We start from the raw sequence: 70724 nt of genomic DNA on the forward strand, positions 1-70724 counted from the left end.
ACTTGAACAATGGGTGGCTTCAAAGAAAAGGCGCCATGTCCCGAGTTGTTTGACACACCTAAATGTAAATACAAGAAACTAAGAGCTGGGATTCTAAACTTTTATCTCAAACACATTAGTATTCCGTACACAACAGCAACAAAAAAACAAAACAAAGGAATTGACCGTGCCGTTCCAATACATTTGGAGGAGACTGTATTTCTCCTTAGGCCAAATAAGTCCAAGGTGGATTTGCCCTTTGGACTTGCGGGGGTGTCAAATGTGTGCGAGCGAGTTCCAGGGGGTGGAGCTTGTATGGAGGAAGTCGCCCCGTGGTGTGTGTGTGCTAACTAACCGACCTCCATAGTGAGTGTCGCGAATCACTGGATCATCACAGCAGGACAGAATAACATCCACGGGGGTGGGGTGGACAAGCCACGCTCGGTTCCGCTCGGGTGGACCTGAACGTCGGACCCGCTTGGTGCACTTCGATCGGAGCGGTGTGCTGCCGGTGGTCCCGAAGCGAGCAGTATGCATTTGGACTGCAGGCTGCTACTATGGAAGGAGCGGTAATGGTGGGCAGGGGGCCGACAGGGGCCGGGGTTCTCGTCCTGTCGATCCTCGTCATCATCCTTACCGCGGAAGGCTGCAGGGCGCAAAAAGGTGGGTGCCAAAAGTCTGCGATCAGTGGTGTCTACGCTGGCGCGAGATGGGGAGGGGGAACATACATACTAACACAACGTGTTACAAATGCAATGAAAAGTTGAGCTGTGTCCTAACATGGCCATTTTCGTACGCGGAATTCCGTTTGATTTTTCACCGCCTGCCGCCGCCCGTCGCCATACATTCCTTGCGCGAAAAACCAGGAGAACCGGTTTTGTTCACGTGATTTGCTTTCGATACGCGGACGGTTTGGGGGCTCACACGACCGCCGATATAAAGCAAAGTGTCAAAGCAAGAGTACAAGATGCAGATTCGTACTCCCTGCTTGTATTAAAATGTGAAACGGAGGAAGGTTCTTTTAAAATCCTTCAAGTTTTAACGGAGCATGGCTGCTGTCTCGCCAATACGAGACAACAGCACATGTCGGGCATGTTGTGGCCTTTCCCCTTGCACCAATCATGCCAGTTCCTCATGTTTGCACGCTTTTATGGTGTGTTGGGGAATCGAATGGTGTATTTAAATATGCGAGAAGCTACTTTAGACACATGTGTGCGAAATGAGTAAAGTTTTAAAAGTAAAACTCAGGTGGGGGTGAAGTTAGGGGATGAGGGAGCTTGACTGTAAACACGTGGACAATTTTGACATAACTTTAAATTACAGCTGATAATACATGCAATTCAGTCAATATCTATCTAATATATAATGGGATTATACCGAATGTAATGGCATAAGGGGACGGTTAATTTAAAAGTGATGTGTTGTGGTGAGTTATTAGGAAGGTAACATGAGCTGCTGGTGAACATTGCTGTGAGTCAGAGCAGGGAAAGAGGCTTTTGTTTTTGTCCTGTTCAGCTGGATAATGTCCACCGGGAAACTCTTGCATAACGCAGATAAACACACTTCAGCTCCCCCTTTTAAGAAGAAAAAAAAATCTTTCAGGTCACAAGTTGACTTAAGTTGCACTTTTTGATGTATCGCTTACGATTAGCTAGTTTTTCGCAGCTGCAAAAAGGATTGCAGTGGATCCTCTGAGGTTGAAAACAAGCCGTTTGACTTCAAATTTTCCCATAGCAAATAAAGGGAAAAGATAAAGCCTGGTCGTCGGGCTTAGCAATGTTGCAAACAGTGTAAGATTAAAGGTAAATTAAAGCACCCAATCAATTTGTCGCCAAAACTGAGGTCTAGCCCGAACAACTACACAAAAGTCACCTTCTGTTGGTGGTGTTGTTGTTTTTGTGCAGGTGATGGCTGCGGCCCCACAGTGCTGGGCCCCAGTAGCGGGACGCTGTCGTCTCTGGGCTACCCGGGGCCGTACCCCAACAACACCGTGTGCGAGTGGGAGATCAGCGTGCCCCCTGGCAACAGGGTCCGCTTCCGTTTCGCCGAGCTGGACATCGACGACAGCGACTGCCAGGTCAACTACCTCCGCCTGTACAACGGCATCGGACCTGCCAGGAGCGAGATCGGTAAGCGCGATGTCGATGCAGTTTGTGCGACTACTTGCGATAACGCCAAAATATAAAACCACCTGTCACCCTGTTGATGCTTACTTAATAGAGGCCGTTTGCCATACGCGGAAGTCTCGTGGGATTGACTGGCTTATAGAACGTCATCAAAATGTATATGTAAAAAGAAAAGGCATCCAAGAGAGGAACTGTTGTCATGTGTTAAGTAAAATTTGAAAAAGTTTACTTTAATCTGATTAATAAAGTAGTAAAAACGTGTTGAGCTGTGTTATTTGACGTAACTATTTGTACTACTGGTGCAGCTAAATACATCAACTTTTTGATTTGTTTGTTTATAAATGGACTAATTGATAACTCACTCATAGTTACGAAACAATTGAAAAATGACTCAAACTAGCTGCCGGGGAGCGCACAATAGAAACATTTGTTAGATTTTTACAAAACACACATCAGTTAGCATCTTATACTGTGATAGCGTCAAGCTCGAAAGATTTTAAAGTAACGCTAAAAGGGCCATATTATGCTAGCTCAAGATATGAGGTATGAACGGAGTTAGCTTATTAACAACACAAGTGTTTATCACAAGACACTATTCATACAAGCCATTCTATTCTATATATTTTACCAATTAAATTCTGATCCCGGTGTCTTCGGCGTTCCGGTCACACTTGTCTAGAGCTTCAAGCAGTCACTTTCGATACCAACCAAAATTAGCCTCTCAGATGTTAAATGTCCAGAGAAGGCAATTGAATGTAGTTATGTTACTGCATAATATGTAGTCTTAAAATGTTTTATTAAATTAGTTTTCTAACTAACCTGACTTTTGTCATGCTCCAGCGAAGTACTGCGGCTTGAACGTGAAAGTGAACATGCTAATAGAGTCCACCAGCAACCAGGTTACTGTTCAGTTCATGAGTGGGAGCCACCACACTGGACGTGGATTTTACCTGTCCTACTCCACCACAGAACACACAGGTAACAAGCTTTGAAGTTCTGTCATGCGTACGGATCACGTGGATAAAATTTTTTAGCATTCAAATTTAATTTTCTACTCAGCCGGCGTGGCCGTCACTTGCGCTTTTTCACGCCACAGAAAGAGGAAGTGGTGGCGTCTGTTAAGTCAAGTCAGGGCAGTTAGCTCTTCCAAATAGTGTTTTTTTTTTAATTTTTAGAGTGCATTCTTGTTCTGCAAATCATTGCCAATACCTCTTGCTTACAAAGGTGACCCGCACGGCCACTAGCCGGCAAAAATGTCACCATAGCGACCGTTCGTGGTCGGTAGTGGGGGGAGTATAGTGTTAGTCACTTTGACTCAGTGGCTTTTTTTACCAGATACATTTTACGCCACAGGATTTCTGGAGAATTCCAGTTAAGCTGTGTTGACTCAAAAACTTCAACACGTCTCTCATTTTTGAAATTTGTAATATTTTCAATCCTGCGAGATGTGTGACAAGTCTCACATCTCCAATTTAGGCATAGTACCGAACAAGATGACCTAAAGATGTGTGATTAAAACATTATAAATGAATGAATAAAAACATTCAATCAGAAAGCAATTAATCGGTCAGTTGCTCTTCAAAAAAATTGCATTCAGATTGTGAACAGGTACAGTATGTGGAAAACCTGTGAAATATGGACCGTATAAAAAAGAAATAAAGAATTTTAATCTCCCTCTATATTGTTATTACTGTATATTATTATTATTGCTTCTTAGCCACATTGGTGTTTTAGCCAAATAACTAGCAAGTCGGGTTGTAGTACTGTATAGCCACTGGTACAAGGACAATTGTGTTCAAGCCACTAATTGCTTGTCAGACAACATCACACTAAATGTTGTTAATTCATGACAAAAACCTGTTCTGACATTGTTTACTTTAGATCTCATCACCTGCCTGCACAAAGGCAGTGATTTTCCCGAGGCGGAGTTTAGGTAATTTCCTCGACATTTGCGTAACGGCGACATTTGTTTTTTTTTTTTCTCCGACATTTATTTCCATTCTCTCTCTTCCCAAGTAAATACTGTCCAGCCGGATGCTTGACTTCGACCCAGGAGGTATCCGGAACAATACCAAATGGATACAGAGAGGTGAGCAAAACCTGATTCGAGGCCGTATTAGGGATCGGGTCATGTTTTCTCAATAGGAGGTAATGGCAATAGAAATCTTATTCTGTCACGGTGGCCATCATATATGAACCTAAGACTGCTGGAACTATTCTAAAAATTGAGTCCTGGGGAAATTTATCAGGGGCAAATAAAGACCCTTAAGTGGTTTAGTAATTTGAAGAGGTCCAAGAAGATTTGGGGAAGGATATGCAGCCGTGAACAGATTGGAACCTTGTAGTCTAAAACAAAGACCTAGAACTAAAGGTTTGGGGAACGGTGGGTGGAAATGCGACTATAAAATCCTTATTCGCTGTACAAAGACACAGTCAACCTCTATTTAACCCTTTGAGGGACAGTGATTACTACAGTGGATAGGTTATCATGTTATCGGGTTACGGGTTATCATTATTGGTGCATGAAAGTGTTCAACAATACAACTAAAAGAATATGCAACGATTCATCCTTCGATGGCGCTCGATGTGGGTTCTCTTGAAGTCGAAAGGGAGGCTTGCTGAAGGCAAGTCAACTTTACGCATTACTTTTTAACGTTTCTTAACTGTCATACAAATGTAATAAGAAGTTAACCACACTAAATGTTATTGTAAACGCCCCACTTTGGATATATATATATTTTTTTAACTTAGCGACTGCAGTCATGTCTCACCCGCTGAAGGTACCAGACTGTATATGTGTCCATATTGGATGCTAAGCTCACAGGTGCCATCATGACACTCTGTTGGCTGTAAATTCTATTCGTCTTCCGAAGGTAGTACTCAAATTGATCTGATATTGAGCGCCTCTTGAAATGCGGGCAGTTTGTCTCTTGTTGTTACAAAGTGGTTGTTGCTCCGATGCTAATTAGCTTTCTCTCTGTTTGGATGGCACTGAACTACTTCAATTTGGCCCGCTATCTAGTTAGTCGGCACGCTAACGGAATAAACGGCAACCGATGCGATTCACTTGCAGTCGGCACCTGACACCCGGCTGGTCGGGACATGTTGATACATGTTCTCTCGTGTCTGCGAAGTCACGTTAGACTAGTAACCGTCGCTATCTGGCTTGGGAAGCAAGCTCACATGTATTGAACAATGACTCACAAATTAAATGAGCAGTTATAAATTACATTCTATCAATGTCTTTCTTTCATGAAACTAAGTAACTTTATGAACCTTGTTGAATGCTCAGAAATTGAATAAGCTCAAGAAATGAATAGAAAACTCTAAATTTGATGACCACATCATAGCACATCATAGCAACTCCTGCATTCTAAATACGCCGCAATGCTTAGTAGATACTATTACTGCCAAAATTGAGTATGAATTCTGAGAAATGTCACAGATGCAATTTGACCTCGTGGTCCTTTTAAGGTACTTTTGAGGTTTTGCCTTGTCAACTGGCCTCTTTGGTATCTGAGTCCGCGGGGGCGCAATGATGTCATCACTGCATGATTCGACCGAGGGAGGAGGTTTGCTGCCGGGCGACGGGAGGATGACGGACGGAGGAGGTGGTGGGCTGGGCTATGAGGGAGTGGGGCGTCCCTCAGGAACAGAGGAGGGGTCCGGGTCAGAGGGGTGAAACGGAGGTGAGATAATACTTTGGCCCAGAAGAAAAGAGCTCCTAATCCAGTGCAGCTGCAGCGTGTTCTCAGAGAGTGACTCAGTGCAGCTGACATGCCGGACAACACCTCACTGTGTCTGCATGTCATATATAGGGTATGTAAGAGTGTGCGTGCGTGCGTGCGTGCAGCATCATATTATCGTGAGTATGGAGGAATGACACATTGACAGTGCGTCGGCGGCGGGGTGAAGCTCTCCAGTTCACTTTCAAGGTCTACATTTCTATTGAATTCACACCGGTGCAGTTTTTCAATTTTCCATTGTCAACAGATTTAAAAATGACTATTAAGGTGCCATACTTTTAATAGCTTGTGTACAACTAGTTGGGTCTCTGGAGTGCCCGGCCACCCGATCAGGTGTGAAATTAAACATCTGTCAATTTTCTGTAACACTTGTCCTGATTAGGAGCCCATTTTTGCTAATTTTGGGTGTGATTTGGGAAACATCACGGACTTGTTGTAAGCTAATCGCGAAGCAGATCCGCACCTGGGGACAATTCAGTCTTCGATAAAACATGTCTGCTGCATGCGTCACATTCACGACACTAATTGATAATGTATAATCTGATGAAGTGATGCTTCCACCATAATACTGCATGACATGTTTTTTACGGTTTGGGTTGTGTGTTACAGTTGGAATTTGGAAGTGTTCTTTTAATCGCAACATATTGCTGTGCGCTTGGCTCGCGAATGGTGCCGCACTTCAATCAGTACAGCGCAATTGTGTGGTGTTGCTAAGATGTCACACACTGTTTATATAGCTAACGCAGTTCTGGCCATCCCGCCTACACAAACCAGGGCTTGGTGGAAACGTAGCCCAAGTGGTTTGCTCGGAAGTGGAGTGTGTGTGTGTGTGTTCATATGAAATTCGAAGCAGCCATTGGAGGAGTGTTGATTGCCTGCAGCGTGCCTGTGAATAAATACATGCGTGTCAACACCATCGTCACTCGGCATGTTGCCCCACAACTCGGTGCCAAATTCCTCTGGTAGACCTTTTCCAGTCATTTAGGGGGAAAAAAAATCCCAGCTGTTCCCGGGAAGGCTCTCTTTTGTGTTGAGTGTAGCACATTTTGATTGGAATGCAGCCGGCGGCGTGATTCACTACCTGAGACACTCGCGCGGATCTGGCCAAGAGGTGATATCACGGCAACTCATGGGCATCCCATCTGCCGTAGCATGAACGATGGCATGTACAATCTCAATGAGGAATTGCGCCTTTCAAAGACAAGGCTCAGTTTTTATTGCATTGATTTAACTTGATTTTTTTGATAAGATTAAAAATCTTTTACATTTTCTTATCAAAGATTTATTTTACACGTATTCATTTTTTTGTATTATATAAAATTGATTGTTAATTTTGATATTATTTCTCATAATTATATAATCACTTTATGCATTTTAACCATTTAAAAAATAATTTATGTTCACAATATATAGCCTATACTTTAAAAAAAGTGATCAAGGGCCAAAACCTTTGCAATTAAAAAAAACAATTCTAATCAGTTTAGATTGAAAGCTGCAATGTCTATGGAGGTTCAGAATCAGTTTTTTTGAGCAGTGTAAATGTAAACTAGAAAATGCCATTTCAAATCAATTGTCCGTGTATTCAGGTTGCAGGTACTGCATTTGTTCAATTGATTTCATATTCTACGATACTGCAGTGGGTATGAGGTTGATGGTGTGGGAATCCCTGACGTGTGACTAACAACCTTTAAAAAAAAAAATTGCCACCCATCTAGTCATCTCCACTGTGTTTGGCTGCCGTCCACGCTGGAGTGGTGTCCAACGCCGTTGGGGGCAAGATCCACGTGGTGAGCAGTAAAGGCATCCCACACTACAAGGGCACACTGGCCAACAACGTCACGTCCACTGGGTAAGAAAGAAAAAAAAACGGCTCATGGACAAATGTATTAGGAAGCCTGGGCAAACAGAAAATAGTAGAAAATGTTGATTTGTCACCTTCCCCTAATATACTTTATTGCCCCGTAGAGGAACCCTGTCAAACAGTCTCTTCACCTTCAGGACAAATGGTAGGTGCCACGTGACTTCAACAAGTGTAAAAGGACACACCAAAAGGCATGTGGTTGACTTTTTTTTTAATGACTGCTGTAAGGCTGCTATGGAACCTTGGGATTGGAGTCCGGCGGCGTGGCGGATATTCAGATCTCCGCCTCATCCGTGTGGGAGTGGAACAATGTGGCAGGCCAGCTCAGCGTGTGGGCGCCGTCAGGAGCTCGGCTAAAAAAGGCGGGCCTTCCCTGGGCGCCCTCCCAGAACGACCAGCACCAGTGGTTGCAGGTGGACCTGAAACGACAGAAGAGAATCACAGGTATTGACCAGGTTACCAATATATTAGGTACACCACTTAGATGTTGTCATAAATCCTGTGAAAGCAATCATTTTTTTCAGTAAAATTATTCTCATTATGCTTATTTTGTTCCATGAAGGCATCACTAGCACAGGCTCTACGCTGAGGGAGTACCCATACTACGTGGCAGCATACCGAGTCCTCTACAGTCACGACGGCCAGCGGTGGCTCTGCTACAAAGAAGCCAACTCCACACAAGACATGGTAACGCAAGCGGCGAATCAGTTTATTAATCACGTCGCCGGCATCCATGCTGGGCGAATTGATAGGAAAAAATATGACTCTTCGGATGGCTGAGGGGTCGCATACGTTGCGGTGTTTCCATAGCAACAGATATTGACTTGGGGTTTCCCAGGAAATGAGTGGTTTGTGTAGAGTGCTGGGATGGGCACGTTGTTTTAATAATGGATGGATATGGATTTAGTGGCCTGTTTTGGGAATGCCACCATTGGGATTCTGGCGACTTTTTGTTGTGGTTTCAGGTTTTCCAAGGCAACATCAACTACCTGGACGAGGTGAGGAATAATTTCATCCCCCCCATCGAGGCACGCTACGTGAGGATAAATCCAACCTGGTGGCAGCAGAGGATCGCTATCAAGTTGGAGCTGCTTGGATGCCAAATGTCTACAGGTGAGAGCGCAATGCTCATTGGTTGGTTGGTTGATTTTGATGCCAGCTCCGATTCACGTGTCTACGGTTCTCTTTTGAAAAGGTTTCTCTCCGGAGCCCAGACACTTACTAATTTGCCTGTTTTTTTGCTGTTCAAAGTTGGATGGTCTCCACTTTAATGCGGTTCCGTCTGTGAAAAGTGGACTTGGATCACCCCAAGCAATTCATTCTGGTGTTAAACGTGCTAGCCGTGTCAGTCCTAGGTTAGCTTTGCATCTATCCTGGCTTCTTTGGCTTTCCTCGTCATCCCTTTTGTGAGAACAAGACTTGTCATACCATAAGTATAGCTCATTTGCCCCGCGGTGGTGATGATTACTAACTTAGGAGGGACACCATAGCAGTAGGCAGCCAAACATTGTTGCTAGCTAGCTGGCGCGGTGTAAGTGGCACAGAGCTACTCAAGGCTCAACCTCCGACTGGCGTGTTGCTTCACGTGTAGCACAGAGCTACTCAAGGCTCAACCTCGGATTGGCGTGTTGCTTCACGTGTGTTCGGGCCAGCAAAGCTCTGAAGACAGTCAAGCTGGTTGATTCTCATCTTTGCAATTCAGTATGCTTTGATGAGGCCAAAATGCTAACCTGTAAACTGCAATGTGAAACCCCTTACTTTGAGCCTCAGGGTTGGATATTTTGGGACACTTAATCAAACTTTTAAAAACTGAACCGTAGCGTTTGTATATAAGGTAGCTAAAGTGGTGTTGTTCTCGACAGCGAGGCGGGGTATGATGCCCAGGGTGTTTCCGCCTCCCGGTTTCACCCCTCGCCAAGCAGCCACGAAACGTCCACGTACATTCGGCAAGACCACACCACCTCCAGACATCAGAAACACCACCATGCCGCCTCTCACCGGCAAAGGTTTGTTTAATAAAAATTACCTAATTTAAAGCAAATGGTTGGTCTGGGGATGGGTTCATTCTTTTTCTATTTGTTTGTTCAGAAGTGGCGCTGGCTGCCGTTCTGGTGCCTGTCTTGGTCATGGTGTTGACAGCACTGATCTTGCTGGTGGTTTGCGCTTGGCACTGGAGGAGTCGGTATGTATTTGCTCATCATGACTTGACAACCCCCCCCCCCTTAAAGAAAACAACAACATTGCTTTTATGAGTCGACATCTCCGTTTACAGGAAGCAGAGCTCCGAAGGAGCATATGACCTTCCTCACTGGAATCGAACTGGTGTGTCATTGTTTTTTCTTTTTCGCGTCCCCCTTTGACAACTTCCCTTTTGGAATTAGTCACATTTTCCTTGTAGATTGGTGGAAAAGTATGAAGCAGCTGCTGCCATCCAAAATGGTGGACGCGGAGGTCCGCTACAGCAGCAGCGAGGTGGGCCGGCTCACGACGAGGGGCGCCGTTCCTAGACTGTACGCCGAACCTGCAGGTACAATTTGTGATGCCGGATTTAAGCTGCCGTTTGCCGTACTGACCATTAGATTTAAAGCATCGCTAAGGGTAATTCTTGCTCCCATGCTTCCGACTATTGAGGAACTCAAAATCCCAGATCTTCTTAGAGCTCTTTCTGGTGTGTGTGCGCCTCCATCATCAGGGTGCAATATAATACAGACATAAGACAGGCAAAGAAGAGGTTCACAACTAAGTCCGATTTTTTTAGGCTGATGCAGAATGCTATATTTGGCAGAATAAAATTTCTATCAAAGAGTAAACTTCTAATTAAAATTATAATATATAGGCATAAATGTTTTTTTTTAACTTACATTTCCCTCAAGCATCTTCATTACTCCTTACTGAAAAACAAAATCACAAGAAATTGTTCTTCATGCCTAACTGCAAAGTGCAACACAACCTATTTACACCACTCGAGTCAACCAATAAAATAAAAATAAAATTAATCTAAAATATAATGACAATCCTAACCACTCGTTTTTTGTTTATTTTTCTCCAAATTGTATCCAACAGCCATTTTGATATGTACTTTTGTAAAGTTGCTTGAAGACTTTTATTCCAGTAATATTCTACAAAGTGACTAACTTGTTGGAAAGTTAATTTTTTCCTCCCAAAACATCTGAACAGCATTTGAGGTGTCCAGGCTGGGACACCACTGTTCTTGTATTGTTGCAAAATTCTTTCATGTGAAAGGGGTCTTGTTGAGAGTGACACAGTACTAGTGGTGGATAAGCTGGTAGTAAAGAAACCCGCCAGCAGGTTGCAGCATTCTGCATTTGTCTTTTTTGGGAATACCGGTAGTTGAGAGCAAGGCAAGAAGCCGATTCCCCCCTTTTTAAATATGGTTATAATGTGCGGTCTAGTTAAAAAAAGAACATCTTCACACTAAATATTGACATCTGTGGAGATGCTTACTACACATTGTTGATGTTCTTGTCATATATTTACATCGCGTGTATCTGTACAGAATACGCACAGCCCCTAGTGAGCGGCGTAACAACTTTGGGTGCCCGGTCCACCTTTAAACCAGACGAGGGTCCTGATCCGGGTTACAGCGACCCCGACCTGTACGATGCCCCCATCTCTCCGGACGTCTACCATGCATACGCCGAGCCCTTGCCCGCCTCCGGGACCGAGTACGCCACCCCCATCGTGGTGGACATGGGCTGCCACCCGTCGGGGGCCGCGCCCACCGCTTTGCTGCTGGCACGGACAGACGGCAGCCAGTCGGCCTATGACACACCCAAAACCGGCACTGGACACGACCCCACCTACCAGGTGCCCCAGTGCGGTGCCACCAGGGTCGAAGGGGGCGCGTGATTAGCCAACGACCCGAGTTTTGTATCATGTACACATGGCGAGTTGGACCCGCTTGCGATGGCGCCATTCCAGTCGGAACACTGAAAGCGCAGAAATGAATGTTTGTTTGCGCGCCACATGCGGATCACAAGACGAGCGCGCCGACTACTGTTTTTCAAAATCTGTGATTCTTGCTCTTGTGAAACTGTGATTTCCCCCTGTTACAAAGGTGATGATGGGAAAACAAAGAATTCCTCCTTAGCTTCATTGTCCACGGTACGTGTCGTCTTAGAAAGTGTGACTTGAACTTGTGTTACTGCTCGTGTGATTCCGTCGCCGCAAACCTCGTAGAATTCCCAAGTGATTTTTTTACTGATATTTATTTTTGAATCCTGCTGATGAGAAGCCCACCCGCTGCCCACCCCACGCTGCTTGCGCAGACCAAATGTTGCCTATTCTTGTGTTTGTGTCGTTCCTCAGCAGAATAAACGTTTCAAAGTCTTAATGTGAGAAATAAAGCAAACTTTTAAAGATTAATAGAGGTATCGCATTACTCTGTTTTTGTTTATTTTGGGAAGTGCTTATCAGCCCATTGATTGTCTGGTGGCGGTAATTAAAGATTCACTTTCATTGCGTTCACTTATTACGTGATTTTTAAAAAAATGTTTTGCTCCCTCAGAAATTTAAAACATTTATCTTGACCATATTGCTTTTTTATTTATTTAATATTTTTATGAGATTCGGCCGACAAGCACGTGTCACACTTGATTTTGGATATACAGTGAAGTTATGTGCAGAGTAACACATTTATTAGTGAAGAAGGCCAAATGAGGGTAAACTGGAAAAATAGGTTTTAAAATTATTTACTGCCATTGACGGCACAAGATCATTTCCTGAATGACAACTTCAATGTTTTCTACTGCAAGTTCATATCACAATCTACATGCTGCATTCAATCTGCCAATAACGTATGTTCCAGCCTTCAAGTGCCAAAAGATTTCAGGCAACAACAAAATAAATACATTTGATATCTTTTGGTATAAAATGAAAAGTAAACATGTACACATTTTGACATTAAATTAGTTTCGATTCACGTTAATGTAACGTTACGTCAACCTGCGCAATCTATTTAGCTCCAATCCTTAATTTCAATTGTTTTTTGTTTTACATCATCCCTGCTCGTGATGGACAAACAAAGCTTCGAATTTGGTTCATGAACCAATTTTCACTCCTCTTGATGGAGACTTGCTATTTCTTAATCCCCTTTTTTTAAAGCCATCATTCCCATCTCGGGGAGCAAAAAAATTTACAATTGGTTCATGAAACAAATCTGAAGCTTCATTTTCCCATCACTAGTCCCTGCTACGTATTTATTACTCATCCATGTTTTTCCCATCCTTCCCAAACTTCCACCACACAACGGTGAGGCCGATGGCCGCCAGCAGAACCAGGAAGCTGGTGATCAGGTAAGCAATGGGCAGGAACTTATTGGGGCCACCAAACCAGTTCAGCGTGGTCAGGACCACCTGCTTTCTGCCACGGAAATACTGCACAGGGAAGTCTGGAGGGAAAAGTCAAGAGTCAAGGCAGCAAATAAAGGTAAAAGGTTCATGTGGAAAGTTTCAAGGGATTGTTTTTTATAAAAAAAGGTTGATTTATTAAGTGCCTGCTCACCCACCAAGTGTGAAATTAAACAACCCATGTAAATATTGTCTTGCCTATTTCTGAAAATGGGTCTGTGAGCGGGACATTTATTCAGAGAACTGGAAACATTATAAAAATGTGATAAAAATAGATAAAGAAAGATACTGTAGGTAATCTCCACGCTGTAGTTGCCTTTTGGGAGGCCACTTTCAAAAGGTTTGTTGGTGCGTTGCAAAATGCCGTAGAGCTTCTTAAAATTGGGGAAGGCAGCCTCCCGCATCCACACTATGAGGTCCTCATTGATGAAGCCATTGTTGATGGCGTCGTGCGGCTGCAGTTCGTACACGGGCTTATGCCAGTAGGGAGGCGGCACCGTGCCTGTCAGGTTCACACCATAGTTAGCCACCATCATGTGCAATTGCACACAAAAAAAGAATACCTTGGAAGACTTCAGCCAAGCTGAGGTTGCCCATCTGCGGGTTGCGGTACTTAATGTTTTTGTCCGTGTACCAGCTGATGCCTTTGCGCCATAAAGGCACCGGTTCATCTGAACTACCAGAGGCCAGATATTGGAACTTGAAGGAATCTGCGAGGAAGTAAGAGATGTCATAAATCAAAACAAACACATAGTGACCAATGTACCATATGCTGCTTCACCAAGACATTACTATGGATCACATGTTGCATACGTAATGGGAATCCAGTTAGTAACCCCCCCTCCCCACACACACACACGCCCTATCCCATCTATAATTCCTCAAAGGACAGTGATATCCAATGGTGTGTGTTTACCATTAAAGATGCTGTTGGCCACAGCACCACAGGGAGCGATAGGCAGCCCTTTGTCATTGGTGGCGAATGGCTTGCAGTATGAGCTGGGTGTCTGTATCAGCGCAATAAAGATGAACTCATTCACACGAGGTCAACTTGTATTTTAAAAACAAGGCACAATATTGTGCAAAACACCTTCAAATTCATCTTCCTGCCAACCATCTGCGCGTCGTCCCTGGAGTCCATGTATCTGCGCAGGTTCTGGTGGAAGTTTTGGAGGCCATAGTAGAAGAAGACGTCCCCCTTACAAAGCAGAAGACTAAACTTCAGTTTGGCTTCAACTCCATTTCGTAAGCATCAAAGACGTTTGTGGCCAAGTACACAGCCAAACTGGTCCACCACCGATACAAAGCAGAGACCACCTAGCATGCGCTACAAGCATAACATACAAGTGATGTGAACTAGTATTTGCCCCCTTCCTGATTCCTGTGTCCTTTGCATGTTTATCACATCCAAAGGTTTCAGTTCTTCAAAACAATTTTAATGTCACACAGCGACTACCCAAGGAAACATAAAATAAAAACTCTAAATGCCTATTTGATTTATTAAGGTGGGGGAGGCATTTTTAAATTTCGTGATTCCTGCTATTCTTTTCAGCCGCAATGAGTGATGGTTTCTAACGGTCTCTTTTGGCCATTCGAGTTAATGGTTTACATCATTTATGACATCTGCAAAGTACGACAGATGAGATAAAAGAAAGTAAGCTGGACTAAGACTGCTTGAGCGCTGAAGGAGACGACTTCCTTGGTCCACCTTACCTTCAGGGGTCTGTCCACTTGAAAGTACAGTTTACAAGTGCAGATCAACGCTGCGTTGCTCACATTCTTTCGCAAGTCGTGACAACGTGCACACGCGCCACTGTCTGTGTAGTCCATCTAAGATGACAGGAAAGATTGATGAAGAGAACACACACCATGAACTTTGCCCTTTTCCTTCCTCGACGCTCCCGCTTTTCAGGCACGTGAAAACATTGAGCTCACCCCCATCCAGTTTTATCAATCGAAAACAATACGAGAGAGACCTACCCGGATTTCCTGTACACTCTGAACAGTAAGCAGAAGCCAAATTCCTAGAAGCAAGCAGATGACGGCCATGAAGTAGAAGAAAGGCAGCACGGTGTTAGCCGTCAGCATGGGCGACCAGGCGGGCAGACGCTGCTGCTTGAAGGCCGAGTTGTCGGGCCTCCGGGCCAGGGGTCCGCTCTTTGCTTTGGCCATGGCGGCGACGGCGCGGGGAACTTTGCTTCAGTTTTTTTGTCAAAGGGGCTGAGCTCGCTTCCTGTTCCAGTTCCCGTGGTATCACTACGCAAAGACGCACAGACATCTGATGACAGGCCTCTCGCTGTGGCGAGAGACGGTTGTGCTCTGTTAATAAATAACCACAAAAAACCGCCTCTTCCTGATTTCTGCGGCTCTGGCCTTTTTGGCTTTTGTTTTGGACAACACAGAGTCAATTTGTCTTGAGTGTAATTCCTCATGTGGGCATTTATTTGGAGTTCAATTTTTGTTTGTACACCCCAGAGATGTTGCCAATATAAGTATTTGTCGCAAATCAATGACATGAGGATCTCGGCAGGAGACACGCTGCTTTTAAAATCGTTCTAAACAAACAATATTATCCCTTTCATTTGCCAGTCAATTTATTGAAAACATCCCGCCAAGATATTTTGTCGAACAAACAGCGTTGCACATTTTTACACTCCACTTGACAATAGTAAAAAGCATCGTGTGGGCAGACAAGGCGCAAGATGCCGCAGCACAAAGCTTTGAACCAGTGAGCTTGTCTAAATCATTAGCTAAGAGTTAAGTTGACAATCTTGAGTTAAAACAGTCCAATTTTGACTTTATCTGCTTTGCATCTGTCGAGGACCCAGTTTTCCAGCAGCTTAAAAACATCCAGTTTGATCTGAAAGAAAATCAGAAACACATTTGAAAGAAAAGCAGAAACACTTGGAAAAGATATAAACATGTCTGAATCAAAAGCTCAAGAAATTAGACTATTACTTGTTAGTACAAATCTGCATTCCAGACAATTTGGCAGGAGTTACTTGGTCAGACTTGAGAAATGTTCTTGAGTGAGAGCGCCAATCGATGAAAGGTTTCGCCATCAGTCCATCCATTTTTTTTTGTGCTAGTCCCGTTTATGGTCATAGCTGAGCTGGAGCCGATCCCAGCTGACTTAGGGCAAGAGGCGGGGTGCACCCCGGACTGACCGCAAACACCCATATTCACAACTATGGATAGCTCTGAGCCGGGCGATGGACTATATAAACAGTAGCTCATTAAGCATTTTTCGGGCAAAGATGTCTTTGCTTGTTTCGAGCAACCGAGAGACACTCTGGAGGAAAAAAAAATAACCTTATTTTTTAAATGTGGGTTTGCTTAATAGCTATAGTAAACAGTTTCGAGCTGTTGCTTTTCAAGGCAGAAATGTCATCCAAAATTGTGACTTTTTAAAGACATTGGGAGAGTTCCACTAGTCATCTCTGTGGTGTGCCGGCCATGATGTTCAGTGATTCAACTCTACATTTTATTTGAACACATGTACCAGTGAGCCAAAGGAGATGTGACGTTTATATCGGCAATCAGGAATGGTTGTCTGGTTGTCTGTCTGTCTCTCGCCGCAAATTTCCTGTTTGACTTTTGACTTCATGGTGACTGTGAGGGCCAGGCCGAGACTGTGGGCGGGCCGGATATGGCCCCCAGTCTGTATTTTCCCATAGTTTGGCTTTGAGCTCTTCAAAAAAAAAAAATGTGTGGATCTATCGATACATTGAACTGATATATCACACAAAAATAACGATTATCATAATCAAGAGAAAAAGAACAATAGTTCCAAAAGCATTAGTTCAATGTGCTCTAAAAGTCCACAGAACAATGTAGTGTTGTGTCATTTTGCGGCAACAGGGGGCGGTAGCTCACCTCAGGAATGTCGATCATCCTCCTGCACTTCTGGTCTCTCCAGTTCCAGTCCAGAACCAGAAAGCGCAATGCCTGCAAGCTTAATCCATCTCGAGAGGGAGAGAGAAGATTAATTACAATAATGGGGAATATTCATTTACAAAATGATCAAAGGTGCGACATGTGCAGTTACCTCTTTGAATAAGGGCGCTGATCCTACAGGGTGTACCCACTCCTATGTGAACGACTCCCTTCTGCAGCAGCTTCATCTGCTCCTCAATCTTCACATAAACACCACAATGCGCACGCACAACAGTTACTTCTCACGCTGAAATCATTCTAGAGCAAGGGTGGGAAACCTATGGCCCATGGGCCACACACAGCCCGCTACAGTATTGGACTTGCAAGCAATTCTAAAACAAGAAAAGGACTGATAAACGATAACGACATTTAACTTATAAATGTTGGCTGCTGAAATGAAAATGGTTCCCACCCCTGTTCCAGAACATTCGCTGGCACTGAAGCGAAAGCCAGTGTTTGTGTACAACCTTGATGTGTTTTGCAAAAAGCTTTACAGCCTTGGCTTCACCCCTGAATGTTGTCAGTTGCCTGGGAAAGAAATAAAAACAAATTAAGCGGTGCTGTGATTCATCATACTTAAGAGCTGGCTCCATTATGGGAGTCCAACAAATGAAACAACTTACTTTATGAGCTCGATGGCACGGAGGGCAGAGCTGCAGACGATAAGCAGAACCACCGATTTTTTTTCTGTGTGCTGTCTCTGAACTTTTGCCCATTTGGGACAAACTGATCCAAAAAAAAAAGAAAAAAAAAAGAATCAAACAATATATTCAGGGACACAAGCCACGTGAATAGCAAAGTGGGAAAAAGGGAACAATTGTTGTTCATCCTCTCTCATGCTTAAAAGTAAGTTCTTTCAAATAATTTAATTAAAATAATCTGGGAAGAAAAATAAACACCTCCCTCAAATAGACAACTTCATTTTACCAACAAGAAACGAACATCTTATATACTTGATACTTCACAAAGTGACAGAGATTTAACTGCTGAACCGATTACTAATACAGCAAAGATAGTTATAGATTAAAAATAATAATAATAATTAAAAGAAAAAAGTCTTCCCACATGCCGTAAACAAGTTCCCTCCACAGTAATAAAGATGTCACATTATGTCATGCATGAACATTTGTTTGAATATAGAACTCAACTTTCACTCGACATATATTGGAATATAAGTTTATTATGATTTCAAAAATGCGTATAAATCAAGGCCTCCGCTCTAATCGATCACATGGACAATATTTGGGGAAATGACGATGACCATGAGAAATGTAATGACAATTCACACTCACTTTGCTTCAGATAGGACGACAGGCTGTGCGTCAGGTCATTGCAGGTCAGGAAACACGAGTCTGGAACAATGCGTTGGGGGGGAATAATCAGGCGGCAAAGGAACGAAATTTGACGTTGGAATGCGGATTTGTGAAGACTCACCGTGCAGCTTGAGCTCCTCCTGCTCGATCACCGAGCGCTTGTCTGAGAAGTAAAGTGTGAGGGAGTTCTGAAGGTCTGCCGGACAGCCTGGTTTTGGCTCGGAGGCGGCCAACACATCTGTAATGGTCTTCTTCCTCCTCTGGAAATACAGTTGAAAGATGACCAGCCACTAACGGCGGACATGAGCCATCCTGGTTGGGCCTACCTTTCTCTTTTTGGCTGAATCGCTCGATGTGTCCTTCTCGTTCTTCTGCTTTGGAAACTTTGACGCCTGAGACAACACAGGTGTCATGCACTTGACACCCAATTTGGAACATTTTCTTACTCAATTGCAAAAGATTTGGACCCCCCGCGCCCCACACACACAATTTTTAAAAATCTGATTTATGATACACACATTTTGTGCTAAAATGCTACGCTAAAATGAAAGCAGATGAAGCATAAATTAAAATGGCAAAAAGATTGTTTAGGGCACACTTGGTGTTGTTACCTTCCGAAACATTTCGACTTGCAGTCTAAGCAATCATCGCGACAGGTTTCCTCACTGAATGCCACCAAACAAGTGTGGCGTATACTTAAATCAGAGGACGACAATAATACAAATAAATCTGAAATCAGGACACAAGTGGACTCAATTTATTAAGCACTGAACAGACACGATATAAATCAACAAACTAATAATAATGAAGTATACCGAGCGTGAGGCAGCCCCTCCTTTGCCAAAATTGCAGTTTTTGCGATTTGAAAATTTCATGATTTACACACACCCATTTGATTCCGATTAAATGTTCTGCCCCAAAAGAAAGTTTGTGAAGCGGCGTAAGAACACGTCGTCACACGGTACAAGAAGGTAAACTACGTGGCCACCGCTCTCGCCATTTTTCCTTGTGATGGTTTTATGTTTATGGCCTAAAAGTGTTTTTCAGTGCAGGCTCCTCTACCAATAGAGACCAAACCAAAAGCACTCCATGTCGCTCCAAGCATTTAAAACCTTTTACGTTGGAATACCTCTTCATTCTTTTTCTTCTTCTTTGCCGTCACCGTGTTTTCCATTAGCTTTGTCCTCTTCTCTGCTTTCTTTGGTGCATTTGACTTTCCTTTTATTGGCTTGTTATGGCTTTTCTTTTTTTCGGCCTCCGCCTCCGCCTCGGACACATCTATCATAGACAGTTATTAAAAAAAAAGGGGAGGGGGGGCAAAAGGTGTGAAATTTAAATCTGGATCAATAAGTTATATGCAACAACATGATGAATCTCCATCAGAGGGTGAACATTAAAAAGATCTGTCATGGTGACACAGTGCAACTCTACAGTCACAACAGAAAACATTGTTGAAGAAATCCCGCTCAACCAAAAACTGCGCTTTATATAATCTTGTAAATCTTGTAAATGTCAATTCTTATCACATTGTGCAAAAGAGATCGTAGAAGACATGAAGGAAAGAACAGTGGGAGAGAAGAAGTCAAGCCTCATGCAGAATTCAGATCACACTCATTCTGACCATAATTATAACCAGGCAAACCCCCCCCCCCCAAAAAAAACATCCATGTCTCTTAATTGGAAGTCAGACAAACACAATGTCATCAACAAAAACAAAAACGGCAAGAAACAGAACTTATTGTGAGGCACAAACTTAGTCCAGTCATCTCACCTCACCGTCCAAATACTCACCAAAATCTTGGTATCATTAACACTTAATATTGAAAAGTTGGAATCAATAAAAATTTGATGTTGGCGACAATTTTCTGTTCCACTCCATTTCGTGTTCATTAAACCGATGCCTCCCTCGCAACATCAATCTAAAGAGAGTACGACTGCCTCTCGCAGAATTCTTGTTTGGGATCTCGTTCAATTGTGCAGGTGTCCCTAATGGTGTGGCTGGGCGAGTGAATATAAACAATCAACGCACATCTGACTCCCATCTTTGTCCTCTTATTTCTCCATCCCACCCCTAATGGATTCATACCATCTCATCCATCATCATCACCGCCTGCTTGTGTGTGTTTTTTTTTTCTTCGCTGGGCCTCATTACTGTCAGAGAGAAAATGACAAAAGATGAGCACAGGATTGTAGTTCACAATCACTTTTGGCTGCCTGGTTGCTTTCCGTTGAGACGCAGCTCCACCCCTTTTCCACTCCTTCACAGCCAGACTGCTTGAGTGTCATTAGTTCAGAAGTGCACTACATCAAGTGAACTGACATCCCCCTCCCCCTCCTGATTCCCAATCCTGTTCCATTGACGGAGAAAGACAGCTATTTCCCTTACAACAGCGAGGTTGACGTGAGGACATTCAGATGCCAGACCCTTCGGAGCGTGAAGGATCACCAATAAAACCAATGTAATATAGATTGGCGACAAATGGTACGCCCGCCTTGCACGTAAGTCTTTTTTCCTTGATCGTATTGCATTTTTTAAAAAGTATTATTTTGTAACATTCTGCTTGAATTTCTGGTTGTTGTTGTGCATTGACATTTATGAGCTAAAAAATAAAACGTCTGAAAAAATGTGTAGGTTTCAAATTTTGTGTTCCTGGAGAAAATTTGGAAAACAAAAGCACATTCATGTTAAAATGTCAACAATTAAAACCATTGTGTGAATCAAAATTGAGACTTCAAACTAGGCAGGGGTGTCAAACTCATTGCAGTCCTTCGGAGAGCCGTGACGACGGTGAACACAAATGTCTGATGCCTCATATTACATATACACAGAAAAAAAAAGATTAATAACTAGTTTTGAAATCAGATGCCAGTGAAAACTGTTTGAATTACATTTTAAAGGGGGATTTGTAAGAAAAAAATGTTAAAAAGGCAATTCCCACTTTTGATATTTTACCACAACCAATCGATGCACATCATTTCCTTTCGTGGGCCACATAAAATTACGTTGCGGGCCAGAGTTCGACACCCAGGCCTTGACTTTAACATCTGTGATCTATTGCATTGAACAACATTTCCTTGATCGGCAATCCGCAAATTAACGATGGATTATTTGAAAATTGGGGGGGGGCACCCTTTGTTGACACCGGTGAAGAGGAATGAGTAACGGATGTTATTTATGGAAAAATATTTAGTCTAGAGGCGCAGTTGACGACATTTCCACAACGTTACATTACAATTCCCCAATTTCCCCAAAATGAATAACTGAGAATGCTGAAAATTGGCCATTGTGTCAGCGATCAATGTGAGATCACTGCAGTTATCTACAGCCACGCCTACTGAGGTTCTATCAAAAATTCAGCTGGAACGTAAACTATTACACATCTAAAACTAGTACAGGAAACTGAAGCGCAAAACTCTCCCAAGAACAAGACGCTCGGTCTCCAACAAACCAAGCCATGGGGTCAGATAGCAGAAAATCAATGGAAGGAGATGAAGACGGCAAGATCGAAAAAGGCTCATGCCTCGTCATTTTTAACCGGCCAGTCAATAATGGCGACTGGTTTTAATGGGCAGTCAATGGCGCCAAATGGATACAATGACAATCGACTGTTTGCGGGAAATGAGCTTTTTCTGGCGGGAGGAGTGCGGGTACTCCAGACAAATTGCTTTCAGGCTTCAAGTGGTTTCATTGTACCTGCGCAATTAGTGGTGATTACATGGGTTAGCACGTTGTAAGAGCAATAAGTACACACTCCACGTCATCAACCATTAACCATTACTGACGCGACGAATAATGCTTGCAGGCTTTGCGCTGTGCATTCCACATTCAGAGACTTTATACCAAGACTCTGCTAAAACGGACCAGCTGTCATGGCGACCACCACAACATTATATCCCCTCCAAGGCATTGGGGGAAAGCACTGAGAATTCTGGGAATACAGATGGCTGCTGATGACAAACAATGACAGATTTACCACTGCAAGTTGCTTCTGTTGCAAATGTTTGTTTGACATATGGAAGGCATAGGAGGGATCATCAAGGGCCCTTTTCAATAATAAATGGCGACTTTGGATTGTTCGCCATCTGCATTAAAGCACAGGTAAGCTGCTGTTACTTGTCTTGCGAGATGATTTGTGAAGGGATGCATTGACAAAGATTTGGGGTTATACTTGGTTTGTATGAATAAAAACAAACAAAAAAAGATTATTGCTGTTGATTTAGCCATGTTGCACTGCAGCCAGGACAGAGGCTTGTGTTAATGGTTTCTGTATACAGTAAATATTCCCATCCCCGGAATTCTATAGAAAGGAATATCCTTCCCTGGAATAAAAACCTATGCAATAACATTTTGCCAACGATATTACGTGTTACCGGAAGTTGCGTAAGCGGAAATTCCACTACACGTAACCCGGATGGAGGTGTAATGCATATGTGTAAAACATAAGGCAGGTCAAAATGAGACGTGGTAAATGTCCGGCATCTATACGTTTTGTCAATTGTGTGCAATAGCCGTTTGAAACTGGAAAGGGAACAAGTTGGGTATTTTGGGACAGTTAAAATATAAAGGCCCCCAAATTATGTTTTTTTTAAATCCAATTTTATCGTACCATCTGAACTGCTCAGTCGAGAAAAGACTTTGGTATTGTTTGATTTCATATATATTTGTTATTCATTTGTTTGAGCAACCATAATTGAGATAATTTTAGGACCTACTTTGTATTTGAAGAAACTCCCATTAAAGTTCATTCCAGGCTTTTTATCTCCCGATGAACTAATCTTTATTTGCACATGGTACATTGCTAAACCCTCAAGTAACAGCAATCATATGAATCACACTTCCAACAGTGATGCAATTATTGTGGAATCTAGCATCTTATTAGTGAGTGCAGGGAATGTGTGTGTGTGTTTGTGTGTGTGTGCGGAGAGAGAAAGACACAAAATAGCAAACAGTAGATTTTCACAACCGTCTGTCAAAGCACTCTTATTGGGGGTGGACGGGACTCCTCAGAGGACAGTTTACATCAGAGCCCAAAAATGTTGAGCATATTTATTACATTTTGGAACAGCCAAGCAGCCATTGTTTGCCTTTCCAACTCCATGCCTGCCATGTGATTTATGGACCTGGGCAAATACAATCATGCCTAGACCTACGGCAGGCAAAAAACAAACAAACAGAAAACAACAAAAACAACCCACAAAAATCCTCATCTGGTTGTATTTGTTTTGCAAGAGTCAACTAGAAACCTTTTAAGAAATTCTGATTTCGTCCGATTATGACACACGGAAAAATCCGCTACGACAAACCAACGTGAGATCCTCCATCTTTTCTGACTGGTCGCATGAACGTGAACAGGAAGAGGGTATGGTTCAGGGACTAGAGATAGAAAAATCGCTAAACATAACTTTAATGATATGGACAAAGTAGTACAGCTGTTAAAATACACAAATAAAGAAATAAACAGGGTGCCATCTTGAGCAAATTATCTTCATTTATGGTACACAGTGAACATTGACAAATGCCATGTAGCGGATGCCAAAGACGTTTGAGCAACGTAAGTGGGCGCCATCTTTGTGGAAACTTTCTGAAAGTCATCAAATGAGCCCTTCAAATGACGCTAAAAATTTCCACCCGGCGTTTTTTGATCTCATTTTCTATAGGCCATACCACACAAACACATCCCCCCAAAACGCATTCTTTTTCCAACCCACACAGACCAAATCAGTTGGTTGGTCCCTTCTTGGTTTAGTTGTGAACACAATGCAGATTCAATCATTGGCTAATTGGATCGATTAACCAAACCAGCGTTAATTTGAGAGATAGTTGGAATCCTCTTGGATCTCGGTTCAGCCCATTTTGCGCTAAACCCATCCAATCGATCCAACTAGCACACGCACACACACACACACTACTGGGTTTGAACCTGACCAGAGAGAGTTCACAAAAACAAAAACAGGGTTTCTCGTCACATTAGGAGGTGGAGAGAAAACATACTGATTGATAACCTGAGATCCCAAACCCTGAGATGGAGCCATATTAAGCAAAAATATGGTTCTTTTAGTCCAAGCAATTAATTTTAGTCCAGACGTCATCTGCTTGGAACTGTAGATCATTAGATATGTCGTGGCCAGAAAATATGTTTTCTCTGGGACCCTCTTTCATTCTATTATCTGCAAAACTGATAACACAGTTTCTATGCAACAGTGTTGTGCCAAGAGCACTGCTAATGCTGTTTCATCAGGTTCTTGAAAACAAAAAAAACTAAAACAGATTTCTAGTTCCCATTTAAATTATTTATCAACTCCTCTCTTCATTCTAGAACTGCATCCCATTTGTGAAAGTCGTCTGCGCATTCACTGGAATCAAGTGGAAACACGACTTTGGAGTCTTGCATTAGCACAATCCCTAACATCTCCAAAACATCCCAATATCCCAGTTGCCATGAAAAACAGGCAAGACAAGAGACGTGAGCGCAAGAGAAGACGTTTGAGAGGAGACCTTTCCCGTGATGACATGTGCTTCCTACTCAGTGTTCTAGAGGGAGAGCTTCAGGTGGGGTAAAACTTTTGGATTTCGTCAAATGTAGACCATGACTCCGGAGCTCCAGAAAGGCTCACAGAAACTGTGTAAACTCGTTTTTGTGCTGCTCATTACGCCAGGCGAGGGAGGAAGTCATTGCCGTGCTGAAAACAGAGAGGACGGACTGGGCTCTACTGAAGGCCCACTACGGTTTTTGTGGACTGCACGGGGCGCTGCGGTCCCTGCGTGGAGACTCACTGCGATGGCAACAACAGGACCATTTCGAGGATGTGTGCAAAACAGCGAATGCTGAGGTACTAATAATAAGAAACCAGACACCATAGGGAGTCGGTAATCAAATGTAATGAGGTGAACATAGTGCCATCTGACAAAAGCGGATTAATTACTGCTGCTTCACTGCACGTTGAGTAATTCTGTGCTGCCGGTGAAGTAATTATACCGTAATGATTTTGCAACCCCGTTGGATTGTTTTGGTTTCACTTGATTGAGAGTACTTTCCAACCACAATCTCACCGAGACGATTGAAAACAAATCCCCAAACCAATGCGAAATCGATTTGTATTCCAATCCTGACGTGTGAACTGTATCGTGCTTGGCTTTGATTCTTTTTGCAGCTTATTAATTTCATAGAGGTCCAGAAAAGGTCAAACAAGAGGATGGAGCATCAGCTTCTTGAGGTATCAAATGCTCACAGAGATGCCGTTAGGAGAAATGAGGAGCAGCAGAGAAGCCACCGGGATTTCTTTCAAAAGTATACGTGCGTTACGGCGCTACTGGAGGAGGACCGAGAGCGGTAAGTCGGTGCATCACATTTGGGGGTTGCATAAATCAAATGATTTTCCTGACATTATGTTAAGGTAAATGAATGGCAATAATAATCAATTGATTTCGCTTAAAGAATTTGATTGTGTGGGAATTGATTGTCGATTCAACACATCATGAAGCAACTGAGACAAAATAGGGCGCGCTCCTGACTGCAGCCAGCACTTCTACATTTACGCAGAACTTTGGATAAGGCACAACACTGGCATGGAAACCAAAAAAAAATTCAGAACTGGACCCTCCCACCGCATTAAAAATAGTTATAAAACAACAGTCAATGAATGAGTTACTTTTCCCCAATGGACATCGAACCTGTTGGACAGATCACATAATGACGACACGTCACGTGTTTTTTTTCCTTCCCGGTTTTGTTAACAGTTGGACCTTGGGAGCTGTCTTGTAGTTACAGCACTGCTTTAAAATAAAAGGGGGTGGGGGACAGACACACACACACACACACACACACACAAAAAATAACAGCGGCATAACATTGTTGCACAGTACTGTATACCGTAAGAAAAACAGCTACAGACTGCAGCCCAAATGAATGTGACCTACTTGCATTCTTGAGCTGAGTAAATATCCATCCAGCCCCTCTTGGAATGAAAGATGTACAGTGATTTAAGTGTTTCAGCACACCGTAGAAAAAAAAACAAACAAAAAAACATCTGGACTTTCTGACGTACACGTGAGCCCTTTCAGCCCCAAGTTCATCCATAACACTCAGTTCAGCTTCCTCCATTTGGACAGTCCACTGCAGTCCGGACATGGTCCGAGCCCATCGCGCCTCCAAGTTCGACTTGCGCTTGTAAACAGCTCAATATGTAATTACACATTCCATGTACGTTTGGCACCTGCCTGCGGCTTGGTCAGCCAGTACCTCTTCTGAAGCAAATGGAATAAAAATTGATGGTGGCTAGAACGTTTCCCTTTCCAAATGGCGACGACGTTTAGATGTGACATGTGGCTATGGCGAGGTCCGTTGGCAGGGCAAAACCGGCGGGTATGGCTACGTCCGGTGCAGCTATGCTAATTGAGACCCATGCTGGCTCTCGTATCTAATTATGGAGACTGTTTGGAAGAATAGCCTACATTTGTTGGTAAGAGTGCCAACCTTTAAAGTGAGCCGCCACAAGAAGCACATGGCAATTTCAGACCAAAAATAATCGCGCCACATAAAACACTTTGCTCATTACAAATACAAAGCGGCCGAGATAGCCCAAAAAAAAAAAACCCAAAAAATCTGCGAGTTTAAATTGGCTTCATCATAACGGATACAATGAAGCCTATCTAACGATGCTGAGGTTTTACAATTTGGGACTTCTAGACCACTGGTGTCAAACTCAAGGCCCGAGGGCTAGATCTGGCCCGCCATATCATTTTATGTGGCCCGCGAAAGCAAATCAAACATGTCAACTTCTATGATGCGTGCTAAAATCTCTATCGAATTTTTAAATTCTCATATGTAATAAATAAGAGACAAATTGCAACCTTTTTATTGTTACCAAACCCCTCATTACAGCAACTTAAACAATAGTTGAATAAACTGTTATTGACTTTTTTAGGTGCGTGTTATAGTGCGGAAATTACAGTAAACAAAAAATAATTACTCTGCTTTCATCGAAGGCTACAGAAATAAGAGAATAATTGCCGCTGATGGGCTGAACTCAGAGGATTTGGACAATTTTAGGTTAAAAAACAGCTTTAAACGATTAATCAAATTTTAAAAAATAGTTGTCGATTAATTTGACAATCGATTAGTAGTCATTTTGACACCTCTAGCCGATGATGCCCCCCCCCACCCACCGCCCAAATGGTGGAACAACACTTTAACTTACGACCAGTATATGTTGACGAAGAGGACATTGATGATTAATTTCCCACACATCTGTGCATGTGAAAAGAACAAATACATCCTGAAAATGCATCGACGTGATAAAATTTGTAAATACCTAACAAAGGGTGACTGCCTGTAGCCACTTTCTTGCTTTTGTAACTGATTGCACAAGCCTCTTCCAAATATGCAGCACCACTGCTGCCAGTGTAAGTGATTAAAGAAAAAAGGAGATTGGGCAATACATTAATAGCGCCAGATGTTAGGAATCGGGTGCATTTAAAGTCGCACAAATTGGAATAAGAGTACGAAGTTGGGGAACATTAATTCACTGAGATTGCAAGGTGGACTGACTGTCTTGAATTCATTTTCAAAATCTCTTCTGTGCTAGTTTGTGCACAGACCTGTTCTCACATCAACCCTGACAAAAATCTTTCAATCCACGCCTGTTTCTTCTCAAAGGGCTTCTTCGAAACAAAGAAACAATCATCACAGCTTTTGTTTTTGCCTTTTCTGAAGTTCCACAAGCACCCATGTGCAAAACAGATGACCCATGCTAGACGCAAAACGACACCGTGACTTCCAGTTTTTATGTATCATCTATTACGCCGCACTGCGATCCCCCGTTGCATGTCATGTGCGCATCGCGATGAAACAACGCGGTTGTTCCGGCCTCTTGCCATTAGATTACACACGTTTCAGATGGTCTGTCACTGGGTGACGCCTTCCTCGACATTAAACACTCTCATGTGTGCGCGACTCACAAAAGTCATTCTGGGGTGTACTTCGTGGGTTAGGGTTTTTCTGTTTTTATCTTTTTTTTCTTTTAACTCATGGATTCTGGATGCTAAAGGGGAAAAAAATCTGTAAGAAGTATTTTATTGTATTTTTTTGTGGGGGGGGGGGGGGGGGGGTTCTTGTTTGGTGCTTTATTAAATTCACCAGCATTACAGCAGAGGTAACAATTCGAGCAGACAGCACATACATTTGGCTGTGCCCCATTGTTGAAAAGCAGATGCTAAAAAAAGCAGCATTTTGGTGAAATTACACCCTTGGATGAAAATAGGACGTTCGGTCGTCCTGGTACGTGGGGCCGTATTACATATCGTTCAATGCTTGAAGGCTTTCTTGGAAAGGTCTTTGCGGGACTCATGCTTGTAATTGAGGACAAGGGTTGCAGATGTCAGCGCTGCGATGGGAACGAGGACTTTGTGAACTCTGCAGTAAGAGTCAGAGGCGTGGATCGGAAGGTGGAGGACGCTTACCTTTCACAGCATGAGCAAGGTTTAACCTCCAGCCTTTTTTTCCCCCCGAGGGGGTGGGGGGAGTGGGGGGGGGGGGGGGGGTGCGGGGATTGAGGCGGAAGATTCGAGTGAGTTAAAAACAAAATACCGCATACCGGTAATGTGCATTCCTTAAGTGAAGAAGGGGAAAATGAACACTTTTTTTTAATAGATGGAGCTCAACATTCCATAAACTAACATCATGTTGCCTCTTTTAAACAGCAAACTAGCTCAGTGTGAAACAAAAACACTTTGACTGGGCAGAGCCAAGTGCTGCACTTCCATTTTGCATCGACCATTTCAAAACACAATAAATCAACAATCAATTACACACAAAGAACAGAGTTCTAACAAGAGTTTCTAACAAGAAACGCAGCAAAAACATACAACTAAACAAGGTTGAGGTTTTATTTTAGAAACGTTCCCCTTGCCATGTCGAGTCATCTATGGAGCACATTCAATGTCAAGCTTAAATTGCTACATTTTCTGGTTGAGAATGGATTTAATGGCAAACATTCACAGGTGAAAGAGTGGCTGTCGTACATTTTTCACCCCTTTGAAGTGGCATTGGAAATCGTTCCCCAGCTTGTTCGTCTGTTACTATTAGGAGTGTTTGGCGACTTAGCAAAACCAAAATTTCCGTTTCTGGTCGTCTTCATACGTGACCAATACAGGAAATGATGAAAGCATCACTGGTTATCGTCAATTCCCTCTGCACGTAAACACACAGATGCACCAAAACGCTCGACGAACAACAGGACGCCCATGACGCCGGCAAGCGAAACTGCGGTTGAATATTTTATCATTTCATCCAATAAAAAGCTTAGACTGGATGAAAGAGAGATGTATTATGGGGTTTGGGGAAGAGAGAGAGAGAGAAAACATATGGATATAATTGTGAACCAATGAAGCGATGATGTCATCTCACAGTCAGGTTATCAGGCCCCAAGCAAAAATGGCTAGGGCATTAAAAATAAATACATAAATAAATAAATGTGCTTCTTAAAACATATGTGAGAAACACATACACACATACACCCACGCATACACTTAGATGAACTACAGCTTTTGGACATGCCAACACATTCTGTCCTTCCCATTAGCCTCTTTGGCATGGCTACACAATGAGCTCATGTGGAATGGGCTCAACTCCAGTAAAAACACACAAGCGCTAACGCACACAAGAACACAGATCAACACACACACACACACACACACACACACATGGACATATTTCCATCACTTCAGACGACATTACAAACTTTCCTGGAGACTTAACCCTAACTTTAACCACGACATGCCATCGCCACAAATCTCAACCTGACAATTTTTCGCCAAAATGATAGCGTGCACAGTGTGTTAACAGATTTATGGTCCCACAGCAGGAGGAAGACCTGACACACACACACACGCACACGCACACACAAATCAGTCTAGGCTATAACCATATAAGGATTGGCCGATGATGTAATGGGTGCCACTGGCTGAGAGAAAGAGTCCATGCGCAGAGCACTTCTCATAATGTTTGGTTTTGTGCGTGGAATGTCCACATCAGTGGGATCTTCGGGAAGAGAGAAGTGAAAGAGTTGAGGCCAACTAATCTCTGAGGATTTGTAAGGAAAGGGACGCATGACGGCAGGTAGGACTATGTGAAAGGTGTGATTTAAGGAATGTGTGCTTGCACTTTAAAAGTTGGATTGTCACAACGAGGAGAGCTGCGGCTGATTGAACAGGCTTTTTTCCATTATTTAGCATTACGGACCACAAATATTAAGAAATGCAAAAGAGAAAATATTAAGGGGGAATGTTTTACAATGAAACTGGATTTGAAGAAAGGAGACCTAACATGAAGTAGTATTCATTTAATGGTACTTTTAGAATTATTTTACTATAATTCTAAAATACAAGTCAGACAAGTCCTACCTGGACACACACCGTTAATAAAAAATAAGATTGAAATCCGTTTCACAGAAGGAGAACAAAAGATCCTGAAGATTGAGCACATTAAAAGTCGCAGTTGGGCACTCAACTGGAATGTCTTTCTGAGCCGCGCGTCTATTCATGATGTACTTGTACAGCACATACGGGGGAAATAATGGGATGTGGTGTTAGGGAAACTGGAGGGTAAAGAAAATTCTCAATTATCAAACGCTAACACACTAAGGAAGCCATCTGCCGCACTTGTGAAAACTTGCTAAATCGCCACGCCAAGGAGACCACATGGACGACAATACTTACAGGCATGACACAGGCGACATGTGTTACGGTTTACAGGTTGACACAGGAGAGAACAAAATGTTCTATGTTCTCAAATAAGGAGAGGGAAGTGATTCAGTTCTCCTTACGATTTAAATAAATGTTTATGTTGGAAACAAACCACATAGGGAAATCATTTGTGTTTATCAGCCATGGCCAAAAAGTGAGTAACTTTAAACATTACCTCATGTCCTTGGTGAATGAAATACAGTTACCCTGTAAACCCATTCAAAGGCATTCTTTGGACATAACTAATGCACCCCCCCGCTCTCCACAGACTGAAGCTCCTGATTGCAAAGGAACGACAATACCAGGAGTTAAAGGAGACTATCAGAGAAAGAGATTTATCACTTCTTAAAAAGGAGCTGAACCGGCTGAAGTCGTTGGCGCTGCCGCTTGTAAAGGAGTATCAGAGCTTGGAGAAGCTGTTAAAGGAGCACGGGCGTCATGTCAAACAATTGAGTGCCATCGCTCAAAGTATTGACCAGGAGGCCACTACAGCTAAAGAGAGACAACAGCCAAATTCGATGCATCCTGAGGTGGAGCGACCCAATTCATACAACAACGTCCACCGCTCCCGTCACGTTATGACAGCTCAACTCGCAGAGGGGGCAGCTCAAAATCAGCCACTGAGACAGCAGCATTCAAGCCTTGGCCGTCAGACAGACGAGAAACGAGAAAGTTCTGCAACAGAGAAGGAGAAGGAATTGCAGAAGGCTGATGATCGGGAAGCTCGACAGCCAAGCTCGCTGTCAGAAGTGGAAGTACTGCGAAGAAGGGTGGTGGAGATGGAAGGGAAGGATGAGGAACTTATCCGCATGAGGGATCAGTGCCGGGATCTGGACTGTAGACTGGTTATGGAGACGAAAAATTGCTCGAGTCTAAAGGTTGAGGTGAATAGGCTCAATGGAAGAATCAGTGAATTAGACCGCATCGAGGAAACTTTGGGCAAAAGCAAACAAGAGTGCTGCAATCTGCGGGACAGCTTGGAAAAAGAGAAAAATGGCAGCAGGATGCTCTCAGGTGAGGTGGACTCCCTGAAGATCAAACTGAGAGAGCTGGAGGCGAGTGAGAGCCAACTGGAGAAGAGCGAGGTGGCAATCAGACATGACCTGGCCACGCTCAAGTCCCTGACAGCCGCATTGGTAGAGGACAGAAAGACCATGTCGGAGAGGCTGCAGGAAGCCGAGAAAAAACTCTGCGGGCGAGGCAGTTATAGAGAAGGGGCACAGAGCTCAAAGTCAGACGTGGAAGAAAAGACAACAGGCATGGCAAAGGAAAGGGACGAGCTACATGGCAGGCTGGCAATGGAGCAGCAGAGAAACATGGAACTCGAGAGTAAAATGGTCATTATGAGAAAGAGGCTACAGGTTTTGGAAAACAGGAGAGAAAAGGAAGAGAAGTACATGCAAGGCTCCAGCAACACCAGTCCGCGCTGCCAAATGGAAGAGAACAAAGCCAAACAACTCACATGGGAGCTGGAGAGGCTACAAAAAAGACTGCAGGACAAAGAGATGATGGAGAAGGAACTGATTAAAGTAGAGGACGACTACGAGTCTTTGGAAAAGAGATTCAATGATGAGCAGATTAAGTCCAAGTCTCTACTCAAGGAACTAGAGGTGGCCAAAAAGGAGCTTTCCGGATACAAGCAGGCGGAAAAACAGGACATCAACCAGGAACACGTCCTCCTTTGTCGTCTACAGAAGGAGCAAGTCAAGTCCAGGCTGCTTGCACGAGAGGTCAGTGCGCTCAAAGAGCAACTTCAGCAGCTGATGGGCACAGAGGAATCCATCAGCAGGGTCCAGACGGATCACTCTGCGTTGCAGGGTAAGCTGATGCAACAAGAAACCAGGAACCGGGAACTGGCTCGGGAGATGAGGGACTTGAGCAGCGAACTCGACAGATACAGATGCCTAAAGAATCTTGCGCCGGGTGGAAATGACGAGCATTACCGCCCCACCAAGGAGGTGCAAACCGAGCCAACAGGCAACTTGCCGACTGACTGCCAACTGCCCCCTATAATTAACACAATTTTTGGCGAGAAGCACGACGAGGAGGATCCGAATCACAACGTTGAAGTCGCAGGCAGCCGGGGCTCAACTCTCATCAGCAACCTGAACAGCTTGAACAGTGCCAACAACATCGTGAGCCAAAACAGAGGCCACGCAGCCAACGGGGTAAATGTGCACCAAGCAGCTAATGGGGACGTGATGATGCTAACGCACACGCCAGGGCAGCCACTGCAAATCAAGGTAACGCCGCATCACATTCTAAACACGGCCACCCTTGAGATCAGCAGCCCCAACGCCGATGCCTCCGCCTCCTACACCAGCACGGCCTTCATCCCATCTGGCGGAAACACGCCAAACCAAAGAATCACCATCATCCAGAATAAGACGCCACCGTCGAGTCCCGACCGCACCATCTCCCTGCTGAACGGGACCCCCGCCTCTCGAATGATGAGTCCCAATTCATCCCGATCGGCGACTCCGGACCTCCCGATCCAGATTTTGACGGTCAGGACTTGTTCTCCGGAGCCGACCGACATCGGGAGCCAGGGCGCCTTCTGCAAGACTCCTGAGCGGCAGAACAGCTGGCACCACATGTGTTCCAGCAGCCCCGAGTCCAGCCCTAGCATCATCACCACAGAGGACAATAAGATCCACATCCACCTTGGGAACCCGTATCTGCCATCTCACAGCATGCCGTCACCTGTCGGGCCGTACTACCTTCGACATGAGCAGAGGACTCAAGTACTTGCAAATGGCTGCCATGTCAAAGGTGTTGGCAAGATTACCAGTAGTATTACCATATCTCCCGCTACATCTCCCGCCTCACACTCCCCTATGTAGCAGTGACCATTTTAATGAGGTCTCTTTCCAAATAGATACTGTATTATGCCACCTTCCTGCAAGACTATGAAATTAAATCAATGCAGCCCATGTTTTTGTAATGACACGCCATAGTATGCTACAATACACTTCACCTAGTATTTCTTATCCAAATAATGATTTGTACAACTGTTTCTACTGCCTGTATGAGAACGACATGAAGCAACTGCAATACAATCTCCTATCTTTAAAGATGTGGACATTCCTTTTACTTGCTAGCCAGGCTAATTTGTCAGCATGCACTGTTACATAAATGGCGACTTATTTTGTGGAGCTGATAATAAAAAACGGAAAAGCTGAGAATTTTTTTTTTGTGTCAGATTTGATTGTCAATGAATGGCAAAAAAAGTGATATTTTTGGGACAAATGATAAACAAGTAGCATTACAGTATATATGTTTGAGAGTGAGAATTTATATGGATTTTAATGTTTAGCGGAAAGCATTTTTCTCAAAAACAATACTTTGCACAAAGACATTTGACAGTTCACAATACTCTGGATAGTTGCAGCACAATCAATTAGTCAAACATTGAAACTCTTATGCCATAAACTCAAGACACACAGAGCGAATTATTCATTACATTAAAAAAAACAAAAAACATTTAGATGATTACAGCTTACTGCGAACAGAAACTCCAAATACCCAAAATTACAACGTCACATATAAAAAAAAAAGAAAATTACTTTTAATCTAGGAATTACTTTTCAGGAGGCCAATACCTCTGTTTAGTGAATCTATAAAGTATATTAGTTTCCCTTTTTGAATTTAATTACTGAAATAAACGAAGTACTCTATGGTGTTCTAATTTGGTGGCATAAACCTATAGTTTTAAGGTTAGATACCACAAATGTGGCATTCCGTTCATCAACTTTTAATTAAAAGTATGTAGTTTGGAAGTGACACAGTTAGGCGTAAACTATTGATGACCGCGGCTTAACTTGTTTGTGTGACAAAAAATAAATATATTTTGCGGGGTTTTTTCATATGGTAGGGTAAATGGAGGGTCTGAAAATCGCTGGCAGTGATAATAGACACAGGTCTAATTTAATTTTAAAACATCTTTTCTGATACATTCACTAAACTAATGACATTATGCATCGTGTTTTTATTCATCCATCAATTTGCCTGCACTAGAATGCTTGTTCTACTACACTGATCATTTAAAAAAAACACCAGAGTGCATTGCTACCCTCTGTCGGCTAGGGTGGTGAACTGCGCTTGAAAAGCAACAGACACTGAAAGGTCCCGCAATCCATCACAAGATTCAAAAGAAATCGTTAACGTTACGGACTGTTTGGAGGGACGCTAAATGTGTGAAATGCGCAAAGGGTAAATTAAAGTTTGATTTTTGAGTCTAGCTTTTCAAACGCGTTACACTGGAACACGCACGCGTGTTTACGTCTCTCACGTGTTTTACGTCTCAGAATCACAGCGAAGCGTTTCACGCGTGTGGCTTCGTCTTCTCATCTACGGTGAGTAGGCTGTAAGAATGTGTTCTTATTAACAAGGACTTTACACGTTAAAAGTACTTCTTATTGACATGATGTAAACAACAACTACTTTGACCATTACAAGCAAGTGTTGAACGGCTAAAGCTAGCTTACAGTGAGCACCAACATGCTTCGCGGCAGCTACATACAGGGCGTCTACTCGCAAACGCACAAAAACATGTAAACGCATAAGTCTTCGCCACTTAAGACATTATGTTACATTAAAAAAAAAGATATTTCACCTGATTCACAGTCATGCTGCCACCACTCGTCACCCAAGTCGTCCCCCATTTTTGCCGGATTACGCTTTTGGGCAGTTTATCCAATCAAGTGAACCGCTGCGCGAGCAACCTGGGGTGCGTTCATGAGCAGCACGTTAAAAAAGTTTTAATGTGGTTGAGAAACTATAAGCACACACCAACTGCAGCGAGCTCGACAACAACTCGATTCATATTCATATTTTTTTTCAAACAGGCAGCTAAAAAAACGCTGAAATTTGGACGTCAGAAGTGTGTTCACAAGTAGTGCGTTGCAAAGACACATTACGTGGTCTTAAACGAGAACGACATACCTTAACAAGATGTTTCAGTTTATTTCAATTTACATAAAAGCATCTGGAATAGGTCGATGATGAGGCAACATTTTATTGACAATATTCGTTTTTAACTGCCTTAATATTATTTTTTAATCTGTAATATATATTTTTAAATGCATTTGGGGTTTAAAATAGGAAGACAAGAATCACCCGTATGTGCAAATATTTTGGACACTCTGTCCTCTAGTTGATTTTAGGACATTTTCCAACTTCGAGATGAGAAGAGGATGCTCAGTACATACAGTATTTGGAACAGTGCCCATTTGCTGCAGCTGTAGAGCAGAGCAGGGACAGATCCTCAGTAATTACAACCTGCATGCATTTGGTGTTTAAATTACACGTTTTTGTTTTGGGGTTTTGTTTTATTTCTTTTTTGCTATGGATGCGAGTTTATTAAATCACCCTCTGCCCCCGCAGAAAAAACAAATTCTGATAATATATACAGTAATGTTATGATGTGCGTTACCTTTACAAATTGTCAGGATAAAATCTCATCAAGAACAAAGCAAGGATAAAATATGCAAAAATTAACTGAACAAACCGAATGTGAGTAAAATGAACGGGTATTATTTCTGGCAGCAGGGGGAGACACCACAAGTCAAACTTGGTTCTGTGCTGATCTCGATGTCTGAGTGCCGGGGTTCTTAACCTTTTTGACCTTGGGGCCCAACTTTTACTCTACAAAGTGGCCTGTGGGCCTATTCACCCTGAATTCATGTAGACTTTTATTATGTTTGTATTCAATAAATAAATAAAATCCATTTAATGTTTCGAAATATAAAATGAAATCAAATAATAACCTTCTATAAAGCGATCATCAAAAAAATATTTAATTGCTGTGTAAACCTTGATACTCGGCAAGAGGCCAAACATGCAAACCACTCCTGAAATAAATTATGCTGAGAGGGTCAGGTCAAGTTAATCACCCAAAAATTAAGTAATTTGATTTTACCTCAGCAAAAAAGATTAAAAATTGCAACAACAGCTCTGATGTACTGAATAGTTAACATATGGTGTCCAGACGCCTGGTACTGTTTTTACCGCTACTTGATCACATTTCCTGTGGTCATGACAATTTTTTGACTCTCTGTGGTTCTAGATCAAACACAAAAATCTATAGAATAAGCAAAACGCCTGTGGCGTTTGTTCTTTAGATGCTCACTGAGCTGAAGACACACGAGATTTGGTTTGGGGGTTTACGATCTCTTTCATTGTCTGCCTGTTCTGTCAGACTGGCCACACCAGATAAGTAAGATAACAATGCTGTATACAATCTGATTCGATAAGAGGTTATTAATCCCTGGTAAGAAATTTTAGCCGTGCTAGAGTAGCAGTAATCTTATTTACGCTAACAACAGGAACAAAAAATACACAGCATGGCTGCCAATGTTGTGTATTAAACGTACCTACTTAGTGTGTGGGTGTGTGTGGGCGGGGAGCTGTGATAATAGAATACAAATGGTTCTTAAAGGTCGACAGATGTTTGGTTGCGCCTTAAATTGCCCACTGTAGTATCACATTTAATGTGTTTATTTTCTTGTAAGCAGCTGTTGCTCCTCGCTCCCATCACAAAGAGGTATTTTTAGACGACAGAGTGTTTTTTTGTGTTGTTAAAAAACGACGACAATGAAAGCGATAAAGAGCAGAATCCATTTGAAAAGCTCCCAAACTATGAATTCACGCCGCAGGCCATACTAAATTTATGAGGAAATATCATGGCTTATTATAGCAGCAGGGAGTGCTTATTTACTCACCTACAGATAGGGAGAGGAGTATAAACTATTAGTGGCTTATTATGACAAACATTGAGTGAGATTTGAGTTAGGAAACAAAATAAAAAGGCCTATTATGTAGAACTGCAATAAAATGGCAAGAACTGAGGCTTACTGAACAGGCCGAATAGGTCGTTGAACGCGTCATAAACACAACATTGTGAAAGCACCATGTTAACTCGATAATGTTTGCGTCGGAACCAGAATGTCTCTGACCTGTTTGTATTCCTGTCAGAAGAAAAAGGTATGGTCTATTTGAGGGAGGTTTTTATTTGTTGAAAGTAGATTACGCAGCCAGCGACTAATTAGGGCATCTAATAGAGTCAATGGAAGTATTAAGACTCGCTCAAAGAATGTGAGAGATTGGGCTCTTTATTTTTTTTCTGATGTCAAAAAGAAGGTGGTCTATCTGAGGGATAAGATAAGATAAGATAAGATATCCTTTATTTGTCCCACAATGGGGAAATTTACAGCCTCCAGCAGCAAGAATGTATGTAGAAAGAAGAAGAGAAAAAAAAACAAACATCTTTCAATTAAATACAATATGAACACAAATGGATAAATCGCAGTACTATTTACAATTTACCTTCACATCATTTAATTATTATTATTATTATGATATTTGACTTCAGTGGATGATACATCCTGCAACTAATTTCATCATGGCATATATTGAAGGGAAGGACAGTGTAAATTGGAATATATTCGTTCTATTGTAAGTATTTTGAATATAGATCCTCTTATCGACACTTGGCGATTTGAGGTACTATGGTGCATGGTTTGAATGTTGTACAAGTTTTTGATATTTCATTTTTTTGGGTGTTTTGAGAATTCCATGGCTGGTTGCGATATTTGCTCACATGGCCCGTCGTTTGCCACATTGCATGACGATAAGCTTTCAAATTCTTTTTTTTTTGTGCCTTCAGTTAGTGAAGAGCACACATTAAAGTAGAGGTGCACTGACATTAACAAGCATCTCCCGAAAGAGATTATTTTTGTGCCTAATTAAATAATAATTGCTTTTTATAGTCTTTAAGGCCTAAATTATGTATTGGGTAGACTATAACTTGCCTCGGTGCACGGTGACCCTGTCTTAAAAATAAGACAAACTCCATCCATAATTTGATGATAAAATAACATTAAAATCAGCAGCAGAAGTTTACAACAATAGTCTTTAAAAGGCAAGAAAAAAAAGAGATAAATTGTAGCTGTCATGTTGGCTTGCCACAACGAGAGCAGATGGGTGGGCGAACTCGCCGGCGCATTGGAATAAACAGGAAGTGACCTTGAGCTTTTCAAAACTTCACCCCACATAACGTCCTGCGTCTCCGCAACTTAACTGTATTCATGAGCATCTGGCCCGTCCTGACCTGCACGGTGATTCGCTGCATTTCAAACATTTGGCAAATATTCGCTTCTTCTTTGCGCCTTCTGTAGCTGCAGATTTGGTTTTTGTTTTGTTTTTTTTTTTTGTCTCACGGGCTGACATTTATTTGAGCTTCAAGTACATAAAGCAACATTACGGCCATTGATTTAAATATGTCACAAATGGAGAGAGATGTCTTTAGTGGCGTGACAGTATCACCTCATTAAGACACAACAGCAGGGCTAAAATGTAATAATATCCAACGGAAGATGTATATACAGGATTTCGCACGATGCACTTTTACGTATCACTCAGATGGACATGAGGTACCAAAAAATGGTCCGGTCAGCCTAGGCAGGGCTCGACATGGCGTACCAAACCACCGGCTTTGGAGTGTCTCGCTCTTACTCAAGAATTTCTGCTGGATTTGAACATTTGCACAAGCGATAGCCGAGAAAGATGAAATACGAACCACCAGTTTTCCAAGAGCAGAGGTTTGTTTTGGTAATGGTGGAGGAGTGATTCCCACATTTCCGCATGAGCATTCTTAATCTGCTTGAAGCCTTAAAAAACCAGCAAACCGTTCCGGTGTGAAGCTTTCTCACTCTCTGAATCATCTGCTAAATGGAGCTTTTGTTGATGCAGTGTTCCAGTGCAGTCCTCTGGATAGACTTTCCTTGGCTTTGTTTGAACGCCTGCGCCGGGAATTCAATGTCTTCATCAGGCTCACAAAAACTTCTCAGCCTCAGCTATTAAATGTCGATGACCTCACCTTTGTGATACCTGAAATGAAACAGGGCACACACAAACACACACACACACACACACACACAAAAGAAGTATAACAGAATGGAGATTTTTGGGACACCTTGTAGATATTTGTGTCAAACCAGACTCTACATTGTCAAGTCACTGTGACCGTGTCATACAATTACGACAATTTTATTCATAATAAAAATGTCTTTTTGCCCATGGACTATTTGGGGAGTCTATTCGGGCATGGCCTGCATTTGTAATATTTATGGGCAGCCTGGTGGTCCAGTGGTCAGCGCATCGACCTCCCAGTGCAGAGGTAGCGGGTTCGAATCGAGCTCCAGCCTCCCTGTGTGGAGTTTGCATGTTCTCCCTGTGGCTGTGTGGGTTTTCTCGGGGTATTCTGGTTTCCTCCCACATTCCAAAAACATGCACGGCAGGCTGATTGAACACTCAAAATTGTCCCTCGGTGTGAGTGTGAGCGCGGATGGTTGTTCATCTCTGTGTGCCCTGCGATTGGCTGGCAACCGGTTCAGGGTGTCCCCCGCCGACTGCCCGAAAGCTGGGATGGACTTCAGCACGCCCTGTGACCCTTGTGAGGATAAAGCGGATGGATGGATGTGCATGTACAAACAAAGCTCCTGATTAAAAAAAAAGAAAATCATGAATAAAACAACCCACTATGAGAGCGCCTGGTACTCTCTGTAGTTTAATAAATAAACAGCCACTTTATAAATGAGTAAATGGGGGATTGGAATTACAAATATTGTAAAAGTATGGCATATCAGTGTGCATTCAGATGAGCAGTTATGCAAGGCTCTGTGTACATGCTGGTGGCCGGGGGGTGGGGTGACGGGTAGAGAGGTAAGCTCTGAGGCATTTCAGGGCAGGCATTGTTACGGCGTAGGTCCCACTTAATGTCAACCCCGCCAACTGTCGAGACACATGGGTCAGGCTCCACCTGATGGACGCTTTAAGGCCACGCTGCAAAGTGCTTGGAATGCGCATTGACAGTGTAGAGGTTAGAGCCCCGTGTCTAAATGGGGGCCCTCAAATGATTTGCTGGCGCTTCAAAACAGCATCGGGTCACGCAAAGTTACCTTCGACAGAAGCTGCATCTCAATTTGGGACGGTGACCCTGAGAGAAGAAGAGTTTACAGCTGCTCTTTGTTTCTTTATTTTTTTTCTTCCACACTCAACTTCCTGCTGATGCAGGCATCTTCTCGCCGAGAAAACAGCTTAACTGGCTTTAAAAGCAATGCATTTGGAATAACTTCGGATAATGGGAGCGGGTTGGGATAATATAAGGGGTAACTATTTGAATACAAATCAGTGCTAGACAACATCAATACGTAGTGATTCAGTCACGTGACAACAAAAAGATGATTTATCAGACTCACATTTAGCGATAGGCGCAGTACTTGATTGATTGGTCAACTTGTTCAACACCAAGCTTAGCTCTGCAGGGTCTATCTACAGATACAGTATGTCCAAGGACTTTTGTCCATGTAGAGTTGCCCAAGGATATCAAAGTACATGTATTTTAAAAGTAAACTAACAAGTTGTTTTCCAGCTCGTTTGTTGCCAGGCAACAGACGGAAAGCGCATATCCGAGGGTTCATGACAGCTTCTCTTGTCGAATCCATACTTCTCAGTTATATTAATTACTTTACTAATTATATTAACAACGTAACAACAGTAATTGCAATTAATAGTGCCTACCGACAGGCACTATTTAACCAATCAACCAGTTGTAAACTTCTGAACTTAAATGTAAAGCGCTTTGTTCCAGCTGCAGCTGTTGTGAAAGCGTGACATAAATAACGATGTATTGTATCGTAGCTCACTCACAAACAGCAATATAATAAATAATGCAAAAAATATTCAGACTAATTGCCAGACATATTTCATTGTCAGTTGTTTGCTGTATCGTATCTTAATGGTTGTGAAAGATCTTAAATCTTCAATGTAGTCTTTCATTTTTTGTTTTGTTCTGTTTGTTTTTTCGTCCTCAGCATAAGTCGGCGTCTATTGCGAGTGCTCATGAGATCAATCTGAATTTTACCGACCTGAAGTCAGGCTGTGTGTAGTGTAAAGGCCTCAAAGGTCGGCACCCATTGATTGCTGCTCAGCGGTTGGCATTTTCACCAATCACATTTTCATGTTCCGAACCGCCAACGCTGTGTTCTCCGATGTTACGCAGGTGAATTTATGTAGAACAAATGGGTGACATGATGTTACTTTGCTGCAGGCGAGACGGACATCACAATAGATTATGTGAGATTCTGCAATTGATCCTAGCATCTTGAAATATTGGAGACAAGCTATGGATTTACTCTGAACAGTTTGCTGAAGTGAGCTCAGGCTTACATGCTATGGCACGACGCCTCTGGGCAACATGATTCTGTTTTGTCTTCCATCTTGTAAACAAGTGTTCAGTACATTCTTAGAGATATTTTACCATGCCATTTAAAATCAAGTTTAAAAGAATATTAAACGATGAATTTATTCACGGTTAATATTCATATCACTTATATTGAGCCGGAATCTCACACTTTGCTAAATGTCATATTTGATCATAAGTCGATATTAATGGTCAATCCACATATGTAGGTGTTGTTTTGGCTAATTATTGATCAATGACTTGCTCTCTTTAACGATGCTATGTTTTTGAGGGGCTCCTGAAAAGTGATGATTTTTTTTGAAGGCACAAGGATTTCCTCCCAACACTTCGCTATGTACATCTTTGCACTATTTTGCCCTGTTGTGGTGTTCAGGAAGGTGCCCAAAATATTGGAAACGGCCCTCAATATAATTGTGTGCAATTCACATGCATTCATACACCTTGGCAAAAATAAAACAGACTCCTCCAAATACAAAAATTAAGTGATTGCATATTTGAACTGCAACAACAACAACAACAACAACAACAACAACAACAACAACAACAACAACAACAACAACAACAACAACAACAACAACAACAACAACAACAACAACAACAACAACAACAACAACAACAACAACAACAACAACAACAACAACAACTAAAGGCCTGGCGCATAGTCCTACCTGCAGTTGAGAAAATAAATGCACACCTTGGGCACTATTTGACGTAATATGGGACTTATTTGGGTCATGATTCAGTTTAGGACCAACAGGTGGCACTGTAGGGCTCTCCCTGCAGCTGCACACCTTTTGGTCATTATGTAATTAGTGCTTTAAAAGGACTCCCAGCCCGAACACATTCATTTGGTCATTGTTTGCTCTTGGCTACTGTCATGTTTGTTTGTTGCCGTTTGTCTGCTGCTGTCAAGTTTGTTTCGGTCATGTTTTGGTCACGGTTCTGTTTTAGCTTCAGTTACGATTTTTGTTTGCTACTTTTGACTATGTTTGTTTTGGAATTAGTTTTCTCTGTTTTCATACGATTCTTTCAAGTACACCCGGCTCCTTCCTCCTCCCTGCTTTTTGGGGTCCACCACCACCACGCAACGTGACAATTTGAGCGTAAGTGTGCACCAAGGTGGGATGAACAGTACTTAATCAACAATAAACATATTGCTAAAAATACTACTATACTTCCTTTCTGACACTTTAAATAAAAATTAGGGACTATCTAACTTCTGGATATGAAGGCCAATGTTATGATCGAGTATTCTTTTCGAACCCATAAGGTGTACCTAATGAAGTGTCTGGCGCATTTATTGCCGAGTTTGGCCTTTTCCTCATTGATTTCAGTCACGGTTATTTTTAAAAATGTGACTCTGGCCGCTGTGCCCTTTCATGTTGCCTCGCGATTCCCACCATACGAATCATTGCAGTCTGTCTTTCCTTCCAGAGTTGGAGTCTCAAAGGGCATCCGGCAGTTAAGCAGCCTGTTGATTATCAACACTATAGTTCTTTTAAAGCCCTTACAGGCATAATCATCTATTCATCTTTCTCCGGCATTAGCATATCAATGCCGAGCGTCTTTTTTGATAACTTTCCCCATCGGTCGGTGCCGTGGCCGTGTGATATCTGCGTTCCTGTGCAGCATATCTGCGGTGATGTGAGGTGGCAAATGTGTTGTAGTTCAAAATGATTTATTCCGCCCGGCGTCGCATGCGCAGCGCGGCTTAACAGCCATGCTCCCGTAGTTTTGATAACGCCAGATAAACACAGCCCAGACAATTGTAATCTTCAATGTGAGTTGGGCATATTTCACCCAGAGTAACCCGTGATCACCTTAAAAAATGATTGGAAATCTGGTGCTTTGTATATGAGGTGGTAAGTGGGTCATGTACAGCCTCAGCGAGAGCATTTGATTTGGTCCTAAAACAAATGAAACAGAGGAAGCTAGAGATGATCAAAAATGAGAAACAGCAGAGTTGCTAAAATAGTCGCTGTGTCTAAATTTGTGCCAAGTGGAACACTATATAAAACAAAAAAAGAAGAGAAAAAGAAAGTGTCCTTTTTTCCTGACTTAATAAAAAAAGGACTCAGTCGAATAATCTCAGTTCATAGATAGCATTTTTTTTAACATAATGTCAAATAATTCATAGACCTTCACACGCTAACATTAAAGTCACTGCTGAACTCAGTGGCTCACCCTAGCAACATCACCTAAACATATGACAATTTGAGATTTTGGTACAGATTTAAGCAAAGATCATGGAAGTTGACACAGATGATTTGCTTTCACGGGCCACATAAAATGACGTGGTGGGCCGGATCTGGTCCCCGGGCCTTGACTTTGTAACCTGTGACTTATGGCATGTTATAAATGCCACAAAGTTTTAAAGATGATCTGCAATTATGTGGACGGCACGTTAGCCTTCCAGCGGACCTAATCAAAATGCATTATATACAAATTTAAAAAAAAATCTGAAACATTCTGCAAGGGCAAAAATACAATCCATAGAAGAAACCAATAGCATTCAATAGATAGCCGTTTGGCCATTAATATTCTAAATAGCTGTCCATGAAATGAATGCGGTTCCCGTCTCCAAATACAATCATTTCAAAGGGGGACATCTTTTTCTATCACTTTAATGACCAATAATGATAAAAGATGCGCTCGCTAATCCTCTTAGGGTTGCCTCTTTACTCACTGAGTGCACTGAGACATCATTGGGGGAATGATAAGATGGCAGCAGAATGAGGAGCATGCAGATAAAGAGGAGAGAGATTGAGTTTGACTTGGAGCAAAGCAGCAAGAGGCTGAAAAAAAAAATCACAGTGTCCCAGAGGTCATGAATAAAAGACCAAAAAGGGAATAATTTGGAGCATTTAAAAAAAAAAGAAAGCGGGTACAGAATGTAAGATTTTGGATGTGAACAAGATGGGATTCGAGAGTCTGTTTTTTGTATTTTCCACAGCTCTTATTACACATGCTGTTATCGCCTATATGACTTTTTAAAATTGGGTTAATATCAGCAAGCCAAGGTTGAACTCTCACCAATTTCAAATAAAATATAATGCAACATATTTGCGCTTTATATTAGCGAGTGACTGTTTCTGTAATCATTTGCTAGGGAGAGTTCATGGGGGTCAGTCTTCATTGCTCTAAAGGGCAATAAACAATTAGCATACAAAAGCCACACCCACTTGGTGACAATAATGAGGAAGTCAAACAGTCACTCTAAAGACATGATACATTAATTTTATATCATAACCACTCCTCTGTATTAAATATATAAAATAGGTTAAGAAATGGTACAGTGATTAGCGCATCAACCTCACAGTGCAGAAGTCGTGGGTTCGATCCTGGCTTCGGCCTTCTTGTGTGGAGTGTACATACTGGGCCTGCGTGGGTTTTCCCCCCTGTACTTCGGTTTCCTCCAACATTCCAAAAACACGCATGGCAGGCTGATTGCAAACTCTAAATTGTGAGCGCGGATGGTTGTTCTTCTCTGTGTGCCCTGCGATTGGCTCGCAACCGGTACAGGGTGTCCCCCACCTATTGCCCGAAGACAGCTGGGATAGGCTCCAGCACCCCCCGCGACCCTTGTGAGGATAAAGTGGATTGGAAAATGGATGGATGGATGGATGGATGGATGGAGGTTAAGAAATGAAAAAAAAACATACCATCTGATGCAATCGCCACAGGGAATTCGCATGCTACAAATGAGCAATTAGCTTCACGCTAGCCCCCTTTCTAATTTTTCTCCCTCATGCGTTGTTTTCCTGAGACACTCGGTTTTAGCGGCACTTCATAACTGTCTGTCATCCGCCTGCTAATTGGCCCACGCGGTTGTTGTTGATGTCGAACAAACGCCCCGTGCCTTCTTACTTGCCCGTTGCACTCTAAGCGAATGATTTGCTGAGGTAATACAGAATCCCTTTTAACAACCGTAAACCATTTTCAGATCTCGGTGACGGTATGGACATTTGTTTATGTGCGTCTTTTTAAAGATGTTTCTCCCAGGGAAGATTTATCTTGTCACCGCTTGAGCAGTCTTTGCTTATTAGCATTTTACAATCAGCAGTGAGCAGCTGTTTGCATTGATAACAAATGGACGGTAATTGCATCAAGATCTGTGCAGCTAAACCACGACGACATCCGCGGAATCATGTCGTCAGTTTTTTGTTTGTTTTTTTTACCTGCATGCTCCCTCTAACAGAGAGCTAGCTGGATATCATAATGTGTTTTGTGTCTTTCTTTCCCCCAACTTAATCTCGGGGAAGTGTTCTCGCTCGCTCTAGCTGATGGGAAGAGAGTTTTTACAAGTGGCTACACAAAAGATTTTATTATTGGCTGCTCGTTCTGCTGTCGGCGCTGATAAGGACGGGGAGGGAAAGCATGCCGCCAGCAGAATCGAGCGGGCAAATAAGTTCTACATCCACCCAGCAGAATCTAAATAATTGAGATTCAAGCTTCCCTCACCCTACAACAGTGGACCTGATACAACATCGTCACAATGGATCTTCCAATGTACATCCAGACATTGTATACGTTGGTTATTGCTTGTGATGGCCTCTGGTGACAGACACATATACATGTACATGTCATCAATATCATTCAACATTTAGGAGGATCTTTTAAGACTTTTTTTTCCGTAAAAATACAAATTCCAATCAATTGAAGTAAGTATCGAATCTCAGTTGCATTTACCCACACGTCCATTCTAATGCCCAATACGGAAAGAGAAAATTCACTTCTCACAAAATGCAAACAAATGTTGGAGTTCTGGATTTTTTGTTGTTGGCTTTTACTACGATTACTACTCAAGTGTTGCCAGGAGTGGCTAGGGCCCCCATTTGTCACACAGTGGCCATCCTCATTGAGGGGAAAATTTTGCCATCTGTGATTTTCTTTTTCTCTCTGCCATTTTCACATTGATGTAGTATTCTTAGACCCCTTGATACTCTGCCACAAGTTGTTGTTTTTATATTAGCCGCATCTCTAAAGAATAAATGCACAATTTATCTGAATGAAAACTGAAAAAGAATCCGGTTTTAGGTAGATCAAAATCAGTGCTGCTACACGCATGCTGCCGAGAAGGCGCAACCATCAAGCACAGATTCATCTCCTTCGACGAATGTCATAGCCAAAACGCTAAAAACAGTCCACAACGGGACCACACGAAGGATAACAAACACAATATGACAAACAAAACACAAAAAACGACAATGGCTGCTAACTATGGCGCCATCATTGTTAATCTTCACAAGTAAAACACACTATTTAAAATTGTGAAGAATTTAGATATTTTTGTGATATTCTGATTTTTATACACGCTTTGAATGGATGAACCATTGATTATCGTTCGCCAAATGGCATCGCCTTATCTGTGACAATTGATTCTCTGATTGGCTGCTATGGTCGCAAGCAAATCAGTGCATGAGTCATGGCATTATCTCGTAAATTAAGCTTGCTTAGATTTGTTCCTGTTTGATGATGTGCGTGATGGGCATTGTTCTGGATATGTGTGCATTTGACTGTATTTCATGAAACCCTGACTGTGAACGGTATCATAAAGAATCGCGCACGCACACATGGACACCCCTCTCTGAGGTGTTTTGTCACCTCACTGAATATTTTCTCGCGACGCCCCCTGTATTCACATTGCTACTTTTTGGTCCAAGGGAATTTATGTTAAATGTTAGGATTACAGTAGGTGGACAGGACTCTACCATTTGCAGGGACACATCCCATCTTTTCCAGCAGAGGGCGCTCAGTTCCTCTCGGTCTTGGGACAGTGCATAATCTGGTGTCAATATAAATGTGTACGCATTGATTTTTAAGGTCAATTAGCCCATGTGTGGCATCTTGAATTGCAGCATGGTCACTTGTGCATTTGAAGAGATTCGACTCAGTTTTGGAGGTAAGAGAAGGACAGGAAGCTCACGTCTGCGTACCAACTTGGCAGGGTGGATGCTGCCACAGTGGCACCAGTGTGGACTCTTCAAGCGGCATCTCTTTGCCTTCTCCTTACTCACACCTCCCTCTTTGTATGGCCCACTGCACCTCCACACACCCCCAGTCTCCCCTAGATTATTTTGTCCGCCAGTCCCCGTGGCCCTCAGAGCATCTGCGCCCCCTCCATGCTTACCATATGCCCCCCGCGCCTTTAGGCCAGAACCAATAACTTATTTATCCCCCCAAAACATGAATTATCAATTTTCTTATTTTCCATTTCTACTCTTGACCTGCTTCCGCATTTTCTCTCTCTCTCTCACTCTTTTTTTTTTGCATCACACAAATACACAGATGCCTGTGAAGAGCTATTCAACTCCCCGCCCCCCCAAAAACGCGTTTACTTTTAACATTTTAACATGTTTGTTCTGAAAGTATCTCAATTTGATTACCATCTAAGTATCTTTGTCAGAACAAAAAAAAGCACTTTTCACATTTTCGAGACTACCGGTCATTAAGAGGCCAGGCAGCATTGGTCCTTTTATGCACATTCAAACTTATTGAACTTTAGTTGCCATTAGTACTGACTCATGGAAACTTGTTTTTAATGTTCAGAAATGGAAAAAAAAACATTCTTAATTAAGAAATAGTACTGTACTTTGCTTTAGTAGTTTCAGGGTTGCTTAGGGTAAAGCAGTTCATTTGAAAAAGCATGGATCACAATCATTCATTTAGCATCAAAAAGAGCTTCTCTATACACTGGTGTGTTCTTTAGCCATTACAGATAACTCACCGTTAATTTGATAATCAGTGCTGTTCATTCAGGGCATCTGTGGCATAGAACGGATGAGCCATGATTGCATTTAACAAGCACTGTACATGTACGTTTCAAAAATCATAAAAGGTCACATCAGGGTAGCATTTTCAAGTTTTCTCCTCCAGCTACCCTTGAGCAGGTGTGGGGGACGGGGGGACGCCTACCTGAAAAGAGCCCAGGTAGGCGCTTTCAGCCACGTGAGCTTTGACTGTCATATGCAAAGACAGATTGTCCCTTTAAAGAGCCGAAGACGAACTTCATGCAAAGAGACAAACGCAAGCCACGCCGACTTAACATCTCCGCAATGTACCTTGCAAAGGCCAAGCTCTGCAATGAGCTTAACATGAGTGTGACAGTGTGAGTCACTTAAACGAGAACACTTTTTTTAAAACAATGTAACAGTTGCCTGATGTCTTACCAACATAACTTTTTTAACTGGTTCTATTAATTAGCCCAAGTATTAAGCAAATTAAGTTTTGAGGGGTCGGCCCTGTGTCTTTCGGGGCTGGAGAACTGCTGTTGGTGTCGTTGCTAGGGCACCTCTGGGCCAGGTCCCCACAAGGTGGGCGCACTGGCTCGCCCTTCCTCTTTTGGGATGGGTGAGGCCGAGTCCGCCTCTCCGTATTAAGCTGGCATAAATCCCTACACCAGGGGCCTCGTTTGTACAAAAGATGCGTTTGGGCAAAAACGTGGCGTAAGCACCTTTCCATCTTCAAGTTCAGATGTATCGAGAGTGAAATGACCGTGTTTCTGTTTTATAACAAGTGTGTACGCCTGCAGCTTTTTTGTAAGTTTAAGCAAAAACTCAACCAAAAGTACTAATTAAATACCAAAACTCACAAAATCGGGATCTTTGTTTTCTTGTTTCAAAAGTTCTAATTACCCTTCAGACATCTTCCAAACTGCCTTTTTCCTAGTTAAAACTTGAAGAACCGTTCCCTTGATCTAAAGTATACCACCCCTTGTATTTTAGCAGATCCCTTTCTTAATACCCTTAAAATAATCAAAAGATACATTTTGTGTTCTCCCTGTCAAATTCCACATTTTTGGTTGATTGACATTATGAGGAGGTGGAAATATTTGGTTTACTCTTTTCAAAATGTTTCTGATAATTTATACATCTGAAAAATTTGAGCTGTCCCCTCGCCGAAGAAAAGTATGGTTTTAAAAATATTGCAATTTTCCCCAAAATCTCAACAAAACATTTTTTTGGGGGGCGGGGGTGTTGAAAAACAAATTTAATCGTTATTTCCTTTTTTCACTCTTGAGAATCCCTTAATCATTACAACTGTTCTTTAATATTCCACAATATTACAATCCCCCTTGCATTACACAAAGTACCTTATGCCCTCCAAACACCATCCAGTTTAGCATCCAAAGGCCCAACCACCCACATATCATATCACACATTTTTAAGGGCACGGTAACATGCAGAGATCCACATTAGCATGGCAGAATCAGCGCGACACCAGCCATTGTTGCCCTTATAATAGAGCGAATATGCTTCTCTTAATAGGGGGAAAAGAGCAGCCCTCTCCAAAGTGTGTTATCACAAAGCCCCAAGTGATGCTGGAGGCTAGGGATGGCAAGGAGACAGGAGGGTACAATCTACGGGAAGGGAGGGAGGCTCCGCATCACGGATGGGCTTATTTCACAGTTCAAAGCGGAACGTGACCGCGAGCCTGCCGACGCCGGAATAAGTGGGCCGTCGGCAGGCTTGACAGTCGCTCTGCGGCCGGGCAGAGAGCAAAAGGGAGAACGACAGTGCCGTGCCTATCGGGGGCGACAAGAGGGAAAACCGCAATCAGTTGCTCGCCTTGCTGTGAGGATGGAAAGTGTTAGGAGAGGACGTGGGCGTATGGAGGCCTTCACGAGTGTTTCACAATGAGTGTACTGTAAGTCCTCGTCCTTCTGTACTTGTAGGACAACATTAAAAATCGTCTTGTCACATGACTACTCAACACACATTATTTTCTTGTGAACTCTATGCCGAAAGCACGCTCGTTGGAAAATAATGGTGTTCACACAAAATATACTGTATTGACACTTGGGGCACAATTTGGACATTTTACTTAGGGGTAAACTCACTTTTGTTGCTGGATAGGTTTAGACGTGATTTATTAATATTAATTTTCAAAGGGCAGTAACTTTATATTATGGCCAAGTAATATTTCTTTACGTTTGTCCATAGAATATTTACAGTGCAAAAGTGAAGTGTGTCATAAACAGTAAATTATATCAAATAAAAAGGAATAAGAATAATGTATTTATATATATTATGTAATATGTGGTTTGTATGTCTCTTCCACATGATGGCACGTTAGGGAGTTTCTCAGATAACTGTGGGGGTTGGGGAGGAACGAAATATGGTGCACTGTCATGGTTGGAGCCTAAGCTTAACAGTGGTGGGCATACACACGACACAACAGGACCAAGTTGGAGTCAATACACTACTCCCGAATCGATGACTACATTGTTTGACCCAGCTGACAAATATACAATTAATTCAAGCAATCAGTTCACTTTTAGTTTTTTCAAATGTTGTTTTTAATTGGATAGGGGATCTTTTTGATCGTTGTTTATGTGAGGTTCGTCGGTAACCAACAGTCACAAAACCCCTCATTTTCTTCCAAATCCGCCGGCGAGTTTGCGCATTAAATACGCTGTATTTAAATTATTTTCAATCAGATTGAGGTTCTAAGCGAAACATGACGGCAGGAAGAGCACCTGCCTCTTTTAATGCAATACTGCAGCTGTGCTTCCCCCTTTTTATTTTATTTCATTTATTTATTTATTTTCCTTCTAAATAAATAAATGAATGAATACCTCCCGTCGCTCAAATTGATTAGAGCGCTTATTAAATGCGTCTCTCCCCCCCCCACCCCCCACATTGGTGAAAAGATGTAATTTCCCACACCTCTCCACGGCAGAACAACATAATTACACAGCAGAGTGATTAGTAAGTCGAATGAATGCAGCCACTCATTTGTTTTTCCTTCAAGAATCAGAATCGTGTTTTAAGTGCCATGTGATAGATTAAGCTAATGGTTAACATGTGCCAAAAAGGCTAGGTAATCGGTAACAGCAAATGTGGAACAAGTGCTCTTTCAAGTGAATAAGAAATGTAAGCTAGAATATCATGCAAAGCGCTGTGAGTCAAAAGAATCTGTTGGCTATATTGTAGAATCCAAAAGGGCTGAAGCAACACATTTGCTTCAGACTCTGGGCTGATTGAGTAGCCACTTGCCTACTTGCAACATCTTAGCTGCGCTTTCGTCATGCTACTTGTATTTTACGTTGTCCCCCAACAGTGTAGGAAGGCGGGGTGTGCAGTGACTCATTTGCATGAGTCCCCTACGTAAAATTGATTTCAAAACTGATTTCAGCCAGATGTGGCAAGGTGATGTTAAGTGTACTGTAAAATCTATATCCTTTGTTTTTCACCAAATATCAGAGACCTTTTTCTGAAAATAACTTGGAACTGTTTAAATGATCACAAAGAGCTGTCTTCTTTCATAATTCAAGATGCTGTTTCCACCAAATTTGTCTAAATCAGGATGTGTAATGTGGATTTTGTTTTTTTTTATTTGTATCGATGTGTCAGTAAAGACCACTTTTCTTTGACCGCTGTCTGCTATCGGAGACATTAAAAGATATAGTATATACATTTTTTTTAAAAAAAGTAACCGTGGTGGCAGTGTGGGATATTAAACTTCAAATACATGCTTCTCCATCTGACATCTCAATTCTCCACTTGAAGGTTTTAACGAATGCATCGGACTAGTCAACACTTCTAGCCTGTGGGCTTGAAAATGTCATTTGTCTTTTCCTTCTCTGGTTTACTACTGTCTTTCAAATCTAGAGAGAGAAAAAAATCTGACTACAATCTGAAGTAAATCACACCACATTGCTGGAATGTCACCAATGCGTGATTTGACTCTATTTCGAAGTCGCACGCAAGCCTGCGAAATTGCCTCAAAGGGATTTATTAACATGTTGGATGGTGTGTCATTGAACATGGATTTCATCATTCATTTGGAATACAACAAGAAAGTTGTCAATGGTGAGCAGGTGGTGATGTTCATTATAAACTAAGATTAAAAGCAGCAATGAACTCTTTGAGTGTCCTACATTATGAGAGTTCAGGATTAGTATTATCATAAATTAGCATTGTTTTTGTTGCTCTTGGGCCTTTGTGTGATTCTAGTTCATACCCGGTACTACAACAAATCTTCTGTTCTCAACAAAAATGTGTAAGAAAAAAAATCAGGAAAGTGCGACGCATTCATTTCAAATGTAGACAGATGAATTCTGTTGAGCTTTGCGGAAGTATGGCGCAAATGAGACTGTATGCATGAACCGGGAAGTAGCCTACAAGCTCGTAAACCGACAAACAAAATGAAGGACTAAGCAACCTTTTTTTTTTTTTTAATTTTTTTTTTGAGTCACTTTGGTTTTGTTTTCCCCTTTCCAGATTGCAAATATTAAAACTATGAGGCTCTGTCATTCTGAACTGTATTGAGAATATGCGGTGGGAACACTATTTCTTCTGTAAATATGGAGATCTACATGCCAATTAAAAAAAAATCACTCTTCCCATTAGTTTTAGGGAGACCATTAATGATCCTGATCAATTGAAACAGGTGTGTGGGAGCAGCAAAACATCGGAACTTGAGGACCGGAATTTGACACCTGTGGTTTAGGCCAATTAAAAGCTCCAATATCATTGTGACGTATCATCCCTTGAATTTGAACCCTTTCAGGGACAGCGGCGACTACAGTGGACAGCTTCTCATGTTATCAGCTTACAACTTATCATTATTGGTGCATGAAAAGGTTAAGATCAGATTTGCTTTTGCACATTATTTCTTCCGAGTTACAACAAGTTAAAACAAAAAAAGCAACTTCTATGGAATTCAGGGGTGCACAGGGTGGTCACGTTGAAATGACAAAAGCATTATGAGTAGAACATTTCTCAATAGATGTCAAAGCCAAACTGGTTTGGTTTCTGTGACATTCAGATCTAAGTATTTGTATCAAGAATGACATTACAAAAATATTTCCAAATTTTATCACAAATGTGACAAATATTGTGGTTGTAAAGGCAGGCTTCTTCTCGTATTGGATCTTATTGCAGAAGCGAACCAAATAAAATGTCCAGTGTGTGTGTTTTCTTGGTGCCACGGTTTCTGAGGTCTGTTTTTTTTTTTTACTATCAGTAACAACTGCTGTATCTTTAAACCACTGTCATCACTTTGCACTTGACTCTGCTGCTGACCAGGCAATTGTGAAGAGCCATTAACTCGCTAATGCAAATGAAGGAAATATGTTGTGTCACCCTTAGTGGGTCACATTAAGCCCGTCAACTTTGACGTAGAATTAGTTTATTATCATAGAGGTCCAGAACATTTGTGACCAACTGGAGCTAATATTGGAGCGTTGGTAAAGCAAATTGGAAGTCAGGGAAAAAAACCCTTTTGAATGTGACATTTGGCAGGCATGTCTATCATGAGTAAAACTACAAAAAAAAGGTCTCACTAACCTATACCTGAAAAGACACAGGAAGTCTGCTGTTTTTGAAGCAGCCATTTAAGGAAATTGTGGGGGACATTTCCAACTGTCCTTAAAAAGCAGTCCTCACATTTTTCATATGACTTTTACCAAATTTGAACAAGGAACACCCCATAAATCCGCAATGATAAATTGCTAATAGTTGGAGCGTACATCTCTGAGTCTGTATAAGGCATGGCAGCTAATTTAGAAGAGTTAATAAATCTTTTTCAACAATATAGATGGCATGATTGAATTATATTTAGTCTGCTTGTTTCAGTTTGATGACTTTCCCTAAAACACAAATCCCTAAATAAGGTGCCCCTTGCTGGCGGATATCAGTGTTATAGCTCTTCTGACACGTTAATTACCTCTGTCCAAATTCACAGGATGGCTCCTCCGAAGGCCGCATTTTCGCCCGCATTACTTCATTTCCGGCAAGACTCGACCGCACGTGGTCTCTAAATTCACATTAATATGGTCCAAATTTGCCACGGTTTATGCGGTCCACGGAGGCTACATGAGAAGGAGCCTTTGAATGGCATCAAAGGACCCACGCAGCGAATTGTCTTTCTAGAATTTGGAAACCACTTGCGGTCGAGTTGCGCCGGAAGCGATGTAACGCGCCAGAAAAATCCGGCAGAAAATGTTGCCTTCAGAGGATGCAGCCTGTGAATTTGGAAACCTCCTCTGTGTACTCACATCTAGGCCACGCTCTGGCTCACCTCCCAACTTCCACGCATATAAACATTGGGGGGGGTGGGGTGCAGAAGCTGGCACATGTCGCTTCTCACAAATCAAACCTTCTCATTGTGTCTTCTCAGAAACTTCACAGATGTCTGCAGAGCCACTTTGCAGGATGGAAGCTACGTCCATTATATTCAGCCCGCTCTCGGCTGTCACGTCGGCTGCATTTCTCTTTGTGCAAGACGACGACCGTGAGGGCGACGGGCAGAACAGCCGTCACCTCAATGTCTCCCTGCCTGATCATGAATGAGACACTCGTAAAGAGCCACCATCTCACCCACAAGTAGGCCAATCTCTGTTGCACACACACACATGCTCACACAAGGAAAGTGCCACAACATGTTCATCCAACCAAACTAAAGCCTCTATCCCTCTTTAGTTTTCATTTGTAAAACAGCAAAAGTTATTTTTCTTAGATTTTTGGTTTAAAAAAAAAAGCCTTTATCTCTAGGCGCGTTGTGAAAAAAAAAGACGAAAGAAAACAAAAAATGATAAGAATTTCCTAGAGGTTATGAGCATTATATCAACAATATAAAATGTGTTAGTAGACGTACAGTAGCTGTGACTGCTGCATCGCATTGCAGAAAAACCAAAAGGAAACATGGCAGGGTTATGAGAATTGATTAACAATGAAAGACCCTCATACACACAAATGGTTCAATTATTTACTTTTAGTTTAAATATCTCAGTGCTATCTATTTTTTGGGAGACTGAAACGAATTAATGGCATTGCCATTCATTTTAATGGGCAAAGGTGATTTGGGATATGAATGATTTACGAGTTACGAGTCTATGTAAACTCGTACTGTATGTCAAGGCACCACAGTATGCGAATTCACAAATGCCGACCCGGATGGAAAGTGGCAGAGACTGATGGTGAGATGAAAATAAGACCCGAGAGACTCCAATAAAATAAAGTATTGCTAAATGGGGGAGCATTCAACCATTGTGGGCGTCACTGATTAACGGCACATGCATTTCTGGGTTGCTTCGCCGGGCTATTTATCCGACGTGCACTTGTACAAAAGCAGATATTGTTCGTGATGGAGACGGAGGGAGAACGAGGGCAATTTGGATCCTCATTAAATTTTCAAAAGTCCTGATGGTCCTCACAAAATTGAACCAACTGTTCCAAAGCAACCTTCATTTTATGCTACAGTAACTGCAAATTAGTTTCACAAAAGTGTTTTAATCACACACACTGCAGAGTTAATTTGCTGTGCGCTAATTTTCCACACCCCTCTCTTAGATGACCATCAGTTATAGAGCACGATGGCTTGACTGATCAGCGTCAATCTCTTGTTCGGGCCGCATTCTTTTCCAGCATTCCCGCGCTCAGATACTTTGAGTGGAAATATACAGTATACCAGTATATATTTTGAACGACACAGAGAATATTTGAAATACATAATGAAAACCAAAAATAGTCATTGTATGAATTAATTGTGTGACCAAATTATCCGCAACTTGAATGGCTTCGAGTCATGTAGTCATGTAAGACAACTGACCTATTATTAATGTGTAAGTATTTAAAAGTACCACTTTAAATTATGTCAAATATTTTCTATACATTTTTAAGAATTTTTATTTATTAGTTTGGTTACGCTTTCATGCACTCTCTAACCTGAAAACATGATAAGCTGCAGTAACCGTTCTCCCCGAAAGGATGGATAAAGAATTAAAATAAAAATGATGTATGATCAAGGTTATTATTTTAGATGATATTCCAAATGAAGTGTTATTTTCATCGCTGGAGAAAATACCTTTTTTTCATTTTCTTATTTTTCTTCACAAAAGCTCTGTGGCAATCGAGTGACATGCAAATAAATCCTGTAAGTCATTGTGACATTTTCGCCCATTGAGTTTAAAAATAGTAGCGTTGACCAGGTGCCGGGCGCTGAGCCACTGGATGGAGCTCAAGGCTGGCTGAACTACAGTGAAACCTCCTTTTATTTATTTTATCCTTGAGTCCGTTGGAGTGGCCATTTGTCGGCACGCTCTCTCCTGTGCAGGCATGAAGGCCGCTTCCTTCTCTCCATCCACTGGCAGTATTCTCCGTTAATGAACAGTACGAGTTCACATTGTCATGATAATCAGTGCTTATTTGGCAAAGGAAAAGCACCATTACTGTCCCTTGAACAATCCGAAAAATACACTGTAATCCCCTTTTAAATCATAGGTTAACTTCCGTATTACGTTTGACAGTTATCTTGAGCTCTCACCTCTATTCGTCGTCTCTTTATCTATTTCTGAAAGAAACTCATTGAAGAGCTGATTGCAGGGTGCCATAGGTGGGGGCCATTCAATGGCGCGCCACCTGCATGGAAATTGCCTTTAATCGTCCTCAGTCATTGTACCGGTGAAAGTGGTAATTGGCTTGCGCCAGCAATCAGGAAGGGTCATCTGCGGGAGTCATCGACTAAATGTTGTTGCCTTATTTCCAAAAAGGGCCGGAATTATGATGGCCCCGACCTTCTTTTGTTTTTCAATATTCTTTCGGAATCCCAAACCTGCTTGTTCGTATTTTCAAAGCGGACGTGGTAATGTTTGCCGATTCTTCTTTGCAAAAATTATCCTATTGTCGCAGATTGCAAGGGCATCTTCTGTGAATCAGAATCAGAATCACCTTTATTGTCATTGTATAGCATACAACGAAATTTGGGTGCCACTCCTAAGAGCATTTCAAAATAAATAAAATAAAATAAATACAATACTTTGGACAGTCCTACTACCACTACTACCACTACTATTACTACTACCGCTACTACTAAAACTAGCGTTGATGCATTTATTTGGGTTAACTGTGTGAACGATACTAAAGTCGTCATGAAAGTTGTTAGTTTTACCAAAATATTCTTCATGACGATCACATGATTACTCCAAAAATCTTAAAAGGTGAACCTTTTTCGGTAAAAAGGTAAAAAAACACATTTATAACCTTATGTACCGTGTATATAAAGTTGATAACTTCATCCTTCCATTATCATTAACTCACACACCAAACAGCTAAGGGAGAGAAAGGCGGGGGGGGGGGGGGGGGGGTGGTATAATACGACTCCCCCCTGCGACCAAATATTTCAGATGTCAGCGTTGGCACTATAACAAGATACTGCACTTACTCTGAGAAACAGCACATACATGTATGTTCCCCGAGGCGGGATGAACGGCTACGCCTGGGAGGATGCAGGGAGAGTTGAGGGGGAAAAGAGGAATGAGTGTCTCCATCTGTCTGTTGGGGGCAAACAGTAGTTCTTGGGGGAGCGGGGTGTACTCACACTGTCCCAAGGATAGACATCACATAACCTCCTGGCATTGGGAGTAAAAAAATATATATATACTTGTGGACATGGAAGAGGTATGACTGAAACATGATGAGAGTGTCATTGCATGGAGTTCGTCACTGAGGAATTGACCATCTCACTGGCAGACAGATGCTATCTGGTTTGGAGATGGATCGAGTGCCGTGACACAGACCACTTCATGTGACCGCCCCCTCACTTCTCCTGGCTTGGGGCGGCTTTTCGAAATTCTTTTATCAGTGGGCCAAAATCAAGCCCAGACTGATCATTGCTCTATCGGGCAAGGATCCAAATCAATATCCCATTAATGTCATAGCTGCTAGGTCGGGATGTATGCCATTGTGTCCTTGGTCTAACTACGGACTGGACTTTTATCACAGACCCTTGTGATTTTGAGATTGAAGGGATGCAGTCATTTTGTGGTTGCGTAAGACATGGATGGATGAATGGACAGTCTACAGGACGGTAGATGTATCCATCAACGGATGGACAAAAGGACCAAACACTGATGGATGGATGTTGGAATGAAAGAACTGATGGAGGGGCAGACAGACAAAGCGGATTAAGTTATGGACGACGGGACAGATAAGACAAAGAGCAGACGGATGGGAGTGTGGGTTTATATATTGATGGACTGCTAGGCAAGCAGAGGGAATGACAGAGGTTGAAATAAAAGAGAAACAGATAGACGGTAGGATGGACATGGATAGTGAACGAATGGATGAAAGGAAACGCTGCTTTCTGGTGACTTGACAGTCCACAAGACTGTGCTGCTTGGTCCAGCGTTGTGGCAGTCTTTACGTTAATAGACAGTCAGAGCGAGAGAGGAGGTGGAGATGAAGGACAGTTGATAGCTATCGCAGTGGCTTCCTGGGATGACTCAGGCGCGATGGAGTTGTCATCGACTTCCTTTTGAATCACGAGTTACATGCCAGCGTGCCAGTTGGACGCGTTCCCTCAGCCCCGCCCGCGACACTACTCATCAACGTCAGGCATCTGCTCTCCGTGTTTGCAACATGAACACCTTCACTGGGCTGCAGACGTCATGCAGCTTCGCTGGCATAGAGCTATTAATAACTCAAATGTTCTAGCACGTTGTAATCGAGTTGGGCCTTTTACAAATGCGAAAAGCTGGAAACTGTCATTGAGGCCTCACCTTCAATGTCGTCCTGCTTTTTTTTCTTTTACTGGGGTCACCATAAAAAGATGACTAAAAAGCTGTTCACTGAGTGACATCATGTGCAATTAGTGATGCGCTGTACAATGACTGACATAGGAAGTGCCCACTGAACATATGGCTGGCATTGGGTGGAATCCTCAAACCTCCAAAATCATTTAAGATTTGTCGATATTTTGTAAAAATAACAACCGCACGTGTTGGCTGAGCAATACTTTAGGTATTGATATAAACATTCACCGAGTGACATCACTACCAATCATTCATTCATTCATTCATCTTCCGAGCCGCTTGATCCTCACAAGGGTCGCGGGGGGTGCTGGAGCCTATCCCAGCTGTCTTCGGGCAGTAGGCGGGGACACTCTGAATCGGTTGCCAGCCAATCGCAGGGCACACAGAAACGAACAACCATTCGCACTCACACTCACACCCAGGGACAATTTAGAGTGTTCAATCAGCCTGCCATGCATGTTTTTGGAATGTGGGAGGAAACCGGAGCACCCGGAGAAAACCCACGCAGGCCCGGGGAGAACATGCAAGCTCCACACAGGGAGGCCGGAGCTGGAATCGAACCCGGTACCTCTGCACTGTGAAGCCGACGTGCTAACCACTGGACTTCCGGGCCGCCCACTACCAATCAGCCGCGGGTATTTTTTTTAGTGTTTTAATGTAGTAGTGTTTTAATAGTAGTAGTCGCTGGTTGTATTTTGTGTTTAGTTTATGTGTGGTAAGAGCTACATTTGCAATCTTGTGTCTGTGTTACAAGTGAACTTTGTCAGTTCTGCTTCGCCTGATGTTCATTTGCACATGTGTGAGGGTCAAACACTTCGGGATCGCACAGGAGATCTGCAGGGAAGTAGTGGCGAGCTGCTGGTCGTACGCAAAAAATAAAAAATAAAAAAATCCAGGAACTGTCAAAAATCCTTACACACATAGCATTGCGTGCAGTTCATCAGGAAACAAGAACAGGCAAAAAAGGTCATTGCAAGGAAGGTTTGAAAACAGGGACCAAAGAAAATTCCACGCTTTGATAGGCTGAAACTAATCTGCCAAAAGGAACACGTCCCAGAAAATCAGGGTTGACTTGAGGACCTAAACAGCTAAACCGGTGTTGCTTTTTCATAGGGGTGATCATGGTCTCGGTGTTTGTTTTACCATTGGCTGTGTTGCATGGAGGATAGAATGCTTCAACACAGGCTGATGATTTTCATTCTGGGCAGCTCGACCTTTCCAATCGAACCTTGCGTGTATTTAGGATGAGTGCACTCGAAGTGACACACAATGCAACAGTCGTGAGCCTTCTCCCCGAAACAACGGAACAGGTTCCTTAAAATTCACAGTTGTCAGCCTCATCTGTTTTTTTTACCACGTCTTACACCAAAGGATAATTGCCCAGGATACATCCATCCATCCATCCACCCATCCATTTTCCGATCCGCTTTATCCTCACAAGGGTCGCGGGTCGTGCTGGAGCCTACCCCAACCGTCCTCGGGCAGTAGCCAATCGCAGGACACACAGAGACTAACAACCATCCGCGCTCACACTCACACCTCGGCACAAATTAGAGTGTTCAATCAGCCTGTCATGCATGTTTCTGGAATGTGGGAGGAAACCTGAGTACCCGGAGAAAACCCACGCAGGCCCGGGGATAACATGCAAACGCCACACAGCTGGGATCGAAAACTCTCTATTGTGAGGTCGACACAGCACCACCGGGCCGCCCAGGATACATCCCATAATCTTAAAATACGCATGTTGCTATATATGTCAGCGTTATTTTTTGCATTACCACACCAAACCACAAATGGTTTCATCCCTCGTCTTTTACGGCTTAAAACACATGCACCTGCTGGACAGCATGAAAAATCGTTAGTTTGGACTTCTCGTCACATGAACTCATACAATGTGAGTTGGAATTGCGAAAACAACAATTAGTGAATCTCACAGCTATTTATTAGTTGGTCCTTTGGGCAGACACCATCAATACTTGCTGTGATCGATGAATGTGCCAGGGAACGTTTGCCGTTCTGTTCAAATTCCGCTTGATCTTGGGACGCCTCAGCGCTTTGAAGCGTCCGTATATTCCATACACGGGCTGCTCGTCACCAGTGCAATGAGCAGACCATTAGCAAATGCCAATGGGCACGACAGCGTGTCCTTCGACAAATTAGCGCCCCAAAGGCAACTGCAGTGTTATTATTTTGAAGTGTCCACCGCACGTTCATTAATCTTCATTTGCGCTTGATAAGTGTGGCAATCGAATGAAATCATATGCCTCTTGGGGTGAGGGCCTGGAAGGGGGAGTTGGAGTTTGATCTCGATGCAGAACGAGTCCGTTGACTTGACTTCAATTCGAGAAAAAAAAATCGATTCATTTTGTATAATGATTTGATTTTATGATGTATGGTTATTTCCAAGATGGCGCCCGAGTAGGCAGCCTTCGGCAACTGCTTCAAACATCAGAGCGTGTGATGGAAAAGTGGTTAGGACTGCACGGCTCTCCTTGTTTTATGTATTTTACTTTGTTAACTGTTAGCGGGTAAGCAGATGATCGGGTTCCCTCAACGCCATTAGCAGCGTCAACAACGGCGAACGTCACAGCGGATGAAATGCAGCTGACGCGAGCGCGGCCGTGACTTTTAAATAATGAAAGGACAGGATACCGCACTGTGGCCGTTGTTGGATTATGCCAACGTGCCAAATCTATTATGCTCTCTGCGCGATGCACGCTCTAGCTTGGTAATTAGAAGGTATGTGCTCAGGGCTCGGCTTTGTGGCTTTCGATCATCATAATTGCCCCTGATCTCCTTTTAAGACATCACCACTCATTCCCCCTCGTAATTATCCACACATCTGCCTATGACATCATTGCGCTCCGCTCTGACTCACATTGACGCCGCATTTGCAGCATTCAAATTGTGTGACTTCTACCACAGAGGCATTGCAAAGAGTGTCGGTGGGTGTTGATTTAATCAACTGTAGATGGCAGCACGCATCGGTTTGTCTATTAGGAGGCATTGCTTTTGGGGGAATAATATTCAACAAAATTAGGGGTCTATTATATTTATGTCACGTGACATTAGACTCTCAGACAAAAATAATAATAATAAAAAAACTGAAAAGGATCCATTCAAAGGCGAGATGGGGTGGAACTAATAAGTTGCATACTCGTACACAACATTGTGCAGTGCCTACATATCATATAGATATCTCTATATAATCTTAAAATATGTGTTATTACTATATTATTACTTATGTGAAGCACATTGAGTTGCTTTGTGTAAGAAATACGGTCGGCTATATCAACAAAGCTGCCTTGCAGTACCTAACGTAATCCTATGTGAACCAGGGTCCATGAAATGAAGCACGGGTTGAAGCAGTTCATTGGAATTGACTGATTAATGACCGGTCAAAGGTGACGGGACATAAATATTCAACAAATGGCGATTTTATCAGTAAATGGTCGTGGTGGAACAATAGACTTAAATCAAATGAAGTTCCCTGATGAAAGACAGGAGTGTCATCATGATGTTCGTAATGAGACATCCATTTTTAGATGTGACAATGTTCTCTCACATCCTCATAATAGCCACCGGGTCAGGAAGTGAGTGGAGATTTGCTTTCAACTGGCATAAGTGTGTCACTCAGACACTCTGTGTGGAACATGGAGCACTTCACACAGTTTATCATGTTCTCTAATGCAATGACACCGTGCTTGGATTGAGTGCACCCTCATTCGGGAGCACATTTTACAAAATTGAAGAAATTATGGCGCATTTTCCTTGAGACTGCTCCCTATTGCCGGCTTATGTTTTAATGGAAGGACACACTGTGTTTTCTATAATTTATACCTTAAATTGATGTTTTTGTAGCATTAATTACAGAATAAAATTGCCTTTCTTTGAGAAGGTGCAAGCCCAACATTTTAAATGATCATTGTTATGTACAGTGGTACCTCTACCTATAAAATTAATTAGTTCTGGAAGAAATATCTTAACTAGAAAACTACCGTTACAAGCCCCCCCCCCCCCCCAAAAAAAATTCAGACAAATGTTTTCTAAAGCATAAAAATGCATCAAAATATGTAACAAATACATGTAACAATTAGATTATTGCACAATAAATGAGAGTTGTGAATAATGTAAAAAAAAACTAAAAAATGCTGGTCATTTAATTTTTAACTGCGTCCTTCTCATTTTTTTGCCCTCTTTCGTTCATGTTCTCTCTCAGTAGTGGTTTTTGCCTGGCGTTTTGAAAAGAACTGATCCAAGGACGTTTGCTTTTGTCAGCAAGGCGTTTAAAGGCAAACGTCAGCAAAGTTAGCGATCGCCCGACTGATGAATACTTTTTCTGGGTGATTCACATTTACGTAAAACTATCGGAATGCCTTATGGCCCGAGGGGTGAATGAAACACATATCTATGTTTATCTATCACCCACGACCCTAACGAGGACAAGCTCGACAGAAAATAGTTGAAAGGAAACAACATCATTTTGAATGGTTGAATTCAGGTGAATCATTTACATCACTTCTAAAAGTGCACATATAGCGTAAGAATGTCAATTCCATTTTTTATTTTTGGGGGCACGGCATGGTTTGAAAAAAAAAAGTTTATGTCTGCTGGGAGATTTAATAAAGGTTCCGGCATTACGACGGGTCCAGCAATAATGTTTGCGCAAACTTTTCTGACAGGCACGCCATTTCCATAACCTTTGCTTAATCACCTGACTGCCTTCTTCCATTCAGACGCTCCTTTTCGACTTCACCTCGTGCTCAATACACCTCCGCACCGGCCAGGAATCTCATTCATCAATGCCACTCCACACTGGATATTAGTGACCCTTACAGTGGTTGTGTGTGCACAAGTGTATTATCTCTCCTGGCTTCATAAGAGCCTTGCCTATTTATGGGAGCTATTTTCACAGTTGATTAGGGCTTTTGGTTTTCCTACTTTCACTCAGGAAGTCATTGTGTTGACCTACAAGAACGTTTGGGCTATTGTTCCCATAGAAACTTGCATTTGCTGTGTGACCTTATGTGACAGTTGACGCCGCTAATTAATTACACCTAAAAGAAAGAAAAGATGCAGTTTCCAATGCAACAAAGCAGTGAAAAATGGAACTTAACCATGATATTTAATTACAGGGCACTCATGAATACTCATCTTACTGTAGAAACGCAAAATAACATCCACAAAAGTATTTAAGTCAGGCTTTTAGGCAAGTGGACTACAATTGGGAAAGTGGGTGTGTGGTGTTTTTACATTTATGCTTTCAGTCCCTCTGAGTGCAATCATTTGGATTCATCATTACATATTTTAGCGAATTAATCGGGTGCGTTATAGGACTTTGTACAGCTCTTTTTGAGTCAGAATATGGAAACGTAGGCTTGAGTAAAGAAGAGTGCTTTTAAGAGACAAATTATGTTTGTTAAATGTTTGTTGAGAAAATGCTGTCACTTGCTCAGATGCATTTTGTGACCTTTTTTGTAAACAAATAAAATGAAGTTATAAGCACACAAGAATTAAGTGGGAATCTGGGCAGCTTTGTGAAATATTTTTTTAAATGGATAATAAGTGTTTTTATTAGTTTTTAGGCATGAAAAAAAATAATGGCAGTGGATCGCAACACACATAATTGTAGTGGTTGATGCTCAACTGTGACACTAAGATTACTTAATATAAGAGAAAACATTTGAATAGCTGCCCAGTCCAGTAACCGCTGTCCCTGAAAAGGTTAATTCATTATTTGTTGTTCCTACAATTTAAAAACTTTTTAAAATTAAAAATAGTATTCTTGTTTTTTTTTTAACTTGCTTATCATGTGTTATGTTTTTTTTCATTTCATTATGTTTTTTTTCCATTTACATATATGAAATATATGCAAGATATGGTTCCTTGCTCGCCAGTGGTTTAATCTGACATTGCTGCCCTGCTGTGTTTATAAACCTGAATATGGATTAAGGATGTGGATTATGGTAAAGAGTGTTAGAGTTAACCCTCACAGGAGTTTTTCCCTTTGAAATCCCCCACTGTGTTGCCCCTGCTGGAGTCTCACCTCGTTTGTATTCCCAAAGCAGAACCTCCCACCACCGTGCCCTCGCTGTAAGGGTGACATTATTGACTCAGCAGGGGGATGAGTGTGGGTCACATCCAGCGTTTAACCCTCTGCCTCCCCAGTGGGACCACTACCACCTTCTTGAAGGCCTTTGACTAACGGGTGTCACACAGCCAAACAGAAGATTTGTCTCCATCACGTTTTTCTGGGTAAAAATAGAGTGGGAGGTTGTGATGGTGCCATGCTAGCTGTTCTTGAGAGTTTAAATGGGATGATTATTTTCCTTAGCTAGCCAGTTTGGAAGACAGATCAGATGTTTCATAATGTTTGTAAACAATAGGAGTATAAAAATAATTATTTAAAAAAACAAAGTGAGAGACTACCGCTGACCTGAATTGATATCATGACCAAAAATTACATCCACACCTTCCCCAAAACGTTGAGTTTATAATTTACTTCACATATGCGTAGCTCTTTTTGACTGACACTTCTTACAGAAGAGAAAAAAGATAAAATTACCATTTAAACAATTTACAATCACTCTGTCTTGGTCAAATAGCATCTGAAGGGTTTTCTTTTTTTTTTTTTTTCAATACAAGTACTCCCAGCAGAGAGACCCCCTTTATTGCCACCGGGAAATACATGTGAAGTCATGGTGAAAAAGTCTATTAAAAATGATGAAGATAAATCTATCTCTGCGATAATGTTGGGTAAACCAGCAACCGCATTAAAGATTTTTTTATTTGACCAAACTCCCCAGAGTGTGTGCAAATTGGATTCACAATATCTGCCCATCCTGCGTAATACTGTCTAAAACTTGGTGGTGGACACCCCAAAACCCGCTTTGGGAGATGCAAGCACCTGTACGCTGAAATCAAATGAAGGAATTTCATCACGTGATATGGCATGACTCCATCTTGTGACTGGCTCTACAGTAAGTCAGGTGTTTGATAATTCAGAAGCTCCAAAATTGTATCACTCAATAGTTGATATACATCCGTGACAGTTGATCTTCTGAGCAGGGGTGCGAGTATGTTGCAGCCTCAGCTGACTTTGGGAGCGAGGCGGCGGTTCACCCTTGACGGGTTTGCATCCAATTCCAGGGCACACACAGACAAAGAACCATTCGCCCCCACATTCACACCTAAGGACAAGATTTTGAAATGTGGGAGGCAACCAGAGACTTGGAGAAAACCCACGCAAGCACAGGGAGAACATGCAAACTCCACACAGTACAATCTGAGCCAGGATTTGAATCCCCATAAGGCGGATGCGCTCGATTGGCGCTATGCCGCCCAACTGAAGATCCAGTGTGTTGCAGTCACTTTTGTTTCTCAAAGTTCACCCTGCCGCCTGTCATTTTGCTTGCGTTGTGCTGCCATCACTGTGCATGCTGCATGACATCTTTGTAACTTTCAGATGCACTACTTAACCCTTTCATGCACCCTGTAACCCGATAACCTGATAGTAACCGCTGCCCCTGAAAGGGTTACATTTAGCATTAAAAGATAAGCTTTTGGTAATTTTTTTCAAAGAAAAAAAAAGTTTGTCAAAGAATGGACTGCCTCAAGGCAAGCATGCACAGAGCTTCCTCTAAGTACAGCTACATTCAGCCTCATGGTGAGTTCTACAGTATGTTTAATCATGTGTTTTTATCTATTTATATGCCGGTCCTTTTAAATATGTCCTGATGTGAAACCGGCCCATGGTGCAAACAAATGTTAAGGACTGCTGATTTAAAGTATTGCAGATAGTTGAGGATTTTCCTATTACAACATTTGGACCCCGAGACAGATCAATATTTATATTCTGTTATTTGAAATGGGAATTGTTTTTTTGCCTCAAAATTTGAACAAATCGGATGTCGATCCCAGTTAAATACATTTTGTGTAAACAGCCTGTGAGAGAATTACAGGACTCCAGGGGGAGGAGTCCTGTCGAAGATCTGGGTCATGGATTGCTGAGAGGTATTGTACACTAGATTTATGTACGTATGTGTGTGTGTGTGTGTGTGTGTGTGTGTGTCCTGCCTCTCCAGGAAGCATTGTTTTTCAGTTTGTTCACCAAGAAAAATGATTTTAAATGGAGGTTTGTGAATGATGATAATGCTTGATCTCTTCAGAACTACATTTGAACCACTTGGCAACCATGGGCAAGCGGTTAAGACTATGTACGACTGTACCTGTTATTAATGTTGTGGGTTAAATGGAGAAATGGAATGTCATAGTTTCATCTATCTATCTATCTATCTATCTATCTATCTATCTATCTATCTATCTATCTATCTATCTATCTATCTATCTATCTATCTATCTATCTATCTATCTATCTATCTATCTATCTATCTATCTATCTATCTATCTATCTATCTATCTATCTATCTATCTATCTATCTATCTATCTATCATGACATCTTTCATGCCACCCAAGGACAGACAATAAAAAAATACAATGTAAAAATTAGTAAGCGAGATATTACATAAAAACAGGACATAAAATCATAAAAACATAGGAAATGGGAAAGCTATGTATTGTAGGCAATCCTGAACAGGTGTGTTTTTAGACGGGACTTGAAAGTGGAAAGAGGTGTGCAGTTTTTGGAGGTCCGGAGGTAGGTTGTTCCAAAGCTTTGGAGCAGCGTGACTGAAGGCTCTCATCATCATGAGTTGCAAATGTGAGCACGAGCAAATGCATACAATGCATTGTATGTCAGCATTGCAGATATTAGCTTCCTAGAGTTTGGCCGTTTTTGAGTATTTCTTATGAAGACAAACTCTTTTTTTATTTTGCTTGATTATTATTCACTTGTGGGCTATAATGTCAAATGCAGTTTATTGGAGCTGGGCTGCTGTACGGCTTGCTAATGAGCAATGGCCGTCACAGCATTTGAATCTCAGCATTTCACTTGTTAGCTTTAACATCAGTTTTAACGTTTTCTTGTAATTAAAATGAAATGGATTTGTATTTTTCTTTATGATGATCCAATGCAACATCTTGTGTTCAATTTTACAGAATTCTCGAGACAACAAATGCCTAGCTCAAAAAAAAAAGTGTTTGGGTGTTGCTCTTTGTAGCTTTGAGTAAAATGCCAGCTTGTCGCTGAGCATCAAATTCAGCCCCAAACTGCAAAAGATCATAGGTGAGCATACAAGCATCCCGCGCGCTGATAACGCATCTATCTCAGTTGCGATGTGGATAAGATTAACCTTTTTCCTTGATTGATACAACTGTTGATGCATTGTGACAAGCCTTCTTGGTCAATTTTTACCTCCTGTCATTTGCGTCTCATGTGATTTGGTTGGAAAGCGTCGTCTTTTATTTCACGCAGGGGTGAAAAGGGTGGTGACCGGCTACCCTGGATTGTCATCACCTGACCCCTGAGTGACATCTCATGGAGAACTTCTGCTGTCTCCACATATTTGCGCTCGCTTCCTGCCAATCTCGCTAGGAGGGAGTTTCTTTGCTCCAAGATTTTGCCGATTTGTCGGAATGGCGCTAATTGTTTTTAGCTAAGCAGTAGGCTCTGTTTGAATTCTGGGGAGGAATCAAGGACTCTGAAGTCTGAATGTTTCCCACAGAGACTCACCTCCTGATTGTATCTTGTCATAGGAACAGCAGCAAAGCATACACTCATGACTAATCAGATTTTTAGAGAGATTTCCAAATGGCAAAGCACTCCCAAAAAAAAAAAGATGTTCAGTTTTTAATTATTCATGTGGTGTGTTTTGATTCCATTTGCACTTTCTATTATTACTTTCTATTGTACATGGTGCAAAGCTAAATTAGGGCAGGATGGAATCAAAATCATAATATTGTAAATGGAAAAGTGCACTTTTTTGACAAAGTTGAATTTTATTGCTTCGATTATAAAACTCAGAGAATTAAAGCTGGATGTGTCACATTGCTCATGCTGCTAAAGTTTTAAGAAGAGAAAATAGGTGAGCTGTCCTTTGGATTTTTTTTGCAGCTAGAACAGCTTCCATTCTTCTCTTACGGAAAGTCTCTCGACTCTACATGATGGCTGCGCACCAACATCTGTGAGCGGTTGCACTGGTTTAGCTAATGTTTTAATTGGCTCCTGCGAACAGAGGGCGAGACCAATTGCTTTCGCGTCCCTGAGGCGTTTCTGTCTTAATGAGATATTCTCTCCTCTCGGGGATCACAGGGGTCCTGACCCATGTTGTCACTGGGATACTATCACAGAACCCAGACACACACAGAAGAAATGAAGTGGATATCTTTCAACACATACATTGTACGTAGCGCATGTATGAATTTCTCCAAAGGAGATAGCCGAAGCTAACTTAGTGGTGTTCAAATTGTGGCCCGTGGGTGGCCTACGACATGCTTTGAATACAATTTGAATTCAAGGAAGGCTATTTAACTATTTACCCTCTCATGCGCAAATAATAATAACCTACATCCGTTCTTTTTCCTCAAGTGCTTTTATTAGTCTTTAGGCATGAAAAAAAAACAATCACGGCAGTGATAAGGGTCCTTTGTAGTTGTTGATGCACAACTGTGACATTAAGATTCATTAATATAAGAGAAAACAACATGTGAATAGCTGTCCATCCACTCTAGTAACCGCTGTCCTTGAAAGCGTTAAATTCATGTTAATATGTGAATGTACTGTAGGTCATCATGTCATTCTTTGAGGATGAAAAACATCCCAATAATATGAGTTGTAATTTCATTACTTTTTTCCCATGCATCTGCGCGTTGTCTCGAAGCATTGTTAAAAGTTGCGAAACATTGCTAATGACAGAGGCGAGCCACAGATTTTTGTTACCACATTTCAGAAAAG

General features: G+C 42.2%; 5 protein-coding genes and 2 long non-coding RNA genes across 10 annotated transcripts; 4 read left to right on the plus strand and 3 right to left on the minus strand.

Moving 5' to 3' along the window:
* Positions 1-319: 319 nt before the first annotated feature.
* Positions 320-12098, plus strand: dcbld2 (discoidin, CUB and LCCL domain containing 2). The gene is made up of 15 exons (XM_052082251.1): positions 320-642; positions 1884-2108; positions 2946-3083; positions 3987-4038; positions 4122-4194; positions 7567-7700; positions 7817-7857; positions 7941-8156; positions 8275-8399; positions 8678-8825; positions 9575-9718; positions 9801-9894; positions 9985-10034; positions 10111-10239; positions 11230-12098. Exons 1-15 carry the CDS (start codon positions 537-539, stop codon positions 11580-11582), a joined length of 2028 nt encoding a protein of 675 aa, XP_051938211.1. The 5' UTR covers positions 320-536; the 3' UTR covers positions 11583-12098.
* On the minus strand, positions 7775-11230 carry LOC127611645 (uncharacterized). Its single transcript, XR_007965398.1, has 2 exons — positions 10574-11230; positions 7775-8131 (listed from the first exon to the last, which is right to left on the minus strand). It is a non-coding gene; the product is annotated as an uncharacterized LOC127611645 (long non-coding RNA).
* A 307-nt stretch (positions 12099-12405) lies between the features above and the next one.
* tmem30c (transmembrane protein 30C) lies at positions 12406-15516 on the minus strand. Its single transcript, XM_052082280.1, has 7 exons — positions 15062-15516; positions 14795-14911; positions 14172-14279; positions 13998-14088; positions 13645-13791; positions 13371-13583; positions 12406-13122 (listed from the first exon to the last, which is right to left on the minus strand). Exons 1-7 carry the CDS (start codon positions 15251-15253, stop codon positions 12935-12937), a joined length of 1056 nt encoding a protein of 351 aa, XP_051938240.1. The 5' UTR covers positions 15254-15516; the 3' UTR covers positions 12406-12934.
* A 141-nt stretch (positions 15517-15657) lies between these two features.
* On the minus strand, positions 15658-35809 carry cmss1 (cms1 ribosomal small subunit homolog). 2 transcript variants are annotated; one of them, XM_052082289.1, is made up of 10 exons: positions 35688-35809; positions 19460-19608; positions 18657-18722; positions 18452-18590; positions 18310-18369; positions 17641-17743; positions 17485-17545; positions 17130-17217; positions 16958-17046; positions 15658-15941 (listed from the first exon to the last, which is right to left on the minus strand). In XM_052082289.1, the coding sequence occupies exons 1-10, from the start codon at positions 35734-35736 to the stop codon at positions 15858-15860; spliced, it is 888 nt and encodes a 295-aa protein (XP_051938249.1). In that variant the 5' UTR covers positions 35737-35809; the 3' UTR covers positions 15658-15857. The 2 variants fall into 2 exon arrangements, with proteins under 2 accessions (XP_051938249.1, XP_051938248.1); XM_052082288.1 differs by lacking the exon at positions 35688-35809 and adding an exon at positions 30731-30846.
* LOC127611639 (filamin A-interacting protein 1-like) lies at positions 20504-25744 on the plus strand. 2 transcript variants are annotated; one of them, XM_052082331.1, is made up of 4 exons: positions 20504-20829; positions 24648-24880; positions 24988-25161; positions 25483-25744. In XM_052082331.1, exons 2-4 carry the CDS (start codon positions 24770-24772, stop codon positions 25663-25665), a joined length of 468 nt encoding a protein of 155 aa, XP_051938291.1. In that variant the 5' UTR covers positions 20504-20829; positions 24648-24769; the 3' UTR covers positions 25666-25744. The 2 variants fall into 2 exon arrangements, with proteins under 2 accessions (XP_051938291.1, XP_051938292.1); XM_052082332.1 differs by lacking the exon at positions 20504-20829 and having other exon boundaries at positions 24138-24880.
* Positions 30265-34257, plus strand: LOC127611586 (filamin A-interacting protein 1-like). Its single transcript, XM_052082244.1, has 2 exons — positions 30265-30446; positions 31341-34257. Exon 2 carries the CDS (start codon positions 31591-31593, stop codon positions 33913-33915), a length of 2325 nt encoding a protein of 774 aa, XP_051938204.1. The 5' UTR covers positions 30265-30446; positions 31341-31590; the 3' UTR covers positions 33916-34257.
* Positions 35265-56721, plus strand: LOC127611650 (uncharacterized). 2 transcript variants are annotated; one of them, XR_007965406.1, is made up of 3 exons: positions 35265-35427; positions 55461-55666; positions 56633-56721. It is a non-coding gene; the product is annotated as an uncharacterized LOC127611650 (long non-coding RNA). The 2 variants fall into 2 exon arrangements; XR_007965407.1 differs by having other exon boundaries at positions 55472-55666.
* The last annotated feature ends 14003 nt before the right edge of the window (positions 56722-70724 follow it).

Source organism: Hippocampus zosterae, chromosome 12, assembly GCF_025434085.1.
Source record: "Hippocampus zosterae strain Florida chromosome 12, ASM2543408v3, whole genome shotgun sequence".
NCBI lineage: Eukaryota > Metazoa > Chordata > Actinopteri > Syngnathiformes > Syngnathidae > Hippocampus > Hippocampus zosterae.

Excerpts from the sequence above, each read along its gene's own strand:
- dcbld2 (XM_052082251.1), top strand. The coding sequence starts at position 537 with ATGGAAGGAGCGGTAATGGTGGGCAGGGGGCCGACAGGGGCCGGGGTT. Across the intron at positions 4,039-4,121 it reads TTTCCCGAGGCGGAGTTTAG|TAAATACTGTCCAGCCGGAT; the intron begins GTAATTTCCTCG and ends TCTCTTCCCAAG. Across the intron at positions 8,826-9,574 it reads TGGATGCCAAATGTCTACAG|CGAGGCGGGGTATGATGCCC; the intron begins GTGAGAGCGCAA and ends TGTTCTCGACAG.
- tmem30c (XM_052082280.1), bottom strand. The coding sequence starts at position 15,253 with ATGGCCAAAGCAAAGAGCGGACCCCTGGCCCGGAGGCCCGACAACTCG. Across the intron at positions 13,792-13,997 it reads GGCCAACAGCATCTTTAATG|ATTCCTTCAAGTTCCAATAT; the intron begins GTAAACACACAC and ends ACTTCCTCGCAG. Across the intron at positions 13,584-13,644 it reads CTTGGCTGAAGTCTTCCAAG|GCACGGTGCCGCCTCCCTAC; the intron begins GTATTCTTTTTT and ends TGAACCTGACAG.
- LOC127611639 (XM_052082331.1), top strand. The coding sequence starts at position 24,770 with ATGAAAAACAGGCAAGACAAGAGACGTGAGCGCAAGAGAAGACGTTTG. Across the intron at positions 24,881-24,987 it reads TTCTAGAGGGAGAGCTTCAG|GCGAGGGAGGAAGTCATTGC; the intron begins GTGGGGTAAAAC and ends TCATTACGCCAG. Across the intron at positions 25,162-25,482 it reads GCAAAACAGCGAATGCTGAG|CTTATTAATTTCATAGAGGT; the intron begins GTACTAATAATA and ends TTCTTTTTGCAG.
- cmss1 (XM_052082288.1), bottom strand. The coding sequence starts at position 30,812 with ATGTGCTCAATCTTCAGGATCTTTTGTTCTCCTTCTGTGAAACGGATT. Across the intron at positions 18,723-19,459 it reads AGAAGAAAAAGAATGAAGAG|GCGTCAAAGTTTCCAAAGCA; the intron begins GTATTCCAACGT and ends GTGTTGTCTCAG. Across the intron at positions 17,546-17,640 it reads CGTGCCATCGAGCTCATAAA|GCAACTGACAACATTCAGGG; the intron begins GTAAGTTGTTTC and ends TTTCTTTCCCAG.
- LOC127611586 (XM_052082244.1), top strand. The coding sequence starts at position 31,591 with ATGCATCCTGAGGTGGAGCGACCCAATTCATACAACAACGTCCACCGC.